A 72089-nucleotide genomic window follows, 5' to 3' on the forward strand; every position below is an offset into this window, starting at 1 on the left:
CAATAATTAGCGATGTTGAGCATCTTTCCATGTGCCTGCTGGCCATTTGTACATTTTTTTTTTTAAGGGCTGTACCCATGGCATAAGGAAGTTCCCAGGCTAGGGTCAAATCAGAGCTACAGCTGCCAGCCTACATCACAGCCACAGCAACTCGGGATCCAAGCCTCATCCAGAACCTACACCACAGCGCACAGCAACACCGATCCTTAACCCACTGAGCAAGGCCAGGGATCAAACCTACATCCTAACAGATCCTAGGTCAGGATCATTAACTGCTGAGCCATGAAGGGAACTCCCCATTTGTACATCTTCTTTGGAGAAATATATATTTAAGTCTTCTACCCATTTTTTGATTGGGTTGTGGTTTTTTTATATTGAGGTGTGTAAGATGTTTGTATATTTTGGAAATTAATCATTTGCTCCATCATTTGGAAATATTCCTCCCATTCTGTATGTTTTATTTTTGCTTTGTTTATAGTTTCCTTTGTTGTGCAAAAGCTTTTAAAGTTAATTAAGATACATTTGTTTATCTTTGCTTTTGTTTCCATTACTATAAGAGATAGAGCCCCCAAAAATATTTCTGTGATTTATGTCAAAGAGTGTTCTGCCTAAGTTTTCCTCTCGGAGTTTTATAGTATCTATTCTTACATTTTGGTCTTTAATCCATTTTGAGGTTGTTTTTTTTAATATGGTACTACAGAATGTTCTAATTTTTTTATTTTATATGTAGCTGTCCTGTTTTCCCATCACCAATTATTGAAGAAATTGTACAAAGACCCACTTTAAAATACACACACATACATATACACACAAATGCCTCTGGTGCAATTTGTTATAAACAATATTTGTATTAAGCCTAACTTGGATATAAACTACCTTTTCTTCATTTGCTCTTCAAAAAAGTGGTTTAAAAATTTTGCAAATTTTACAAAAGTTCTGACAGCACTCAAAATCACCCAACATTCATAATATCCGCTTCCCAGAGTGTTGAAGCATTTAGTTGTTCAACTGAGGCTTCTATCCTACTGGTATTTTTGGGTTTTCCTATCTTTTCTTCATAGAGCATATTGAAAAAAATCAAGTAGCAACATAAAACTTGCTAAAAACCTAAACTCAATTGCAGTAATTTAAGCTGAGTTTTTGCCGTTTGTGGTAACAAAAAACAATGGATAGCAACAAAGATACACACCATATCCTCAAAATAACATAAAAATCTAACAATATTACTTTTGGAGCAAGAACTTTGTCATGAACTGGGGTACATAAAAACACCAGTCAGAATAAGGAGATTAACAAAAAATGTATTGTATTACACAAAATTTTAAAAAGTCAAATCCTCCACCAAAAGTATATTGTGATACAAACTCTTCCCAGCTAAAGGCTGGCAGAAAGCAAACAGCTGAAAGTCTATGACCTCCAGTCACTAAATTGGAGGGAAAGAAATATGCTAAGATCATGTCTGTCCCCTGGTAGAGCCGAGGTCCTCCTCTGCGTAGGGCTGTTCCCAGTAATAGGTATTTTTGAGAAGATGCTGGCCTCAGTGGAGGTACATTCTGGTGTACTCTCCGCTGTGTGGTAAGGAGTCTGCCTGGCTCAGTGGGGAAGGTCTGCTGCTTTCCAGCTAGATGGATAAAATGTTAGTAAGATTTTTGGGTCATCACAAGTCTAAATACAGATTTCCCACTCAGTTTGATCAGTAGTAAAAGCAATATTACTATTTCTCTTTGGTTCCTACATCTATTTTCCAATTTGTTATCGACTCATAAGAGGAAGAAAGGATTGTTGTCTTGAGCCCCTAAAACTCTAATGCAAAGCTGCCAATGTAATATTTTTAAGAAGCAATGAGTTGCAAAAACAGCAGACTACAAAAGAGGAATTGCTTCTGGGATTTTGGTTATTATCTGCCTAAGGGCTCCAAGATAAGCTTCCTTTAAGAAATGACTCATAGAACGTTGGGTCTCACTGTCAGTTTTCCAAAAGCAGAAAATCATACTCCCTAACCAAGTAGGGAGGAAAATGTCCCATATGGGATAGTGATGGAGAGGATAAGCTAGGGAGCTGGAGGAGGATGACTACAAGATACTGGTTAACAAAAATTATGTCTTTGGAAAGTAGAGAATTCACCATAAGAAAGAATTAGCAGTAAGTTAGGTTGTGTCCCATTTTGTCACATTTAATGTCTTATTGGATTCAGTTTTATGGCAGGGAGAGACAAATTAGTGAGGCTAATTTTTTTTAACAAGGAAGAATAACAAAGCCTAATAATAAATATCTGACCCTTACAATTATAAATAAAATCACTCAGAAAGAAAGTTGTTCAGTCATTTCTGACACACCAATATGGGTAGAAGAGAATAAAGAAGCAGGAGCTGAAAGACCATGTGAGGAGGGAACCAAAGAACAGTGGAAGCTGTTGAGACCATGGCAGCTAAGATTAGGAAGTTGCAATGGCTGCTAGGAACAATTCAATCTACTTGGACTCTACAGAAGGGGAATAGGGCTGAGGTATGAGGGACAATATGAGTAGACATTCAAGAAAAAAAAAAAAAGAAAAAAAAAAACACCCAAAGCTTTTATTCTTCCAGACTGATGGGTGGGAAAGCAATGAGGGTTGAGGTGAGTTCCGGGATAATGGGAGAGAGACAGAGCCAGGTAAAAGAATGTAACCTGTACCGGCAAACATCATGTTCCTTTTGTTCACATTTGTATAATCCAGTGCCTGCTATTCCCAGCCAACTGAACAATAAATATCTGTTGAATAACTAGGTGGGTGAATGAAGAGATTGGTGATGGATATGTCTTCACTTAGTACAGTACCAACTATGAATTATGCTGTTTACAACCAATGAAGTATTATCTCAGTCCATGAGCATGCCACTCATTCAGTCATTTATTCAATAAACACTGAGCATTTGCTAGGTTCTAGGAACAGGATACTAAACTCTGGGGAGAATAACAAATGACTACTGTTTTGGCTCTGAAAGTGTAACAGAACAGGACCCCCACCCACCCCACCCCCATGTCCTCTGCTTGTCTGTCTTTTGTCTACAGAAAAACTTTAGTTAACGAATAAATTTAATCAGATAAGTGAGGAAAATACAGAAAGAAAGGAAAAGAGTCAAGCAAGACAAAATAATAATAGTTTAGCCTTAAACAAAGTCAAGGAACTTCAGTTCTTCCTCAGGGGCTATAGATAATATTTGAGCTCTTTTGCAGGTGCTGAAACCCCCACCAGGTGGAAGAAGTTAACTGTAATTGGCCCACAGGTATGAAGGCCCAGACCAGTTGGAACCAGGTTAATGATGTTGACTCCTGATTAGCTCACCACCAACCTATCAGAAGAATGTCAACAAGCTGATCACACAGCCCACAACCCCCCTCTCTCATCCTGTCTTTGAAAATACCTGAAAGCCTTCTGGAAGTTCAGGTACCTTAAGCACTAGCTGCCTAGACTTCTTGTTTGGCCCTGCAATAAATGATGCACTTTCCTTCACCACAATTCAGGGTGAATAGATTGGCTTTACTGTGCATGCAAAGGAGACTCAAGTTGGCTATCAGGGGAAGAAAGAAATCTGCTAAATCTTTTTAGGTTCAATATTTTAGATGCTATCAGGGGAAGAAAGAAATCTGCTAAATCTTTTTAGGTTCAATATTTTAGATGCTATCAAAACTACTCCAACTACCCTCACAATCGCACCATCTCAAACTCCAAGGAATGGGCTTGGTCTCTGCTTGGCTTTCCCCACAAAGTAGGGAAACTGGACAAACATGATGAAAGACACAGTTTCATAAGGTAGCGTCTAGAGAGCAGGAAGTATTTTTGCTAAGCTCAATATCTGAAGCAGGTTATCTAAGGAAGTAATTATTTTTAAATAGGGGCTTTCACATTACTTACAAAGCGCACTTTGTTGGCTTTCCTCCTTCCTCCCCCAAATCTTTACTTTCACTTTAATGTCTGGACCGACTGAACGGACGACACAGGTTAAGTCTGAACGAACTGACGAATCAACAAAACAAATTTCTACTTTCACGGAGCTCGCACCGTGGGACGGTTTGGTCAGGGTTGATAACTCAAAATAACCACCAGCACAGACGCAACCAAGAGTAGCGGATTTGAGGCGTGGTCCAGGGGCGGGCGCTAGAGAGGAAGGCGGGGCCGCTCTGGATTCCCTAGAGGTAGCCAATGGCCGCCTAGAAGGCGGAGCTTTTCAAACTGACTGGCATGGAAACCGACCGATAAAAACCTAATCTGGATGAACTGCTGAGGTCTGCCCAGAAGACTTTTGGCGCTGATGGATAGGAGGTGTGAGGTCAAGAGAATTTACTCATAGAAGCTGCTGTTTTCTAAACTGCGAGAGAGCGTTTCAATTTTTAAAAAACTGGTTCAGCCATACTAAGCACATATGGCTGGATATCAGCCCAGTTATAGCGGCTTTTTTTTTTTTTTTTTTTTTTTTTTTTGTCTGCCATGAACATCACCTCCTTTTGAGAAATGCTCTTTCCTATGTAATTCAAACAGGAGCTTTGCTATTTACTTGCAGACCTCTTCTCCTAAGCAACAATGTTTGGTCTGGGGTTGATACGAGCCACAGCTTGCTGGGACTGTTATTTATTCGTCTTCAGTACCTAGCTCAGTGCCTGGAATATAATTAGGCACTCAAGGATTGCTTAAAAAATAAATGGATACAAGCTTCTAACTCTTGCTTTCTTTGATCTGGCTTGTAAAATCTCTGCAACCTTTTGACTCTGCTTTAATGGAAAGTCTCATTTTGTTTTAGTAGCTTAAGTTGCTTTCAATATGTGCTTTACTCGATTTCTTTGTTAAGTTTTAAGAATTTGCTCTCTGATACTCAAATTTCTGTTTAACTTTTCCCCCCTAGTATAATGTTCACAAGCTCCAAAATTGTTGAATTTGACCCATTTCACAGTGTCGTCAGGTTTCAGGCAGACGAAGAATGTGGATAAATTTTATAAATTCTAAAGTTCTGAACAAATATTTGTTGGTGCCCTTTTCTCATTCAGTATAAAAAGTTGAGAATATTCTGTGTATTGATCCCGGTGTTTGCCATTCATTATTACCCAGTCCTTTATTGCCAAAAGGACCAAAGGGCAGGAGGGCAAAGGCAGTGTCTGCATGTGAATGAGATGATGCTGATTAAGTCAGAAGCAAAAGCCATTCAGGTTCTGGAGTTCCTGAGTGCTGGGCAGTTTCATACAGAGACTACTCTGGCATTCTCCTGATGGCCACTCATTGACCTAAGAAGACGCTGTCTTCTCTCAGGAATAATAAATTTAGTGTTTCTAAAGGGTGTCAGAATCATCTAAGAGGAAAAAAGTAAGCGGTATGAGTATGAATGTTGTTTCAAAAAAGGGTTGTTCTAGGGTGATTGCATTCCTCTATTTTTTTTTTTTTTTGGTTGTAACAGAAAATAAGCCAAAAAAAAAAAAAAAAAAGAAGGGAAGTTATTATAAACAAATAATGGTGGTTCATACAGTCCAGGGGCAAGGCTGCTTATAGGCCTTGGGAAGAGCCTAGAGCCATGAATTGGAAAGAGGATGGGACTCTGGGATTCTTGCTCCTATTCTGCTTCTCTGTGCCTTCTGCTTCTCTGATTCACGTAGACGTACTCTTAGTTAAAATATTTGTATTATTAATTTCCCATTATTGGAATTGTTCCAGCAGAGGCTGAATGACCATCATTTGAAACTATAGTAGAAGATATGTCCTTGTCAAGTGGGAGGAAGGGAATTAGATCAGGTTATATCTATGAGGTATTCTAAATGTAAGATTTTATCGGCTTAGGCTGCCATATACACAAGGATTGCCTTTAATTTTACTTTCTCACGGTCTCAATAGCACCATCAATTTCTTAGCCTTGCCTACATTGCAGCCCTTCATCTTTTGTCTGGAGTCAATCATTAGGTCTTCCTCCCAAAATCCTCTCAAGAAATAATATTAGGGAGTCCCCACTGTGGCAAAGTGGGATAAGAATCTGCATTGCTCAGGTTGCTGTGGAGGTGTGGGTTTGACCTCTGGCCTGGTGCAGTGGGTTAAGGGATGGGATTGCCACAGCTGTGGCATAGGTCAGCTTGAATTCAGTCCCTAGCCCAGGAACTTTCATAGGCAATGGGTGTGACCATAAAATTTAAAAAAAGAGAAATAATATCAGTTTTCCCCTAATGGCTGTAGAATTGAAGAAAAAGTAACAAAAGGATGAGCTCTTTAACATATGGATAAATGTTAAGACAGAGTTGTATCAGGATTAAGAGCATAGGCTTTGGAGTTCAATCCCAGTTCAAATTCGGCTCCCATTACTACTAGCTGTGTCACCTTGGAAAAATTACTCTCAGGCTTTTTTATCCAACTATGAATTGGGGACTAACACTAAATAACTTTACTCATTTTTTTTGGTTAAATAACTAGTATCTGTAAAGCACTTAGCAGTGTTTCTATTAATGTAAACACAATTAGTGCTCAATAAAGTGTAATTGATATAAGTAATAAAATACATTTGTATAATTTTTTTTAGTTTACAAAATATGTGCACCTACATTTTCATGTTAAATAATCACAAACATCCTGAGAGGCAGGAAATATCCTTGTTTTAAAGATGGGGACACCAAAAAAAAAAAAAAAAAAGGTGGTAACACTTCCCCAAATAGAATTGTCTAGAGATTGCTCCAGTAAGGAGTGACTGTACAGTTACTGGAAGTTTTGCAAGGCTGTCCTGTACCTATCATGATACAGGTAGCAAAGACCCCAACATTTGGAAGAGTGACAGATCTATATGATTTCTGAAGTCCTGTAACTTGGTCATTTTCTCACACATGCAATACATATTTTTACCGAAAACTATTCAAGGACCTAGGGATACAGCATAAACAAACATGCAGAAAACTCCCAAACAGCATGTGCACACATATTTCTGCTTAGAAATAGAAAAATACAGAAAGTATTTTTATAGGATATATAATATAGAAAATTAAAAATTAAGGAGGAAAATACATAGCTTTATTTTCAGTTTTTTCACATACTCTTCATTTAAGTACCCATTAATTCCTACCCTCCTTCCCAGCCCTCTCCCCTGACTTAAAGTATCCAAACTAGGAAATCCTACTTCAGTTTGTGTGCCACGCCCCTTCAAGGGTCAAGGCTCAGAAGAGGCTGGAAATTCAGAAAAGTGGGCGGGGCCTTGGAAGTTTCTGAAGATGGAAGGAGAGACGGCGGAACTAGTGTTCCAGTAGTTGTGGTTCTCCGGGGAAGCCAATTCTGGGGACCGGTAGTGGAGAGCTCTGGACCTTGTTTCCGGCCACCTCAGCGGGAAGCGGAGACGCCAGCAGCTGGGTTTTCGGGAACTAAGGTAGAGGCATAACTGTTGTCGCGGCGAAGCAAGTCAAGACGCACCTACGGCCGTCCAGGCTAGTTTTGGGTCTCGGTAGTCTGTGAAGATGGTGTTGCTCACGATGATCGCCCGGGTGGCGGACGGGCTCCCGTTGGCCGCTTCGATGCAGGAGGACGAACAGGTAAGCTCCAAGATCCCCATGACCCCGAGTTCCTGCCGGAGCACTCAGCTCTCAGCGACTGATTCCTTTTTAAGACATGGAGACCCTTGTCGCCTCCCAGACATTCCTGACCCCTGCGAAGTGCTTTTTCTCTTTTGGCAGTGGAGAAGACTACTTGTTAGAAAAAATCCTTCCTGAAGGCGAAGGTAGATTTTTGTGTTACCTGTTCCTCTTAAGAAAAACGCTCTGGAGAAGGGATAGTTTAGCTGAGTGTGATCATCCAGTGCTTCGTTGAAATCAGGATTTTTAATTTTTCGCTGCTAATAAGGCTGACTGACAGGTCTTGGGGGAAATCAGCCCCTAAATTCTTTAACTGTTCTTACTGTAGCACCTGATCCTTGACCTAGCTTGCTGACATCTATTGAAAGTAGATGAGATAATATTGCCACATATATGCACCTGTTTGAAGGCGCCTGTTTGAAGTTCAGTACAGAGCCTTCTTTCAAAGTTATGCCCGATTCCCACCTCCTCCAATAAGCCTTACTAAATTCCTATTATTGGAATTAAAATCCCTGTGTCGACTCTTTACATTTATTTTACATTTTCCTTTTTCTTTCAATAAGTTGAGTTTCGTAGCAGGTAAATAACAAATGTTAGTCATCTTTGTGTCTCCTGTAGCTTTTGCTAGTAGATGCTCAGAAATGTGTTAATTTAAAAACAACAACTCCAGATATCTTGAAAGGAAGATGCTTTGTGCCTTAAAAATCACGAGGGAAACTCCTGGTGTGAGACAAGTTCATGGAGCATGGTTGGAAGTTTCCTGAAGAAAGGAGGCTGAGAGTGAAATTTATATAATTTATTTAAAGTGATCAACTTTATTTTACTTTCTCATGCAACCTAATAAAAATTTTTTTAAAAACCCTGAAGGCCTAAAAAAAAGACGAAATATAGAAAAAAAATTGTACATAAATTTTTTGACTTTTCATTCATATATCCATAAAAAAAAAAAACCTTAATTAAACACATCAGCTGTACCAAGCCAGTGTTAATATAGGGGATTAAGGGACATAGTCCCTACTTTCATGGAGTTTACAGTTTAGTGGAAAAATGAGCTAACGAACAATTAAAACGTAGTAAAACTACAACAGAAGAGGAAGAAGTTTCTGTGGTTGAAAATGGAAAAGTTACCTAAATTGATTTTGCAAGATCAGGAAAGTCTTCCCAGAAGAAAATGGCATCGAAGCTGACAGTGTCTCCTGATAAGGAAAGCTTCTATTTGGTTATGAGCTTTTTTAGGTTTGATTTGGAAATATGTTTAAACTTCCACTTTTAGGAGAATATTGATAACGGATTATAAAGTTGCTTTGCTTAGCAGGTCATGCTACATGAAATATTTTCTATTCATTCCACAAAACCATGCCTAATTTGGTATAAAATTTGAAAAATAGAGCATACCTTGAATTTTCAATTGTGAAAAAAAAATTCTCTTCTTCAACATTAAACATTTTATAGGACTATGCAGAAAGGGTGAAATTGTTAAAATGAATGTAGGAACATGCTTTTTAGGGAGATGGTGTGGATAAGTTTTCCTTGAAGGATATGTAGTTTGACTAAGAAATAGTTTTCCCAAGGGGGCAGAAATCTGATCAGTTTTCCAACTATTTGAATTCCAATGTGGGCAAAGATTTGAAAGTCTCTGTATCAGTAGGCCCTTATTCTTTGCTTTGATACGTTATTGGAAAAAATTAGTTGATTTATTACCGTGTATTTCCTAATTCCAAATTTCGTATCAGTCTACTAAGATGGGTTGCTTTGTTTAATTGATAAGGAAGATATTTTACACAAAAATATTTTTGTCATTGTAATTGCACAGTGATTTCCATTAGGAATTTTAACTGTGATTGATAGCTTTTCCTAAACTTTTAATATCTACAAAAATATGAACCTTTGACTTATTTTTATTGTTATAATAGTATACAGCACATAAATAGAGTGTCTGCTACACTACTACATACTACTGTGCTAAGCCTGTTAAATGAATGATTTCACTCAGTCTTCATACCAATGGTTAGAATAGGTACCATCGTTATCTCCATTTATAGATAAGGAAGTTCTGAGACTAAGAAAGGTTAAGGCTCTTGCATAAAGTCACACAGCTAGTTAAGTAGCATAACAACTTTTCATCAGGGTTCCTCCCTCCCACCTTTCCTCCCTTTCTTTCTTCCTTCCTCCCTTCCTTCCTTATTAACCTACAACCATTATGTTAGTTCCAGGTGCATAACATAGTGATTTGATATTTCTGTCATCAGGGGTTTTTAAGTTTGGCACTGTTGACATTTTGGGATGGATAATTCTTTGTTGTGGGAGAACTGTCCTGTGCATTGTAGGATGTCTAGCAGCATCCTTGGCCTCTACACCTTATATGCCAATAGCGCTACTACCGCCCTCCCTCCAGTTGTGATAACCAAAAATATTTCCTTACATTGCCACATGTCACCTTGAGGGAGTGGGGACAAAATCACCCCTAGTTGTGAACCACCTTTTTTTTTTTTTTTTAATTTTAGATTAAGGTATAGTTGATTCACAATATTATTTATGTTTCAGATGTACAACATAGTGATTCACAAATTTAAAAGGTTACACTTCATTTAGAGTTTTTACAAAATATTGGCTATATTCCCTGTGCTGTATAATATATCCTTATAGCTTATTTATTTTATACATATTAGTTTGTACCTCTTAATCCCTTACCCCTATCTTGCCCCTCTTCTCTTCCCTCTCTACACTGGTAATCACTAGTTTGTTCTTTTTAATATCTGACACTAGAGCCTTAGTACCTAACTGCTATACTTTACTACCCCCTTCTAAGACATTTTAATAATGTATTTACTTCTTAGGAGTCCAGAAATAACTTTTTGAGAAATGGATATCTTGGCCAAGTAATTTTATAATTAAGTACCTTAATCATCCAGGCCAAATAATTCAATGTATTCTTTCAATTATTTACACTGATAATAGATACATTTTGGGTAGTTACTAGATGCTAGTCCCTGTACAAACTGTCTTATTCCTGGAGATGAACAGTTATTAAAATAATACAATGGAGAGTTAAAAAAAAAAAAAGATACAGTGAGTCTTATGCACTATTTCCTCTGTGCTTTAACTAGAATCAAAGGCCTACCTCAGGTAGAGAGATGAACTTTTCAAACCTAGAGTTTTCTAACTGATACTCTGTTTCTTCCTTTCTGATGTATTCCTCCTTTTTAGGTGTTTCTTCATCTACCTTTCTGTTCTACCTCAAAGTGAACCATGTTCTCTTCTCTCATTTTGCCCCAGCTCTGTGGTCATGAAGAAGGTGTTTGATTTACTCGAGTACACTAGTTGATTAGTCACTTTACTGTTACCGCTTTTAGAGGAAAATGGTTGGTTCTTAATGCCTCTGGCCTTTGATTAGTTGAGTTCAACAGGGATTTTTAAAATGATAAGAGTTTAGCTAAAGATTCTTATAAAGGCAAAAGATGGCATTTGATACAAATACTTGTTCAGCGATTATAGGTGACAACAATAAAAATTATTATGGTTGTGTGGCAGTTTACTACCCTGTATCTCCTGCATTTCACATAAAGAACCAAACCCTAAAAAGACTGTTGGATGACCTCAAATTAGTTTTACAATTTGTGTAGGCATTCACATCCACTTCACTATTAGATTACAAGCAGCTGTCTTTGCATTATACTGGGTACAAGTTTTCATTAGGTCTGTTCTAGATGAAGTGAATTAGGACATCTAATCTATTTTTAGATAAGCTGGTGGACTGTGGGCCCTTTGTGACTGTAATCTTAAAAGCAAACCTAGGGTTTATTTGTAAAGCAGTGATTATGTTATTTTGTGAAATCAAAATCAGAGCTGCCATGTAGTTTCTTGAGCATTTCCTATGAATTAAATTTAATTTTAAATAGTAAAACATCACCTAGAAGGTGGACCTACCATCACTGGAGCAATTCTAATTGTAAAGATGGTATAGCATGCTTAGGAGCAGGGGTTCCAGAGCTAGACTGCCTGGGTTCAAATCCTAGCCCCTCTCACTATTGGCCCCAAGTCCAAATATTGTAGGTACAAATGTTCAAATAGGAATGAATGAATGAGTAATTTTTCCCATTATAAAATTAATTTGTGATTTTATGGAAAATTCAGTAATTATGTTCAAAAGGACCAAAAAGTTAATAGTGATTCTTACCTGTAATCCCTATTAATTATATCCATTTGATGTGTAACCTTAATCTTTGTGTGTGTGTGTGTGTGTGTGTGTGCATAAAATTAAATAATGGGTAATACCATAAGACTAATTATTTTCATTTAGTTTATAATGAATATCTTCTCATATCATTAAATATTACCTAACAGGGAGTTCCCGTCGTGGCTCAGTGGTTAACGACTCCAACTAGGAACCAAGGGTTGGTTTGAGGGTTCGGTCCCTGCCCTTGCTCAGCGGGTTAACGATCCGGCCTTGCCGTGAGCTGTGGTGTAGGTTGCAGACGCGGCTCGGATCCCGCATTGCTGTGGCTCTGGCGTAGGCTGGTGGCTACAGCTCTGATTCGACCTCTAGCCTGGGACCCTCCATATGCTGCGCCAGCGGCCCAAGAAATAGCAAAAAAAGACAAAAAAAAAAAAAATTACCTAACATAATTTAAGTGGCTATAGTATTCTATTATATAAGTATACACCGTATATTATTTAACCCATTCCCTGTCCTTATTATTGAACTTTTTTAAAAATTATTTTTATATACATTTGTAGCTGGTTTTTTGGTTTTTTTTGTGTTTTGTTTTTGTTTTTGTTTTTGTCCTTTTAGGGCTGCATCCATGGCATATAATCAAACCTGCATCACAGGCTAGGGGTTGAATTGGAGCTGTAGCTGCTGACCTACACCACAGTCACAGTAATGCAGGATCCAAGCCGCATCTGCGACCTATACCACAGTGCATGGCAATACTGGATTCTTAACCCACCTAGAAGGCCAGGAATTAAACCTACATCCTCTGGATACTAGTCAGGTTCATTACCACTGAGACATGACAGGAACTGCAGTTTTCTTAATACATATGTGATGGTTATGTATAATTTCACAGATGTGAAATTGTTGGATAAAACATTATGCAGCAGAATTTTAAAATTTCTAATACGTATTGCCAAAAATAACTGCCAGAAGGATTGTGTTAGTGTTGTGTTCCCACGAATGGTGATGCTGATTAATCAGCAGTATAAAATGTTGGTAGGTATGCTGTATTCTTTATGTAAATATATCTCAAGTCTTGTACATTGGCAGTCACTGCTTTGTTCATTGTAAATTCCTGAAATTGTAGTGTGATTTTGGCCATAGTTTCTTGTAGTTGATATAGTTGTTAATCTCTCCTTCTGTCAGGTTGCAGTAATGTTTACAATGCCTCTTATAAAGTCAAAGGATCTGTACCAGTCTTCATTTGACTGATGGGTTTTTGCCATTTCTTTCTTTCTTTCTTTAAATTGAAGTATAGTTGTTTAAAAATTATATTTGTTTCACATGTACAACATCGTCTATTTTTATAGGTTATACTCCATTTAAAGTTATTACAAAATATTATACATCCAATGATGTATATCTATGTAGATTATTTATTTTATACATAGTAGTGTGTGTCTCTTAATCCCCTACTCCTATCTTGCCCATCTGCCCTTCTCTTTCCCCACTAGTAACCACTAATTTGTTCTCTGTATCTTTGGGTCTGTTTCTGATTTGTTATACTCATTCGTTTTATTTTTTTATATTCCACATATGTGATAACATTACAGTATTTGTCTTTCTCGGTCTGGCTTTCCCACTAAGCATGATACCCTCTAGGTCCAACCATGTTATTGCAAATGGTAGAATTTCACTCTTTTTTATTTACTATTTAACTGGTTTCTTTAAGGTGCTTACTTGCCTTTAGCTGCCATTTATGGTTGTGGTTATTTTATGAATATCAGTGTCTAAGTTCCACCCCCAAGACACTGATTTAATTTATTCGATGGTGGAATTTGGGCAGGAGTAGTTTTTCAAGATTCCCAGGTGATTCTAGTGTGAAGATAAGGTTGAAAATCATTGCTCTATGTTGGTATTATTTTGTGGCACTTTAGTAGCATTTCCAACTTTATTTACATCCCTTGCATCTGCTATTGTGGGGTCAGATACCTTCAGAATGCCTTAAATGGCATTAATGAAGGGAACAGATTGGCAAATACCTTTCAAATTTAGGAACATAGGCTATTGTATACTAATTCAAAGCATATGATGGTATTCACTACCCCCAACTGGCTGGCCAGTCATGAGAAAAATAATATATAAATAATACTATTTATTGTAATGTTAATTATTATAAAATGTTATTAATATATAACTGTGCATCTGCATGTTAATGTAGGAATATTTCTCAAGTGCACAGTCTTATAACAAATCATTGCCGTAAAAACAATGCTAAACTACAAATTGATACTTCTAGTGGTCTCTGCCAGACTCCTCTGGTTCACCTTATGCTTACTTACTTCCTTTATATTGAAATTTCCAGTTCATCATTGTATTTATTTTATTTTACCTTACTTATTTTTTTGAGTTATAATTGACATATAATATTATTAGTTTCAGTTGTGCAACATGATTCAATATTTGTATACGATGTGAAATGATCACCAAAATTAAGTCTGATTACCCTCCATCACAAAAAAAAATAGTTATAAAAATTGTTTTCTTTTTTTTTCTTGTGATGAGGACAATTTTTGTAACTATTTTTTTGTGACTGCCCTCTGGCAATCTCCAGTCTGTTCTTTATCTATGAGTTTGTTTTGGAGGCAGGATTTCACTCTTTTTTAGAGCCTAAATTCTGTTGCGTATATATACCACATCTATCCCTTCATCTATTGATGAACACAGGTTATTTCCACATCCTGGCTATTATAAATAATGCTGCAGTGAACATAGAAGTGCATGTATCTTTTTAAATTAGTGCTTCACTTTTTTTTTCAGATAAATACTCAGAAGTAGAATTGCTGGATCATGTGCTAATTCTATTTTTAATTTTTTGAAGAACCTTCATTCTGTTTTCCATAGTGGCTGCACCAATTTATATTCCTACCAACTATGCACAAGGGTTCCCTTTTCTCCATAGCCTTGCCAACACTTGCTATTTCTTTTTTCTTTCTTTTGAAATGATCACTCCCACAGCATGTGGAAACTCCCAGGCCGGGGATTAAATCTGAGCCACAGTTGCGGCAATGCCAGATCTTTTAACTCACTGCGCCTATGGGCTGCTGGTCGAACCCATACCTCCACAGTGACCAAAGCTGCTGCATTCTTAACCTACTGTGCCACAGCAGGAACTCCTGTTATTTCTTGTCTTTTTGATGATAGCCATTCTGAGGGGTGTGGTGATATCTCATTGTGGTTTTTATTTGCATTTCCAGTTCACTATTTTAAATATAGTTTAGAATCCTTTACTTGTGTATTTGTTTGCTTGTTACATGATTTTATCATTGCTTCCTTGTTTTTACTATAAGACCAGTGGTTTGCCATCTGGATTTTCAGATTTCACTTTGTACTTTCTCATAGTTAGACCTCAGGCCCAATCCCGGGGAGAACCTCATATAAACACTTTTCTATTTAAATATTTAGTTATTAAATATTTACCAGAAAGAGACTGTGTCATATCTTTCAATTCAAAATAAATAATTCAGATTCTCTTACGTTATAGATTATTATAAAATACTGAGTATAGTTCACTGCTTTTTTAATAGAAAAATCAAAATCTTTTATTTCCCCTTTCCTACAACAACAGTCTTTGCAACCCTGACTGTAGAGGGGAACATTTAAAAATAAGGACCCTGCCTCATCTGGTTGATTTCGTCCAGCTGGACAGAGAATCCCCCTTGGGTTTTTTGGATTCTTTTCTGAATTTAGTTTAGTATTCATCAGGGTTGAGAACCACTAACCCAAATGGACCATAATTTTAAATTCATAAAGTTAAACCAGGAGTACCTATTGTGGTTCAGCAGGCTAAGAACCCGACATAGTAACCAGTATCAGTGAGGATGCAGGTTCAGTCCCTGGCCTTGCCCAGCAGGATCTGGTGTTGCTGCAAGCTGCAGTCATGGGTTGCAAATGCCAAATGCGGCTTGAATCTGGTGTTGCCGTGGCTGTGACATAGGCCTGAAGCTGAAGCTCAGATTCGACTTCTAGCCCAATAACTTCCATATGCCACACACAGCTATAAAAAGGAAAAAAAAGTTAAACCATTATGAATTGTTTTTTATATATATAACTTAATCACTGTGTTGTACCCCTGAAACTAAAATGATATTGTAAATCAGCTATACTTCAATAAAAAATAAATAAAAATAAATAATCCAAAATGAAATAATTCCTTAGCATCACATGGCAAGAGTTGCTGTTTGTTTTCCTCCACTATGTGGATAAATAAATAATTTATATTTGCTTCCCATCCTACATGTACTTCTTTTCTGTTTCAGATCCAATAGGTTATGAGGTATGATTTTCTCCTTTTAAAATGACATTGCTCTTTTCCACAATAGACTTTTCTCCCTTTTAAAAAAATTTATAAAATCACTTAGAAATTGTTCAGGAAATTATTGCCTGTAATTCTATCACCTGAATATTATTTTCATTTTTATATGAACATATCCCTTGCTATCCAAGTAGATTTTGTTTGATAAAAGATATTTGACTTTCCAATATTTGCCCTTGCTTCTGTTCATTTCATTTTTACCTAGCTGCAGTTGTAGTATTCATAATAATTTGCAATCATGGGTGTTCACATTTAGTTTTGCTTAAATGCTCAATAGTGTAATACTTTGTGGAAGACTTTGCTTAGTATTTCAGCATAAAAATGAGATTCATCAGTCAGGATTTTCCCCTGAGTATAGAACATGTTGTGCAGTTTGGTACCAGTAACAGTGCAGGTGAAATGGGAGGGCACTGTCCTAAGAGTGGAAAGAACACTGGATTGAAAGAGTGCCTTAAATAGAGTTGGGGAGTACACTTTAGCTTTGTAGCAAATAACTAATGTGATTTTGTTGAAATCTAGGGATTTTGTTTTGTTTTTGTTTTGTTTTGTTTTGTTTGCCATGCCCACAGAATTTGGAAGTACATGGGCCAGATATTGAACCCGTGCCACAGCAGCAACCCAAGCTGCCTCAGTGACATCGCCAGATTCTTAACCCAGTGCACCACAGGAGAACTCCTGGTCTTCTTTTTTCTGTAAAAGCAGGCTATTTTAATTTTGTTAAAATGAATCTTATTAACCTATAAATGAAGGACTTTATACACATGATGTCCTCAAAATATGATGCTTCTCACTAATGGATGCTTCTTTTTTTGTGGAAAATTCTTAAATGAAGGTGTCTTTTTTCAGTCTGGCCGGGACCTTCAGCAGTACCAAAGTCAGGCTAAGCAACTCTTTCGAAAGTTGAATGAACAGTCCCCTACCAGATGCACCTTGGAAGCTGGCGCCATGACTTTTCAGTGAGTGTAATCCTGATTTCTTTGTGGTCATTTAAGTATAAAATACAGTAAATACAAGTAATATCTGATAAGAATGGTAACTTTTTTTTTTTTAAGTAAAGGTAACTTTAACAATACAGTCTCTCCAAACCACATCTTTCTGGACCCCAGGTTGGTATCCTCCCATCTTTAAGGGATAAAAAACCCTGTAAGACAATGGGGGGGGGGGTTGGATTTTCTTCCCCCTCCTAGCTGTCCTGGCAGCTGTTTGCTTTCCTGTAATAAAGACTTTGATTGCTTGCCAATATATATAGTCTCTCCATGGAAGCAACTTTCCTGGCTCTAATTCTGCAGGACTGAAATCTTCATTTCTGTATTCACCATGCATACAATAATTCAGCCTATTATCCTGTGTCTGGTATATGCTGTGTCCATCATGGAGTAATAGATAACTTTTGCTCTGGGAGCTTCCTGGAGCCAGACATATGTAGGCTGGTACCCTTGTTCAAACATTTATTGACAATGTGACCTTGAACAACTCACATATATTTCTCTGAGCCTCAGATTCCTCTGTAAAATAGGAAAAGTAATCATAGTTTTGTGAGGATTCTGAAGGAATCCATGTATATCACTTAACATCTTGTCTGGCTCATAGAGAATAGCCAATAAGTGTTAGTTATTATTTAGAAAGAAGAAAATTATGGAAGGTAATTTAAGAGCATCTGATCAGTAGTTATAGGTAATGCATACAGCTAAGAGAGGGATCAAAGGACTTTACTGGATTTCAGATTATCTGTAAGTAATTGGTATTAAATATTTAATGCATGTCAAGTTTGAAAGTGATAAAACAGGAAGGATTAAAAAGTTAAGGGAAGACAGAGAAGATCAGAGGAAAGTAAAATGGATAAGCTAAATAATCCTACTGTTTTAGGAACTCAGGTACTAAGGTAATATAGATCTGGGAGTAAATTGCTTTTTAACTTAAAAGGAAAAAAAAACTTATCAAAACTTATCAAAAACAAGCAAACAATTATACAAAACCCAAACAAAACCCTGCCCTAAAAGACAATAGTAGATATTATGTTTCATAAGGTATTTCACCATGAAAAAATATTCAAAGCACCTAATTATATGGTATTTTTATCTCTACCATGGTTAGGAACAAAAGACCTAAGAAAGATTTCATACAGTTGAAAAGAGATTTTCTTCTGTCTGGTTCTTTTAGGACCTTTATAATCTCATCTCTTTGTTTCCATCTGAGAGCTATTTATTAAAGATTTATCCTTTGCCAGGTATTTTCTTGCTTAATGTCCAAAGCTTATCCTCTTATTAGCAGAGAGAGACACATATGCCAATAAACAAACAAACTATCCTATAACATCTTAAGACAAAGGGCTATAATTGGGATATAAATGAAATGCTGTGAGAGCAGAGAGCAGGTGGCAATAAATTCCCATTTGTAAAGAGTAAATTTGAGGAAAGGGGATGGAGGGAGGGAGAAAACAAATTTCACAGAGAAAATTATAGTAGAATTGAGCGTATGAAAATGAACAAGGTTTCTCGAGGTACCTAAAAGAATATTATGGTTAGAAAAAAAGACAGTATAAGCAGAAATCCACAAGGATGTGAAAGAACCCAGTTTGTTGGAGAACAGCATGTCATTTGGTGTGTTAGGATACATGATGGAACGTGGCCTACACTTGTTTTGGTGGGTTCTGAATACTATACTAAGTATGATTTTATTCTATAGGTGTTAGGGAGTCTCTAGAGTTTTTAAGCAGGGTAATATGGTTGTTGTTTACTTTTTTTTTTTTTTATCATGTTTACTTTTTAGGAATAAAGGTGGTAGTTTAGAAGATGGTCCAAACTGAAGGCAAGGAGACTGGTTAATTAGGTGCCAAAGCAAGAAATAGGATATCATCATTATTATTATTTTTAAAGGCCTGAGAGATCAAATAATTGACAATAACTATGTACTGTGGAGTCCTAGGAAGCCTTAGGAGCCACATATAAAGGACAGGGATGGGGTATGTGTAATGCTTTGGGCCCTTAAACTTCTATTTAAATGAAAGAACTTCTGATTTGATTTGCTATACATATTGGTCTTCTGAATATAATTTTTCCTGAAATAAAGAGTACTGTGGCTAAAAAGACATTTGAAAACCATTGAGTAGCCTAATCTCTTTCTAAAACTATCTCAGACATGTAGTCATACAGCCTCCTTCCAGAGTGCCGGAGCTCACTGTCACAAGAGGAATCAGTTCTATTATTGAATAATTTTGAGTTGATACAGAGTTCTTCTACACTGGAAATTAGGAAATGCTATTACTCCTGAGGTTGTTATTTTCTGTATTCAGTATATATTATGGCATTAATTTCCAACTTTTAAGTATCCACAAAAATTTCCAGTTCCACTGTTTTTCTTATAGTTGGAAGAAATTTAAATGTATATATACTTGTTTATCATACATAATCAAAGGGTGGATGGAGTTACAACTCCAAGTTTTCAAGAAAAAGTCTTAGGTATTAAGATATTTTGGTTGAAGGATTAATTATGTAATGAATGAATATGTCTAAATATTCCTTTTGGAATATACTTCTAATAATGAGAAAATGTTTGCTTTCTGATTCCAGTGATTTGTGGTTTGAAATACTTTCTGATTTAGTTAACTTCAGAGGGCTTAGGCTAGAATATTTTCAAAAATTTGTATGGTCCTGAGAGTCTACTTCAAACAACTTTTTCTTACTTTTCTGTCCCTTCAGCTACATTATTGAACAGGGGGTATGTTATTTGGTTTTGTGTGAAGCTGCCTTCCCTAAGAAGTTGGCTTTTGCGTACCTAGAAGATTTGCACTCAGAGTTTGATGAACAGCATGGGAAAAAGGTTCCGACTGTGTCTAGACCCTATTCCTTTATTGAGTTTGGTAAGTTTTTGCTCCTCACCTCTCTATCAAAGGAGCAGATAATATGGAGAAGCTATTGATAGAATTTTGATATTTCTTTTTTCTGATTTTAACCTGCTGAAGTTTTGTATTCTGCTTCCTCTTCCATTCCATGCCTTTTGCCCTTTTGAATGAATGAGACTTCCTTCTCATAAGTAATTTTCTCTGATCTTTTCCTCTTTGGTGGCCTTTGCTCTTTTTTGTTGTTTGGTATGATTCTTCATTAGGGTAAAAAACTATGCTTCAAGTTTTTCCCCCAACCCAACATGCCCCCCAAGATCCTCTAATTTAAAAGAAGTACTAGAAGATATTTGGTATTGGGGGATAATATTTACTACATACAGAGGTAGCGAGCATAGGTGTCCATATTTGTACACGAATTATAGAAGTGTTTATCATTGATCAGACCTGGTAAAGTATCTAATGGTAATAGATCAAAGGAAATGTCCTATAAGTATAGGAAGTGAGAACAAGTATGATTAGACTACGTTGTTGACATTTTTAGTTAAAAAGAAGTTAGTTTTACTATCTCTGAATATCTGAAATATCTTAAGTTTGCTAGATAAGTGGATCTTCTCGCTTTTTAGAAATAAAGAAAATTTAGCAAAGCATTCAATTTTCCATAACTGTGAACTCTCCAATTTTTATTATATTTTTATAATGTCTGGTTTTTCTTAAATTTTATTTTTATAGAGCATAGTGGTCCAGTAGACCTAAGAAAAATAAGACTGCTGAATCAAAGTCACACAGGAAATTGTTGGTACACTCAAATTAGCTTAAAGGATTATATATAAAGATATGAATGGGTTAAAAGTGAACCGTAAGGTATAGTAATCTGAGACCATTAAGATGAAAGAATGTGTTGCTGGTCACTTTGTCATTCTAGATACCTACATTCAGAAAACCAAGAAGCTCTACATTGACAGTCGTGCTCGGAGAAACTTAGGTTCCATCAATACTGAATTGCAAGATGTGCAGAGGATCATGGTGGCCAATATTGAGGAAGTGTTACAACGGGGAGAAGCACTTTCAGGTATGTAAAAGCAGTACAGGTCTTGTAAAGAAGTGGTTTTTATTCCTTAGGCAAAGATAACTTATTTGGGGGGTACCTTTTAAATGGGTAGATTCTATCCAGCATTGTTAAGAATTCATCTCAAAAACAGATTACATTACAAGCTTCCAATATGATATGTTTTTTCATAGCATGGTTAGTTTTTGTGGAATTGGAACAGTGTAAAGTCTCATTCCATATCAGAAGCGATTACTGTTTCCAAGATATTTACAAAATTAGATAAGTATGTACAGAAACACTTACTTAAGGGAAATGAAAAGATGAATGTAAGGAAATTGCCAAAGATTTATTGCAGTGGGTTTTTGAGTAGCCACTTTGGGAGACTTTGCTGCTGCCAGAACAAATGTTATAAAATGCCATTTTCATTAAGGCATTCCTCTGGTGAAAAACTTTTAAAACCTCTGACTACAAGATAAGTCCTGGTCTAGTCTCAGCTTACTTTTCATTCATTCAGTGATTATTAAATGAGTACTTGTGATATGCGGGGCTCTGTGTTCTCTGGAATGGAAGATACGAAGATTGCAGATGTCTCTCACTCTCCCTAGTTCACAAAACTTCTGCCTCAGCCAGGTCAGCTTCCTCATCATGCTGGACCTGTTCTTTAAGATATAGATATGAACTGCCTCTTCAAAGAAGCCTTCTCTCATCCTTATAGCCCACAACACATTAATCTCTTTTGTCCTTCAAATTCTTTTTTTTTTCCCTGCGCTTTTCAGGGCCGCATCTAGGGCATATGGAATTCCTAGGCTAGGGGTCGAATCAGAGCTACAGCTGCCAGCCTACACCACAACCACCACACTGTGGGATCGGATCCGAGCTGCATCTGCAACATACACCACAGCTCACAGCAACACCAGAGCTCCTACCCACTAAGCAAGGCCAGGGATTGAACCCTCATCCTCATGGATGCTAGTTGAATTCATTCCTGCTGTACCACAACAGGAATTCCCTGTCCTTCAAATTCTTAAAGCACTTACCTAAGTAATGATTTTTAGCACATACTGGAATGTGTTTGTGTTTGTGTACTTACTTATTTAATTTACCTTAAAATTTATGTACTTACCTAATGTTTAAATGTTACCGAAGTGTTTAGTATAGGCATGTACTCTTTAAAGATAGTATCCTTTTATGTTTCATATCTACTTACTATATTTCTTTCACAGTAATGATCACAAATAGTTTCCTTAACATATGTATTTCATGAATTCAGCCCCATTACATATTCATGAATATATGGGTTTTCCTTTATTATGAATTTCAGATTTTAACCTTCATGTTAGTAGTCAGCAGTTGTTCCAGCATATAGCTTCACACTTTTTAAACATCAAATTCTGGGTGCGTGAGTCTATGTAAATTTCCATCCTAACAGGTTCTACCTGGGATAAAGTAGACAACAGGAATTTTTCTTAAATCCAAATTTATATACCTGTAAGTTTATCAAAAGTGTAAGTGAGTCTCTTCTAGTGCTTCTCTGATTGCAACAAAGCTGATATGCTGATTAGAAAAGAACTACATTTCTAGTCTTAAGTAATTTCATTGATTGGGAAGATAAGAACATTGTCACAATAATTTATAGACAGTATAATGAAACAAATGTCAATTGAACACTTCCTTTGTGCTAGGCAATATAGTATAGGGGAACTTTACATGTATCTTCTTTATTCTTTAGAGTAATCCCATGTGAAGTGCCTGGTATCAAGCCAGTTTTACAGATAAAGAAGCAAAGACCCAGAAAAGTTAAATAGCTTACTACAAGTCACACTGCTAGTACTCAGCAGAATTTGTTGGCCTATGGAGTCCTTATTCATCTTCAGTGAATGACAGCTTTAAATCATGTAGATAGACAATAGGAGCTGTAAGGATATAGAAGGAAGTAGATAAATGTGAAGTGAACAGGAAAGATTTCTTGAATTTTGATAGATCAGGAATGAGTGAGGAATGGTATTTTAAGAGGAAGAAAATCATACCTGCACAGAGCATATATGAAGGACAGTGAAAAGATTAGCTCACCTCAAAAAAATCTTTTCTTCCTCTCTAAGCTTCTCCATATTAAGAATCCATATTTTATTCCTTCTCTTCCTAAGTTTTAAGGTTTTAGAGCTAGGCTACTTCCTTCTCATTTCAGACCAAGAATAATTCTTATGTGTTTTGTTTTTGTTTTTGTTTTTTAGCAAAATCAAATTATGCCTTTTTTACTGCTTAAATATAACCTGTTTCTTTTAAGCCACAGGTTTTATTTTTATTCAAATGTATCACTCTACTAGATTGTAAATTCCATGAGTACAGGGATCCTGTATGTTTTGATAATTGCATCCTCTAGCACTTCTCATGGTGTGTATAAATTTAAGTATTTGCTAAATGACTTTCTCCAAAAATAGCTTTGTCTTTATGATACCATATGTTTCCAAATGTTCCTATGTAAAGGAATTCTCTTAACTATTGCTTATTTCATATGACCTAATATTTGTTCTTCCCAGTTATTCTTGACAGATTTAGATTCATTTAGCAAATATTTATTTTTTTCAGTGCTGCCTATATGCCAGATGCTCTTCTAGACACTGGGAATATAGTAATAAACATAGTAATATTTAAAAACCTTTGTCCAGGAGTTGCCACCCTGGCACAGTGGGTTAAGAATCTGACCACAGTGGCTCAGGTCACTGCAGAGGTGCAGGTTTGATTCCCCACCCACTGCAGTGGGTTAAAAAGATCCGGCATTGCTGCAGCTGTGGCTTGGATTCAGTCTCTGGCCCGGGAACTTCCATATGCCTTGGGTGTGCCCATAAAATTTTTTAAAAAATAAAAAATACAACAGTCCCCCATCCCCCACCCCAGTGAATTGTACGTTCTGATAGACTGACTGGAAAGATTCCTTGTAGCATTATCATGACTGTTTCTCATCCTTTAGCTGTTTTCTTGCATGACTAGGTGCTTTTCTTACAGTTGGTAATTTGGAAGTGGCTGTCATGCCTGTGTTATTAAGTAATGCCACGTTTCTCAATCAAAACCAGTCTCTATGAAGCAACTTCAAATATTCCAAAAGCATTCTCCAAGGAAGAACAAATTCAGATTGCAAAATAGTTTTTCTGAAATTTAAAGAAGTAAAGGGTTTGATTAGAATTTATTTATGCCAAACAGAATTTATTTTTTATCATTAAAAATATGCCATATATTTTAGCCCAGTCTAGCTTGTGTCTATCTGGCTATTTTTCTATGTGCTTAGTTAACAATTAAAAGAAGATAATGACATTACAAATGTCCTTATAGGAAAAAAAACTTTCAAAAAAATCTTTTTTTTTTTTTTTTTTTTTTTTTGCTTTTTTTTTCTTTAGGGCCACACCTGTGGCATATGGAAGTTCCCAGGCTAGGTGTCGAATCAGAGCTGCAGCTGCTGGCCTCTGCCACAGCCACAGCAATGCAGGATCCGAGCCATGTCTTTGACCTACACCACAGCTCACAGCAACGCTAGATCCTTAACCCACTGAGAGAGGCTAGGGTTTAAACCCTCATCCTCATGGATATTAGTTGGGTTTGAAACCCACTGAGCCACAATGGGAAAGCCCTAAAATCTTAATTTAGTAGATGTTGATAGTTTTCTAGCACCTGCGATTGTATTTTCATTATAATACAGCTTTCCTATGTCTATTGACATATAATTTCTGATAGTTTATCTCCATAATAATAATCAGTAGTAACTGTGTAGAAAGTCTTAGAAACTTGGTAGCAGTCACCACTGAGATATAGTTTAATATGTGTCTGGTTCATTGAATTTTCTGGTTACTGCATCTTTTATCTTACATGAATTATCTTTTGTCAAAATGTGAGAGAATCTTATTTAGAACATTAAGAGATAATGAAGATGGTTATTTTCAGCTAACATTTATCAGATGTTTACCATATTCAAGCATTATGCTCACTTTACAGGCATTCTCATATATCTATAATCCTATGTTATTACATAACCCCTATTTTATAGAGAAAGAAGCTGGGTCTTAGGCTGAGTTGATCAGTGTCACTTGACTGGTGCAATTGAGATTTGAACCAGAGTCTGAGGCCAGAGACTGCATTCCTAACCATCTCACTATACAGCCTCAAGAATTTGAACATAAGTTGATCTGATAATTTTAAAATGCATTGTAGATTTTACAGTGCTTCAGGATCATGAGTTAATCAGTACATGTAACCTTACTCTTAAAATAAAAGTGATAATTTAAGCTTCATGGTAGTTTGAAATAGTGCCATTCATTCTGGTTGTTTTTATGTCTTAATACATTTGATAAAATACTTGAGACTCATTAATGTTTTCCTTTTTTTTTATCTGTGACAGCATTGGATTCGAAGGCTAACAATTTGTCCAGTCTGTCAAAGAAATACCGCCAGGATGCGAAGTACTTGAACATGCGTTCCACTTACGCCAAACTTGCAGCAGTAGCTGTATTTTTCATCATGTTAATAGTGTATGTGCGATTCTGGTGGCTGTGAAGTAGTGAATCCCGTCATTGTCAGAGGAGAACCTAGAACCTGGCAGGTGTATGTTTTCAGGAAGCTGAGCTCACAGAGATGTGTATTAGAATTCAAGTGGAACTTCTGCCTCTAAAGACCTTGCAAGAAAAGACATGTCCTGAAAATGAAAGATTACACCTCATTTAATGAAGCTTAACCCTATGTAGAAAGTCTCTTGGGGGCAGAGGCTTTCTCTGGGTGCTAAGCCATATATGTTAGGGAACAGTAGGTTGTTTTATTTTGTTTTTTCCCCTCCCAGTGTTTTATATTTTAGATCAGCACTCACTGGGGCATTCTCATTCTCTAATGGAGCCGTCAGTGAGATTTGGCTTAACCAACCTGTGCTAGCAACAGTTTGAAATCCCTTCAGAGAAGGCAACCCTTTGGAAAGTTTTTTGACCATCTAATCAACATTCCTTTTGTTGGTGACATTTGTTATTTTCAGGAATCTGAGTTGTTGATGGCCTTTTAAACAAGACTCCAGTATGTGAAGGTTAATTGCTGTGCTGCAAGAGATCCTATCTGTTGGCCCCTGTAGAAAGTTAGCCTTTGTTATTTTCCCTTTATAATATTTTGCTTATTGTACAATTGCTCTTAGGGTTAAATGAATTATATTAAGATGCCTGAAATTATATTATAGCACTCCTTGATTAAGAAGCTAACATGTTTTCTGTCATTTACTCCTCAAAAGACTTAAAATTAGTTTGGGACATTCTTAATTTTATTTTTATGCATCTGGTTTATATTAATATATGAGTGAGTACAGCATATGGATAGTCAGAGACCCCTGACTTAGTGAAAAGCAAGGCCAGCTCATAACTACAGCTTTGTCCTGCCCCTTTCTCACTTTCTCCACTATGGTTTTCCTCTCTTTCTCTTGCCAGAATTTTCTAACATTTTAAAAATTCCTCTGTGTCCAGTAGTTTCAAGTCCATTAAGTATCTTCTCAGGATATTCTCAAATTTCAAAATAGAAAATGTTCAGCTGTGTAGTTAATTAAATTTAAATTTTTCTGGAACAACTGCTCAAACTATTAAATACATTTATCAAGTCTGAGAGCACTTCATACCTGCTTCAGTTATGGAAATTCTCTGAGAATGTTCTAGAGATAGGTAACTGATATCACAGTAGCTTCTAATAACAAACAAATACTTATGATTTTTCCCTTTTTTGCTCAGGGATGATGAGGATTTCCTCTTACCTTCTGAGGTAGAATTTTCTAAATGGGGAAAACAGGCCTTTTAAATACTGTCACAAGGCTCTACAGTATAACCTATAACTCCTATACACACTGCAAATATTTCTTTAAATTGTACAGGTACATGAGCCACCTTCTTACTTCTTAAAATCTTTGGAAAGACCTTTAACCAGTAAGCAATTTTATAACTCAGGATCATCAAAGCTACTGTTCTGATTCCTGATAGAGAAAAACATCCTATTTCCTTATAACAAGGCAAGGAGAAATGCTTATTTTATTCCTGATAATTTACAGAACTAGAATAAAGTTTTTTTCTTTCCATTTTGGACTTAAGTCTGCCAATTGGACTTTTGTGCATGAAATAAGTTACTTTTTATAGAGAATAAGTGCTTTTAAGTTCCTAAAAGGCTTGTCCCTAAGTAATGATGTTGGTAATAAAAGCCTTTGAAAGGCTGAAAACCTAAGTAGCATTTGGTACTTCTGTAGGAGTGGAGAATGGCAGCTTGTTGTTGAGAGTTGCATACTGCAGCCAAGTGGTCAGCAATGAAATAAATACTTCTAGAATGTTCCCTTCAGTGTGAAGTTTTGTTATCTAGTTAATTTACGTGCATGTATTTAGGTACATTTCTACCTAAACTCAGGTTTAATTTAAAAATGAGATGGGAGGAATGATAAACAAAGGGATAAGAAAGTAGTTTAAGATTATGATGGTAGAAAATGAGAAAACAAGTCTCATGATATGGCTCCTACTTCTATTCTTTATTAGAGAGAGTGGGAAGACCTGAGCAGATGAAATGTATCAGCAACTGAATAGGCATCTAAAATAGAATGTTAGAAAGTGCTATTCAGATTTATCAGGGGTGCATTAAGAAAGGACACCTAATTTACTGGGAAGGAGTATGGTAAGAGAAGGAGAATGGGTATTCTAGAAAGAGTCAATGGCTTGTACAAAGTCAGGAGTTAAAAGAGTGAGGCACATTTGGGGGGTTGTAATTAACTTGGTTCAACTTAATTCATAGTGTAGGCAACTGAGACTTGAGGAAGAACTAGATGGGTACACTGTCATGCAGTGCATTTTGACAACACCAGCGTCAGTGGTAAGAGATAGCATCAGATATATAGTTTCAAATGATCATTATGGCTCTAGTGTAAAAGATACATCAAAGAGGGATGAGCCTAGAAGTAGGGAGATGAACCTAAGGAGGCATCAAAGGTAGAATGAGATATAGGAGACAGGTTTCAAGTGATTTTTCAAGAAAAGAGTGATCCCGCACACCAAAAAATAACTAATATTTACACTTCTTTCTTTGCTAGGAGCTTATTTTAATTCTCACAGTGACATTTTGAAGTAAGTACTGCCCGTACCATGTGGATGAAGAAACTTTATGCTCCAAGGCATAGGACGGTTAAGTAATTTACCCAAAGTTGCAGGGCTAGAAAGTGATAGAGCTAAGATTTGAACCTAGGCAGTTTTGACTCCAGAGTCTGCTTTTCTCCACTATCCTATACCACCAAGAGACCAAATGAAACAAGTACCACAAAATGTATTTTGAATTTAACAATTAAGAACTTAATCATACAGGCAGAGTAATTCTAGAAAAGGAGGAACACAAGTCAGATTGCAATGGGTTGAGGATAGTGTGAACTACTAGAAAGTAAAGATGTTGAACTACTCTTACAAGGAGCTCTTTTGGCTAAGACACAAACTTCGTAACATATTTTGTCTTTTTTTGGGAGGGGGGTTGTACCTGTGGCATGTGGAGGTTCCCAGGCTAGGGGTTGGATTGGTGCAGCTGCCAGCCAACACCACAACCACAGCAATGCCAGATCCAACCTGCATCTTCAACCTACACCCCAGCTTGTGGCAACACCAGATCCTGTAACCCACTGAGCAAGGCCAAGCATCGAACATACATCCTCATGGATAATAGATTCTTAACCCTCTGAGCCACAGCGGGAACCTTCATAACATGTTTTAATTAAGAAATCTGACAACTCTTAATATATTTGGCACATTATATGGATGTCTGTTCATATAAATGTCTTAAGCTTTTGGGAAAACCTTTGAAAATCGAATGCTTTTATCCTATAACGATGTTCCTATGTAGATGCATGCTAAGTATCACATACTGTGAGAGCTTTCACAAACTCCGTAAAGCCTGTTCATGACATGGTAGTCTCCATGATTCCCAGCTAAGAACTTCAGGTATATAGGATGTGGAACTTAAAGGAAAGAATCCAGAAGCCTTGAAAACTGTCCAGCTGTAGTGAACTGGAAAAATTCTACAGTTTTAATTACATGGGTAAGATTCATTCTTTAAAAATTGTGTAAAAGAAACTATCAATTGTTTTTGGACCTGGTTCTACAGAAAAAATAATTGGTCCTTTTCCTCAAAATCAAATTTATAGATCTTAAAATTTTTATTTTCTACTTTTATCAGTAGGAAGTCTTGCAAAAGCAAGTTAAGAAGGCAAATGAATAATCATTTCTGCACGCACAGTATCCATGTATGAGAAAACATTTCAGTTTAAATTCCCATCTTCATGTTTTCATGACCTAAGGGCTTGACTGTTGGTGCCACACAATTAAGGCTTTCGTGTATTTAGCAGAACTGTCTGAGTCCTACCTGGCTATTTTCAGACAGCTCAGCAAAAAGACAAAGAGCAGTGGTCATAAAGATGTTACTACTATGATTGCACATTGATTAATTAGACCAAATAGCTTGTACTTTTTTAAAGTCCCCAAAGAAAAATTTGTAGCATATGTGACATAGTTTGAGATGGAAGGAGCAAATTGCGTCTTACATCCTACACTTAATCATTATAGACAGGGTTGCTGCAACAGTATAAAACTATCGAGCAATTTAATCATTCCATTCTCATAAACTGTATTTCAAGTGCTGTAACTGAATCCATGTTTTAAAATAGAAGAATTGGAAATCTGACCTCCATATACTAATCAAGACTGGACTAATTTTTTTTCTCCCATAAACTTCATTAATTGAGCATATGTATCAGTCATTTGACATGTATTGTTCTATTTCTCATAACCATTTTCCCAGGTCACCCAAGGTCACATAGCAAATTGAAGTACCTAGGTTCAAGTCCAGGACTGCTGGATGCCTAATCACTACACATACTGTTTATTCCTAAATTATGATTTAGATGTATTCTAAGCACTATTTCACTTTGTCCTGTCAGGTTATTGAGGTTTTTTTCATTTTTTATTAAGGTTGTTTTGTTTTGTTTCTTATAATTTCATGTTATATTTAATCTTTTTCATTTACTTATGTCACTTTCTCTTTATTCTTTTTTAATACTTTTTGCTCTTGAGTTCTTAGCATTTTCTCATTCTTAGTTTATAATACATCTTATTTTATTTGTTCCTTTGTTTTTACATTTGATCTCAAAGTTAATTCAGCATTTTTTCCTACATCTGATTCACTTAAGGTTTAGCAAAGTTATTTTTAAAAATAAATCTCCCCTTTTTCCCTCTGTCCTTTTTCCCATTCTCTTCTTCCCCCCCCACCTCTACTTTTGTCCCTTTCCATCTTACTTCATTTTCTCAGATTCCGCTTTTACTTAGAAGTTAAGATTATGCTACAGATTTACTCCTGTGAGAGCTTTAAAATCAACTGTTGTATTTACTCATCATTTTCAGATATTAAGTTATCTTACCTTCCATTGATTTTATAATATACTGTGTTCTTTTATCAGTCAGTGCAGATATGCCCCTGCTTTAAGGAATCCCTTTATAAAATATTTCAACTATTGCTATAATTCATCAAGAACAGGCTTTTCTACTTTGTCATCTATATTTAGGGCTTCAGCTATCACTTGTATTACTTATAGCTCTACATAAACCTGTCTGTCTATCCTCAAACTTGAGGTCCAGATCCATTTTTTTGCTGCTTGTTGGATTTCTGTGTGTGAGTATCCCACAAAACTGCAGTACACCTAAAACATCTTATTGCCTTCATTCTATTACCCTCAAAGGTAAGAACTAACCTACTGTTTTTCTAATTTTTAGATGTCACTTGCCACTCCTTTACCTAAGCTACAAGTCATGAATTGCATTTGACTCCTCTGTTTTTACCTTCTCAACTGTTCACCAAAATTTGTTTAACCGCCAAAATATTTCTCCTTCATCACTTCCTTTCCTTTTGGACTTAGATTCAAGCTCGCAACTATAAGTTAGACTCTTGCAGTTGCTTCCTTGCTACTTCCCTTAATACATATCCCTCTTTCATCCCAGTACTATTACCATATTAATACCAAAATTTTTCATTAGGAGCTATTCACACAGTTTCCTATACAATAAAAGATCGTGTGCTCCAATCTTTCCCTAGTCTGACCCAGTTGTGTCATTCCAGACTCATCTGCCACTTCCCACCACCTCTTTTGTTTCAGCCACATCAAATGCTCCAGCTTTCTCTAACCAGGCAAATTACCACTTTACCTTGCACCTTGACTCATTGGTACCTTCTTTCCAGAACTTCGTTTGTGTGTGTGTACCTGACCCCTTTCCTTTTCACTTTCAACCTACTGCTCATCTCTCAAAGAGCCAAGTCTAACGTCTTTGTAAAGCCTTTCTAACATTCTCACGTCCTCCTTCCTATCAACCTGAAGAAGTTGTGGTTTCATCCTCCCATAGCAAATATGTTCATATTTCTGGCATAGAACCTACTAATTTAAAATAGGAGCCAGTATGTATTTGTCTCCTTGGCTCTATACAGCATGAGGTCCCTAAGTTAGAGACCAATTGATACTCTTACGTCTGATTCATAGGCACTCAGTACAATGGCTGACATGTTGGAGGTACTCAGCAAATAATTGCAGAATGAGTAAATTACAGAAAAATTATGCAAAAGGTTTTCTGGAACTGGGCTGCTCTTTAAGTCATGGATATACACATAATTTGAATGAAAGGAGAAAAAAAGTATGGTAAAATGGTATGGGCCTAATAAGGGAATGAGAGATGAGAGGCACATTAAAAAGAACGGAAGAGGGTACCAACAGGGAGATTTTATATATCTATATCGTGAACACATTGGGGAAGAGGAAGAAAGATAGCAAATGAAGTTGGTTCTTTAGGGCAGAAACAACAAAAAGGTAAAAGGGTGACGAGGAAGAGGAAATTAAGACATAGAGTCAAATTAGACTTGAAGAAAAAGCACAAAAGTCATACTGCAGATCTCAGTCTGAAAAGGTTTCCAGGTGACCACAGAGCCTATGGTTGCTTTTATGTTTGTGGATACTATTAAATGAGGTTTTCCTGTCACTTAACTGATTACCAATTTGTCATCTGAAAATGTGACTCCAATACAATGATAAGTGTCTTGGTAAAGTAAGGCATTTTACCATGCTAAAGTTAAGAAGCTGGTTTCGGGCTTAGTTATGACCAAAGTGATAGCAATTTGTACCTGCCAGACTTCTCCCAAGGATTCCCTTGCAAATAGTGTAGGTAGGCAATGAGCTTGGTTGAATTGGGCACACAGAAGGAGATAGCAAGGACTGAAGAGTCTATCTATTTGCATGCCTTTCGTTTGGCCATTTGCATTAATATTCAGAGTGTGTTTGTTTGCACACTTAGAACTTTAGAATAAAAGTAATCTGACTTTCAAATTGGTCTTTTTTTCTCATCTCTACACTCTGCTTTTTCTTCCATCTTTCTTAAACCCAATTTTCTCCAGTAATAGAGTTGGGAATTGACAGTCCAAAACTGCTAAAGGTTCTATTTTACAAAAAGATACTAAAGAACTTAGAAGAAGAAGTTTAAGAAGTTCTGCTATAGCCCACCATCTTGCTTTTGGTATTTATATAGATATATTGGGGAGAGGGTTGTTGTTTTTTGCTACAACAATCGTAGCCTTGCTAGAATCATAATAAAGCAGCATATTTATTGTCATCAAGTAGGTGAACACTAGAGTGTAAAATGGAAACTGCAACAGAAAGAAATTACTTACATGAAGCAGCTGTCTGTGGAGGTGAAAGGGTAGAAAATATTGAGCTGGGAGCCAAAAGACTTAATTTCTAGACCATTTCACACTTTGAAGCTGTAGGACTTTTTGGGTAGATTATGTAGGCACTGTGTACCTCAGCTTCCCATGGTTGAAAAAAATGGGAATGATACCAACTCTGAGTACTTTACAGGGACTATTTGAGTATAAAAGGAGGTAAAAATGCAATGATGGTTTTGAGGGTTTTATGAACTGTGATCTATAAATACTACACTGTATCACTATTCTAACTGTTCAAGAAAAGCATTTGTGGAGTTCCCATCGTGGCTCAGTGGTTAATGAATCCGACTAGGAACCATGAGGCTGAGGGTTCGATCCCTGGCCTTGCTCAGTGGGTTAAGGATCCGGCGTTGCCGTGAGCCGTGGTGTAGGTTGCAGACTCGGCTCAGATCCCACATTGCTGTGGCTGTGGCATAGCTAGCGGCGGCTACAGCTCCGATTAGACCCCTAGCCTGGGAACCTCCATATGCCATGGGTGTGGCCCTAGAAAAACAGAAGAAAAAAAAAAAAAGAAAAGCATTTGTGATGAGTGCAGTTCTGCCTGTTCCTCTGAAAACTAGCAACCCAGTTCCCATAATGACTTTACTAATGATGGGGCCATATCCTGGTCTAGTTATGCCACAGTATTTAGTTGGGATCCTAGTCCATTTCTCAGACCATGATTTAATGTTCCCAGAAGAGGGCAGCAAAGCTCCAGCCCGAGGGCTCTTTGCCACTTCCTCAAAGCAAAGCAGCATTTTCTGTATTGTAAAGCCTTTAAAAAGTGATGGTCTTTAGATGATAGAAGAGGCAAATTCAGATATTATAAATGCCATAACAAACATTCACTCATTTAAAATATTATTTGCCTTTTCTGTATCCTCTGAAGAAAATAATTGGGGCTGTTTCTTTAATCTCATTTCCGTGATTTGACCTGTGTAACCAGAAACCGCCAGCCATGTTTTTCCATTTAACCCCAGATTTTTAGATCTCACACAGCACCAGTTTTTCAATTAAAAAATGTTTTTAATAAGGGGAAAGTAAGCTGTTCATGCTAAGTCCAAAGCATCCAATGATGTCCAACAGTATCTAAATATCTGTCACAGAGTTTGTGTCATTTGGAGCAAATGTTATCTGTATCATCAGTATCCAGTCTTTCTTATTCTTTCATTATTTAAATATGTTTTAGGGAGTTCCCGTCGTGGCTCAGTGGTTAACGAATCCGGCTAGGAACCATGAGGTTGAGGGTTTGATCCCTGGCCTTGCTCAGTGGGTTAAGGATCTGGCGTTGCTGTGGCTGTGGCGTATGCCAGCAGCTATGGCTCCAGTTGGACCCCTAGCCTAGGAACCTCCATATGCCGCAAGAGTGGCCCAAGAAATGACAAAAAGACAAAATAAATAAATAAGTTTTAAAATATGCTTGTGCTTTTGTACATTCCAAGAACATTAGCAGCTAACATTTGAACTGATCTTTTTTTTTTTTTTTGAACTTTTTTTTTCTTTTTAGGGCCACACCCATGGCATGTGGAAGTTCCCAGCTGCCGGCCTCTGCCACAGCTACAGCATCGCTGGATCCAAGCTGCATCTGTGACCTTAGAACACAGCTCATGGCAGTGCGGATCCTTAACCCACTGAGCAAAGCCAGGGGTGAAACCCTCATCCTCATAGATACTAGCTGGATTCATTTCCGCTGCACCACAATGAGAACTCCTGAACTGTTTTTCAGAGCATATGAAGTGCTCTCATCACACATGTTTTCATATGAGGATGATAGCCACGATCCCTATTTTACAGATAAATTTCCTCATCTGTTATCAGCTCAAAGAGAAAAGAGCAGGGAGGTACCTCATAAGTCAAGAGAGTCCCAAGGGATGGATATTTTCTCTCCTAATGAATGATCGAAGAGCCAATTCTCAGTCTGATGTCCTTTCTGTCTGCTTATTGAAATCAGAGATAGGATAGAAAGGCTTTCAGTTACAGTTTTTCAATTCCTTCTGCTTTTGTCTGTTCATTTCTGGCTCTACTCTTTCGAAAAAAATTATTGTTTCTCACTCTACTCCTGCTATTGCCACCCCCCAGTCAGAGTCCTCTTTCCATTCCAGCTAAACCTCTTCCTGTTCTTAAGAATTGCATCACATTCTTGGCTTACTGTAGACCAACACCCCCACACTGGCACCAGGGAATGTACAGCCCTTCCTTACTAGATGAAAGTTCTTGTCTGGTGAGCACAGAATAAGAGCACTCACTTCCTGACTTCTAGCCCTGGCTGAATTTGTCTCTGGAAAAAATGTATTTCTCAGATTTTTGTTTGTTTATAAATCTCCTTCACTTCAGCCCATCCTTGGAGTGAGCAAGATTTACCAAGTAGGAATGGTGTTGAAGAGCATTTGAGGTGGAGGGAATAGAATGTGTGCCTTGCTGAATGAGCTGTCTACCCTATTGTTCCTTCAGGTTTGTTTTTTGTTTTTTTGACCTCACCTGAAAGTTCCCTTGCCAGAGACTGAACCCATACACAGCAGTGACAATGCCAGTTCCTTAATCCACTGAACCACCAAAGAACTTCTACTCTATTGTGTCTAATTCTTCACTTGGCCCTCATTTTTCAACCCAGCCTAATCTGGCATTGGTTCCCACTGTGTTGAAGGGGCTTTCACTAAAGACAGTGATTCCCCCCACCCCCTGATGATGTTACTAAATCCAGTGGATACATCAGTCACTATCTTAGTTGACTCTGAGCAGCATCTGATTCTAATGACCTCCTAGATGGACTCACCATCTTCCTTTGGTTTCCACACACTAGTATGGTTTTCCTACTTTAGTCATGGATATTCTGTATCCTTTGCAAGCTCCTTTTTCTCTACAAGAGTTTTAGGTGTTGCTGTTGCTCAAGACCCCATCCTATGCCAGCCTCTCTATCCTCTACACATTCTCTGAGAAATCATATCCCTTTCAATGTAGTTGAGATCTACATTCCAGTGATTTCCAAATCTCTACCTTTCCTGAACTCCAGACTTAAATATTCAACTGCCTTCTAGAACCATTTCAATTTGGAAGTTCCTGAAGCCATATTAACTCACTCCTTCAAACTATTCCTCTTCTAATGTTTCTTATCCAAATATATGCTACAACATCTGCCCGGATGCTCTAGCCAGAAACCTAAGATTCAACCTTGCTTACTCTTTTGCTCACTCATCACATTCAATCAACAACCAAGTCCAGTTAAATCTACTTCTTTGGATCTACCCACTTACTCTCATCCCCATCTGGCCTAAGCAATCAATCGCCTCTGGATTTGTGCAAGACTTTGCTAGTTTCCTGCCCCCGGTTTTTCTCTTCTTGTGTCATTTTCCACCACTTATCAGAAACTTTTTTGTAAATGTAATTCTGAACAATTCACCTCCTTTGTTTAAAAATCATTTAGTTGTTCCCACCGTTCATAGGCTATGGAGTCCAAACTTCTTAGCATAGCTCCTAAGCCCTTCATGATCAGTAACCTGCCTACCTGCCATCAGTCTGTGCATCACTCATGCTGGCTTGCAGTGTTTTAAATACAAACTGTTTCCTCCTGCTTCTGGGCCTTCACAAATGCTCTTGCCCTTGCCTGGAACACCCTCTCTAGGACCTCAATTATATGAAGTCTAAATTCTACCCTGAAATTGTCATTAACCTTATCAGAACTGAATTTGGCTACTTAATTTTATATTAATTCTTGGATTAAAACCCAAATTAACTTTATCTAATTTGATATATTTCTTAATTCTTTGAAAAATACATCCAAGGCTATGTTCTAATGAAAATGTATTTGAACTGATTAACTCAGGTCAGGATTGACTTTTACCACAACTGAATGTGAGCTGGAACATATTTTTTTAAATTACTGGAATGTTTTCTCAATTATTATTCACCATGATGTTCTCTCTTTGGAATTTTTTGTTCATTTCCAGTTGGCTTCTAGCACTCTCCTTTCTTACCTCTTAACTCTTCCCCTCTGGTTACCCTACACTTGCCCCTGATTGGATCCAGTTTGCATGCAGTGGTAGCTGCTGTGGGGCTGCGGTTAAATAGAACTGCTCAGACTGCAACAGGAAAGCATTGAATCGAAAGCAAGGGGGAGGAAGCACAAACCGATACCCACCACAAAGCTGCTGAGTGCCCAGCATGACCCAAGCCGCACCCTCTGATGAGGAGTCTTGTGGAGGAGCAAGAAGCCACAGAGTTTAATAAATCATCAGCACAGCCCATTCTCTACTTCCCGTGATCCAGCCTTCTGGGTCACCATGAGTGTCACCAGGTATTGGCCTAAGAAGGTAGGTAATGACAGAAAAGCCACCAGAGAGGCAGAGGCTGGGGAAAAGTCCCCGAAATGAATGGCTGTGGACCATTTATTTCAAAATCCCCTCATAGTGCAGCTCTGTGAGCAGGAACCTCCCAGGGATACAAGTGTTTCTAAGGAGCTCTCTACCTGATATAGGCTCCCATGTTCCCTGAAAAATACACTGGCTACCTGCCTGAAAGGCTGCTTCTAGGAGTGGCCAAAAAAAAAAAAAAATTTATAAAAATCCCTGTGAGAGACAATTAGAGAGCTTTAAATTCACATTAATGTGTAAATGACCATTTTCAGATTTTTTCCTGACTTCGATAGAGGGAGAAGGAGAAAGGGAGGAGATGAGAGCATCAACGATATACTCCACCTACTTTATGATTTTGCCTCTGCCTACCCTTACTACTTATGTTTGCCACCTTTGCTATTAAAGGAGATACTAATTCTTCAGCAGCCAGAACTATAGGGAAAGGAAATGAAAAGTGTGGGAAAATGTGCAATAATTTGGTCTAGATTTTAAATACTGATCAGGTTGGGAACTCCTTGAAACTGTAGAGTCTCACAGTGGATCATTACTCATCACCTCCGAATCTGAGGAGGTGAGAGCTGGGCCCTGCTTTTCCAGCTGGAGAAGCAGAGAACAGAAACTGGGCGGGGGCGGGGGGTGGGGGGGGCATCTTGGGCTGGAGGAAAGGCTGCTTTGTTTGGCTGGAAGTGGGCACTTGTGTCTTCAGAGAGTGCCAGACTCACACTTTAGATAACAGAACAGGAAATACAGTTAGTGCAGCTGGAGTTGGGGGGGTGGGGGGTAGAGAACATACCGTGTACCCAAGACCACTAAGTTACTCATTGGCCTTTCTGCTTCTCACTTTTCTATCCTGCAAGCGGCCAGGACCGACTGTGGAAGCATTGGGAAATAGGTGCAACGTGCCCTGCTGCCTACCCCTTTCCCTTGCAGCCTTCTCACCCCTCCCATCATGTTCAGTTTCTTTCTCTTCAACCCAGAAAATTTCCGAGATCTAGATCATCAATGAAATTTAAAGGGAGGAATATGGGCACTTGGATAGGAGGTGAGGCAAAGAATTCTGGAGTAAGATGGACCATCTTCTCTCACAAGGCCAGAGCCTCAAGTGGTAAACATGGCCTCTGTTTTAGCAACCCCAACAGCAGTGAGTTGGAGGGTGTCCTAATCAAAGAAAAAGGGAATGAGGTTGTAGTCAGGTGACTTTGTTTTGAAACTGTCCCCCCTCCCTCTTTTCTTTTCTCCCTCTTCTTTCCTCCCTTCCCTCCAGAAAGGAAGGGAGGGGAAAGCGGCCATAGAATGGGAAACTCCTCCAGGCTCAGAGGAATGCTGCAAGCTTCCCCGGCCTGAGTGCCTGCCTAGATTTTGCCCACTTTCTTCAGTGACAAGGACATTCCTCTTGTTAAACCCTCAAGTTGTGTTTAATAATTATGTGTGATCCAAACTGCAGGATTGGGGTGACTATGCTCCCTAGATGCCATCTTTCAACTGGTGACCTGCCTTAACAAATTACATTCCTTAGAACAAGGAAAATTCACAATATGAGTGCCAAGAGGGAGAGACAGGGCGTGTGAGCCACTTTTTGGAAAAGCTTACTTATGAAATAAGAGACGATTTGCAGGGAGGGTATCTAGAGTAAAGAATGGATTTCATTCTTTTTTTTAAATTGAGAGAGTTTTAGGTATGTTTACACACTTGAGAAAGATCATAGTGAGAGATGCTAAGCAAGTCATTTCATTTCTAAACTATGATTCTCTCATCTGAGGTAAAAAAAAGGAGAGGTTTCTATAAAGATTACAATTAAAATCAAATCCACAGTAGTAGCTTGTATACTGTAAAGCCCTTTAAACATGTTAATTATTATAACTATCATCATCTAATGACTATACGGATGAGTAAGCCCTGGTCACAGCTGTTCTGTCTCTGTTTCTTCTACCCTGTATGACAGAGATGTTAAGGAAGAGATGGGCTCTTGAGAAGGCAGGGCCAAGACACATAAGGAAGAGGCTAATTAATCCTGAGGTGATTTGTTTCTAGCCATGCTTTGAACCTTAGGGTGATGGGGTCTGTGCTGTGTGCATGTGTCTGACTAGATACTAGATAGTTTGTTACCAAATGATACTAAATGTACCCAATATTATTTAACTTATTCAATTCTTATTTTTATTTCTGATTTTATTATCTTATTTATTATTTTAAATAATAATAAATTTCAGATCCAACAGCTCTCTTAAAAGCTCTAATTTGGGCAAAACATTTTTAGAAACTAAAAATACCCTTCTTGAAATGCAAGGGGATGTACAAAAAATACATGGATTTCTGCTTAGACAAAGGAGCAGTTTCCTTGAAGTTACCTGATGTTAATCCACAGTTTTTGTAAGAAGGGTTAACCTTTTATCTTTTTTGGCTATTTGCAGAATTACATTATATTTTTGCTTTAATGCAAATTTGGCAATAGCAATCATGATTCCTTTTACCAAATAATTCCCATCAGCTCTATACAGCATTATATACTCAGCAAATCAATCTTTATGCTCCCAATTATTTGCTTTGCAACTTTGCTTTGAACCATCCCACCCCTGTTTCTACAGTTTGCAGTAAAGATAACCTGCAAATTCCACTCCCACGTTTTCTCTCCCTTTCCCATGAGCTTTCCAACCTTGAGATGATTTATGCCTTCATTTCTGGGCGTTTCTCTTCACCTATTCCTTACTGTCCCTCCTCCATCTCTTCGTTCATCCTCCTCTTCCCCTGGCCCCTCTCCACCTCCAGCTTTTATTACTAGCAACCCCTTGGGCCAACCCACAGTATGCTCCTTCATGCATTATGTGAACACACTTTTTGAGGGCACTGAATGGAACAACCTGGTGTAAAGTTCACATGTTTAGAGTGTACAATTCAATGTACATACATACATACATACATACATACATACATACATACATAGAGGTACATCTGTCACCTTAATTAATTTTAGAACATTTTCATTATTCCCCCAAAGAAACCTTATACCAGTAAACAGTCACTCACTATTTTCACTCCCCACCTCACCCTTTTGCTCCCCCTAATTCTAGGCAACCACTAATACACTTTCTTTCTTTCTTTTTTTTTTTTTTTTCGGTATATATATCTTCCTCTTCTATACGTTTTACATAAATGAGATCCTTTGTGGCTGGTTTCTTTTACCTAAGTAATGTTTTTGAGGCTCAACCATACTGTAGCAGGTATCTGTACTTCGTTTCCTTTTATTGAAAGTAATATTCCATTTTATGGCCATATCACTTTTTGTTTATTCATTCATCACTTGACGAACATTTAAGTTGTTTTCTTTTTTCTTTTTTATGTTGCACATGTGGCATATGGAAGTTCCTGGGCTAGGGGTCAATGAGAGTCACAGCTGAGGCCTATGCCATAGCTACAGCAACATCAGATCTGAGCCACATCTGCAACCTATGCTGCAGCTTAGGGCAGTGCTGGATCCTTAACCCACTGAGTGAGGGCCAGGGATCAAACCCACATCCTTGCAGAGACTCAATCGGGTTGGGTTTTGTTTTTTTTTGTTTGTTTGTTTGTTTGTTTTTTTTTGGCTTTCTGCCTTTTCCTAGGGCTGCACATGCAGCATATGGATGTTCCCAGGCTAGGGGTCTAATCGGAGCTGTAGCTGATGGCCTACACCAGAGCCACAGCAACTCTGGATCCGAGCCTCGTCTTCAACCTACACCACAGCTCACAGCAACACCAGATCCTTAAGTCACTGAGCGAGGCCAGGGATAGAACCCCAAACCTCATGGTTCCTAGTCAGATTTGTTAACCACTGAGCCACGACAGGAACTCCCTCAGTCAGGTTCTTGATTCACTGAGCCATAATGGGAACTCCTTAGGTTGTTTTCGTTTTTTTGTTTTTTTGGTTTTTTTGGCTTTCATATGAATAAAACTATGAACATTTTTGTATAAGCTCTTGTGTGGACATATATTTTTATTTCTCTTGGGTAGATACCTAGGTTTGGAATTGCTAGGTCATAAAGTAACTATTTTTAGCATTTAGAGAGACTGCCAAACTGTTTTCCAAAGTAGCTACAGCATGCTGCTTACTTTCCCATAAGCAGTGTATGAGGCTTTCAGTTTCTCTCATCCTCACGAAAATTTGTGATTTTTTGGACTATAGTTAATCTATTGAATGAGAAGTGATATCTCATTGTGATTTTCATTTCCCAGATGACTTTCCATGTGCTTATTAGCTATTCGTATAGCATTTCCTTTGGGAAAATGTCTGTTGTAACTATCCAATTTAAAATTGGGTTGTCTTTTTATTATTGAATTGTCAGAGTTCTTAGTAGTCTAGACACAAGTCTCAAATCAGGCTTATGATTTGCAAATATTTTCTCCCATTCTATAGACTGTCTTCTCACTTTCTTCATAGAGTCCTCTAAAACACAGAAGTTTTTAATTTTGATCAAGTTCAATATATCAATCTTCTCTTTTATCATTTGTGCTTTTGGTGTTATAGCTAAGAAATCATTGCCTGACTGAAGGTCACAAGACTTCCTCCCATGTGTTCTTCTACAAGTCTAGGAGTTTTAGCTCCTATATCTAGTCTATGACCCATTTTGAGTTAATTTTTGTATATGTTATTTGTTAGAGGTCCAAATTAATTATTTTATGTATGTATATTCAGTTGTTACAGCACTATTTGCTAAAAGGAATGTTCTTTCTCAAATGAATTGTCTTGGCCTCTTTGTTGAAAATCAATTGACTGTAACTGTTAGGGTTTGTTTGTAGATTCCATTTCACCAATTTATACATCTCTCCTTACCGTAGTGCCACACTGTCTTGATAACTGTAGTTTTCCAGTAAACTTTGAAACTGGGAAACGTGAATCCACCAACTTTTTTTTCTTTTTCAAAATCATTTGGCTATTTGTCATTCCTTGCATTTCCACATGCATTTTAGGATCAGCTGAAATTGACAAACTGACCCTAAAATTCATAAGAAAACCTCCACTTGTAATAAACTATTAAGATAAAGTTGGATAAGGAAGACTGAGCAAGTACACTTTGGAATTGTGGAAAGCAGGGTGGTCCTTTGAAAGAGGGACCAAACTGACGGAGGAGGGGAAAAGGGAGCCCAAAAGTTTGGTGAATTTCCCACCCTAGTGAGAGGAATGTTTGTTCAGAGGAGGCAGTTTGATCTAACCCTAGGGGACATTGTGAAAATAATTGAAATGGTTAAGTCCATTGCTCTCCCCAGAAGAAAAAAAGGTCTCCAAGTAAGCAGTATTGTTAGTTTGTTGATTCTTACAGAAGATTCTCATCTAATTCAGGGAAGCAGCTGGCCCTTTCTTAGGGCTGTAGGACCAAAAAAAAAAAAAAAAAAAAAAGTAGGGTTTCCTCCCTGTCCTTACCTCTCTCTGTGGCCAGCCCTAACCTTTGTCCATCTTTGTTACCTTCCCCTTTATAAGTTCCCCAAAAAGGGAGCTCCCATTGTGGCTCAACAGATTAAGGACCCTGTGTCCTCTCTGAGAGAAAGCAGATTTGATCCCCGGCCTCACTCAGTGGGTTAAGGATCCAGTGTTGCTGCAAGCTGCAATGTAGGTTGCAGGTGTGCCTGGGACCCAATGTTGCTGTGGCTGTGGCACAGGCCAACAACTGCGGCTCCAATTCAGTCTCTAACCTGGGGACTTCCATGTGCCACAGGTGCAGCTGTAAAAAGAAAAAAAAAATTTAATAAAAATAGAATTTTCCCAAAAGGAGAGGGAGAAAAAGAAGAAAACCGTAGCAGGAGAGAGGGTTAGACATGCTTGGAGTGGAAGAGAAATTCTAGAGTACTTAAAATAAAAGATCTTTAAGGTACTGCTGGTGGAGTCCACCATAGAATATGACTATATGTAACAAGCAATGTAAGGATGATCACATTCTTTGACTCAGTAATCCAACTCCTGATAGTTTATCCCAAGAAAATAAAACATGAAAAAAACTGTGAGTGCCCATGTTAATGAGAATGTTATCTATAATAGCATCACCTGGAACAACCTAAATTTCTAAAATCAATGTTTTATGACATCATGGCACATAACAATGATAGATTATCATACTGGTTTCATGGTCAAAATATACCCTGAATTGCATCACCTTTCACTGCATTCTCTACTACCCCAGGTTCAAGTCACATACTCTCTCACCTGAATCATTTCAGTGGCCTCCCGACTCATCTTTCTGCTTTCACACCACCCTCTCATCTACTCTCAACACAGTAGTCATTGGAAATCTTTAGAGAACTTAAACATGTCAATCTCCTATGCAAAAGCTTCCATGGCACCCCTCGCATTTATTATAAAGCTGACGCCCTTTGTTAATCCCAGGCTCTATCCCACCTGACCCCCAACTACTCTCTGACCTCATTGGAAGCTTCTTTTCCTCTTGCACGCTCCACTGTGGCCACATAGCCTCCTTACTCTTTTCTGAACACTACAGGCCTTCTCCTGCCTCAGTGACTTTGAATCCACTCTTCCTTCTTCTCCCAGATTTGGTTTGTTCCCTTACCACCTTCACCTCTCTGCTCAAAGGTCACAGATGAGATTTTCTTTCCCTGGCCATCTATTTAAAATTGCTCTCTGCCCCCAACCCCCAGCTCCCAGGATTTCCTATTTCTCTCCCTTGCTCTATTCTTCCCCATTGCAGTTACTACCTTTATCTGACTTATTTATTTGGGTTACTATCTGATTCTCCCCATAGAATCTGCACTCTATGGGAGCAAGAATTTATGTATGTTTCTCACTACTATATTGTTAGTGTCTTGACTGTGCCTGGCACAGAGTAGCTGTTTAATAAATGTTGTTGAATGAAAGAATACATCCATACAAGTAATAATTATGAAAACAAGGCTGTAATTTTACAAGCGGGAAAACATAAAGATATCAACTGTGACATGCACAGTGGCTGTGGAAGTGTGGTCTGGGAGTGGTGCAGTCTGGGAGCTATGGCATTGGAGAGACCTGGACTGAAATCTGACTCTACCACTTTTCAGCTGTGTGACCTTGAGCAAGTGTGCCTAAGTTCTCGGTTTCTCCCTCTGTGAACCAGGTATAATAATGCCCCCTTCAGAGTACTGTTGTGAAACCTCAGTGAGAAAATGTAAGAGAACACCTGGCACATAGTAGGTGCTCTAGGAATATTAAACGCCTCTCTTCTCCTGAGGAAGACTGTAAATCCAATGGACAAGAACCGGTTGGAAGGCTACAAAAGTGGGAATAGTTGGGCGTGTCAAACGGAAAGATTAAGAATATTTGTTAAAAAAATTTGTAAATAATTATTTTCTTAAATAATCAAGTCCTCCCTCTGCATGGATATGTGAGCAGAGGGATTCACTGGGGGTGAGGATCTCCCAGTTGTCCCCTGGGTCTGGCTTCGCTTTTGACACTTACCAGATGTGTGACGTTAAGCAAATCCTAACCTCTTTGGGCCTGTTTCCTTAACAGAAAAAAACGAAGAGGTTGAATTTAGTAACTTTTAGTGCCATTAATGCATAAAATTTCGTAATTTAAATAGGCAGGCCATTCCACCTGGCTTTGCCCCACTTCAACCCAACCTTACTCAAAGGTGAAGGCCAGATGTTTCTAATCTTAGGCATAAAAGACTCTATTCTTTGGTTTTCAGAGGCCAAAAGAAACTGGAATGTTGAGGAAAAGTACTAAGCAGATGAGCTTTCCTTCTTTCTCACTCTTAAACAGCCACATTCCTATTATTCAAACTTGAGAAAACATGAAAAGTAAAGCAAAAACAAATATTCACCTTTGGGTTTGAATCAACTATGTGAAGTTTTACTCCATGAAGGAAAGTGTGCATATATATATATGTATATATATATATATTTTTTTTTTTTAAGGCAACAACCAAAAAGTAAATGTCAGCAGTTTTCAGCTGTAACTATAACCTTGTACCCGCATGGCTGCGAGCCGAAGCCAGGAGGGACTGCTGGAAGGGGATGGCTGGAGCCTTTCCCTGCTTCGGAAAGCTTGTGGCTTTGTTTTCTTCACATTGCTACACTGAGGTGGTGGAGAGGAGGATGTTTGGGTTTGCAGGCTGCCGGCCAGTCAGCAAGTTTGCAGCCCTGGCTTCACTTCCCTGAACAGGGGTGAGGTTGGGGGGTGAGGGGGTGTTAGCTGCCCTGGCCTCCCTCTAACAATGGAGCCACAGAGGATTCATATACTCTATCAGTTTCAAGGCTCTGATTTTACTCAGCTGAAAACTGACCATCTCATCTGGGAAGGGTCAGTTAAAAAATGACCAAACTGCCCAAAGTAAACATCAGGAACAACCACAACAGAAACTCTCTCTGCAATGTTTCCTTATAATTACCAGCCAGGCCCACCAGAGCTCTGGCTAGAGTCTCCACCCACCCTCCTCGTTGTCCCCGCCGGCCCTGTTTGAGTAAGCCCTGGCTGACCCAGGCAGTGCCTCCTGTCTTCAGGCCTCCCTCCAGTGTTCTCCCAGGAGAGCAGGGAGGGTCCAGACTGCAGAGTGTTTTCAGATTGGAGTTTGGGGTTAGTCAAAAAAGAAGACTCTGTAGAGCTCATTTATTAGGACCCCTAATCCACAAGGAAACTTGTGGTGGAGGGGGCAAAACTGGTCTCTTTGTTCCTTACATAGTGCTCTTTCCAGATTATCATACACTGGTAAGGGACCAAAAATGGGGAAGTTAACTTTAAAGTTCTCTTTCTCCACCTTTTCTTTCTAACCAAATTCTACTTTGTTGACCTTCAGGGCTGTGTAGAAAAACATATTTTAAATTTAGACTTGAGGACAAGAACTAAATCTAACCCCATGTGTTCCTTCTATGTACTTCAGATCTCACGTTACCCATCTGCCCCTCCAGGCAGCGCTGTGAGGTCAGCAGCCAAGCAGAGTGGGAAAGAGGGTGCGGTGTTGGCTTACTCAAGCTCTGCACATTCTAGCCTTGTGAACTTGTACAAACAAGTTATCTCCTCTCTCCATAACTTAGTTTCCACACCTGTGAAATGGGAAAAAATCATAGCATCTGCTTTGTCACATTGTCACAAAGATTTCATGGGACGACCTTTTAAAGCATGATGAAAAGCCCAACAAATTTTAGAAATTTTTAATACCCTTGGTGTTCCCGCTGTGGTGCACTGTCTTAAGAATCTGACTGCAGCAGCTTGGGTCGCTTCAGAGGCCAGGGTTCAATCTACAGCCCTGTGCAGTGGGTTAAAGGATCCAGCATTGCCGCAGCTGTGACTTGAGTCCCTGGCCTGGGAACTTCCATGTGCCATGGGTACAGCCATTAAAAAAAGACAAGAAATTGTTAACACCCTAGGAGGCATTTTTACAGATGATGAAATTAAGGCTCAGAGAGGTTAAAGGGCTGCAGTCTTACAACTGGTTGGTAAGAGAGCCAGGATTCAGCCCAGCCTCCCGACACCACATCCAGGGCACTTGCCACTCCACTGCTGAGTGTAGACGGTCAAAGGTGATTCTGGGCCATGGGTCAGGAATATCTCTTCCTGGCATCATAGGATGACATATCATCTATTAAGCTCAAGGTACTAGGAAATGGATACTTTGGGTGGGTGGGTGGGTGTGTGTGTTTAAATTGAGCGGTCTTTATACAGACACCAGGTAGGAAATGAAGCCTGGCACTAATCCCTGACCCAAACCCAGGAAAGCTAGGCTAAGTTAGAAGTCCTCAAATATTCTCAATTCTTCTTTCCTTCGGCAATGCTTCCCTGATGCTCTAAGAATACTTAGTTTATGCTGATAGCAGAACCTTCTTCCCACTCTCTCATGTATTTTTGAGTATCCATTTGATTTCCTACTGGAACTCCAAAGTGGGGTGCCTAAGATGATACCCTGAGACATGGGAAGGAAATACATGAACACTTGCTTCTATTTACTCTTTAATAAGAAAATTAAGCTTAACCAGTATTTACAAAGTAGTGCAGTGGAACACATATAATTTATAATAAATATGAAGTTATTGGGAATGCATGCTCAAATTTTTTGATGCAGTGGCATGAAGAAAAGAATTTGGATGTAACTATTCTAAAAAGTAAGCTCCTCAGGGGCAAGAGATATGTCTAGTTCTGATATTTATCCTACTCCCATCCTCAGTATCTAGCACAAAACCAGTCCCCAAAGAAGTGAATTCGGCATCTATGTGAACTTGGTTGTCTTTCGTCCCTCTGCCTCCTACTTTTGTAATCCATCTGATATAATCCCATGTCTTGTTCAATGTTCTGCCAAGGCCTGAGCAAATAATAAAGCTGTGTTTGAGAAGTAAAGAGTGCAAGTGCCATGAGAAGATTGAAAAGTACAAGACTGAAATAGAAATTAAAGCAAAAATAAATAAATTGGACCTAATCAAATTTATAAGCTATTGTATAGCAAAGGAAACCATAAACAAAACAAAAAGACAACCTATAGACTGAGAGAAAATATTTGTGACTGACAAGGGATTAATTTCCTAAATATATAAACAGCTCATACAACTCAAAAACAACAACAACAAAAAAACAACCTGGTCAAAAAGTGGGCAGAAGACCTAAAGGGACATTTTCTAAAGAAACATGCAGATGAAAACATGCTCAACATCACTAATTATTACAGAAATGCAAATCAAAGCTACAATGACTTACCACCCCACACCAGTCAGAATGGCCATCATTAACAAGTCTACAAATAATGAATGCTGGAGAGGGTGAGGAGAAAAGGGAACCTTCCTACACTGTTGGTGGGAATGTAAATTGGTAAAACCATTATGGAAAACAGTATGGAGTTTCCTTAAAAAACTCAAAATAAAACTACTGTATGATCCAGCAATCCCACTCCTAGGTATGTATCTGAACAAAACTATAATTCAAAAGATACATGTACCCCTACCTTCATTGCAACACTATTCACAATAGCTAAGACATGGAAACAATCTAAATGTCCGTAGTTAGATGAAGGGATAAAGAATGAAATAATGCCATTTGCAGCACCATGGATGGACCTAGAGGTTATCATACTTAGTGAAGTAAGTCAGACAGAGAAAGACAAATATCATATGATATTACTTATATGTGGAATCTAAAGAATGATATAAATAAACTTATTTACAAGACAGAAACAGGCTCACCAACACAGAAAACAAACTTACAGTTATCAAAGGGGAAAAGATGGGGGATAAATTAGGACTTTGAGATTAACTGGCACAAACCACTATATATGAAATAGATAAACAGCAAGGTCCTACTGTATAACATAGGGAATTATATTCAATATCTTGCAATAAACTGTAGTGGAAAATAAATTGAAAAAGAAAAAAATATATATATATATAACTGAAACACTTTGATGAACACCAGAAACTAACACACTATTGTAAATCAACTATAATTTAAAATAAATAAATAGATAAAAGAAAAGTCTAAGACGGATAGTCGCAAAGATAGTTAGCGGTAGTTTAAGGCACATCGCAGGCAAAGTAAAACGTCATGGAAGAACCATGGGCACAAACAAATTCAAGTGTGGAAACCAGACTTTCTCTTGTCTGAGAAACCAAGTGTGGTCTGAGCATCTGAATGTTTTCAAACTAAGCATTTCCCTCCCTCTTCCTCTTAAAGCTTCCGAAAACAACACAACACGATACATAAACAAGGATCTTGGAGAAGTCTCAACTCTGTCACTCTCCCTGACTGGGTGATCTTGGGTGAGGCTTCCTCCTCCTTTGCTCCCAGGAAAATAGCTCTTTACCTACAAAGGAGCTTGAACTAGAGACTAAGCGATTAGGGAGGTGACTTTATGCTGCAGCCCTGAATATAGATGAAGTTGGTGGTTTTCGAGATGAGATGACCACACTCTGAGGGGCACCATGAGGCCCACAGGACCATGGTGCATGACACCCCCTCCTCAGACACTGTGTTTCTATGCAAGGCTTAACAAACCACCAGTAACTCACTGACGCACAGCCACTTTGAGTCTCAGCAATGTCCATTATACATGCAGAGGGAGAGAGCAAGTTCTAAAAGACTATTTATTTGTTGCCTATAAATAAATACAGATATATGTTTACATACACAGAAAAAGAACTGAGAGATAGCCACCATACTTTTAACACTGATAATTCTTAGGGAATAGGAGAGTGTAGGTAGGGTAGAAATTTTACCATTTATTTTAAATCTTTTTATTTAATTGGCTTGTTTTTATTTTTTTTTCTTTTTTGGTGTTATTTATTTATTTATTATTACTCAATGAATATTATTACATTTATAGTTGTACAACGATCATCACAACCAAATTTTATAACATTTCCATCCCAAACCCTCAGCCCATCCCCCCACCCACCAACCTATCTCATTTGGAAACCATAAGTTTTTCAAAGTCTTCGAGTCAGTATCTATTCTGCAAAGAAGGTCACTGTGTCCTTTTTTTAGATTCCACACATAAGTGATAGCATGTGATATTGGTATCTCACTGTCTGACTTCTTAGCATGATAATTTCTAGGTCCATCCATGTTGCTGCAAGTGCTGTTATTTCTTTCCTTTTCATGGCTGAGTAATATTTCATTGTGTATATGTACCACATATTCTTTGTCCACTCCTCTGTAGATGGACATTTAGGTTGTTTCCATATCTTGGCTATTATATATAGTGTGCAATGAACATTGGAGTACATGTATATTTTCAAGTCATGGTTTTCTCTGGATAGATGCCCAGGAGTGGGATTTCTGGATCAAATGGAAATTCTATTTTTAGTTTTGTGAGGAACCTTCATACTGTTTTCCACAGTGGCTACACTAATTTACATTCCCACTAACAGTGTAATAGGGTTCCCTTTTCTCCACACCCTCTCCAGCATTTATTGTTTGTAGACTTTTTGATGATGGCTTTTCTGGCTGGTGTAAGGTGGTACTTCATAGTGGTTTTGATTTGCATTTCTCTAATAATGAGTGATGTTGAACATCTTTTCATGTGTTTTTTTGGCCATCTGTATATCTCCTTTGGAGAATTGTCTGTGTAGATCTTCTGCCCATTTTTGGATGGGGTTGTTTGTTGTTTTGGTATTGAGTTGCAGAAGGTGTTTATAAATTTTGGAGATTAATCCCTTGTCATTCTCTTCATTTGCAAATATTTTCTCCCATTCTGTGGGTTGTCTTTTTATTTTGTTTAGGGTTTTCTTTGCTGTGCAAAAATTTTTAAGTTTAATTAAGTTCCATTTGTTTATTTTTGTTTTTATTGTCATTACTCTAGGAGATGGATCTGAGAAGATGATGCTGTGGTTTATGTCAGAGAGGGTTTGGCCTACGTTTTCCTCTAAGAGTTTTATAGTATCTGGTTTTATATCTAGGTCTTTAATCCATTTTGAGTTTATTTTTGTGTATGGTGTTAGGAAGCATTCTAATTTCATTGTTTTACATGTGGCTGTCCAGTTTCCCAACACCACTTATTGAAGGGACTGTCTTTTCTCCATTGTATATTCTTGCCTCCTTTGTCATAGATTAGTTGACTGTAGGTGTATGGGTTTAATTCTGGGCTTTCTCTCTGGTTTCACTGATCTATATTTCTGCCTTTGTGCCAGTACCATATGGTTTTGACAACTGTAGCTTTGTAGTATTGTCTGAAGTTCCTCCAGCTCCACTTTTCTTCTTCAGGATGTCTTTGGCTATTCTGGGTCTTTTGTACTTCCAAACAAACTTAAAATATTTTGTTCTAGTTCTGTGAAAAATGTCCTTGGTAATTATAGGGATTGCATTAACTCTGTAGATTGCTTTGGGTAGTAGAGTCATTTTGATAATATCGACTCTTCCAATCCAAGAGCATGGTATGTCTTTCCATCTGCTTGTGTCATCTTTGATTTCTTTCATCTGTGCCTTACAGTTTTCAGAGTACAGGTCTTTTGTCTCTTTAGGTAGGTTTATTCCTAAGTATTTTATTCTTTTTGATGCAATGGTAAATGGGATTATTTCCCTAATTTCTTTCTCATCTTTCATTGTTAGCATATAGAAATGCAGTCAATTTCTGTGTATTAATTTTGTATCCTGCAACTTTGCCAAATTCATTGATGACCTCTAACAGTTTTCTGGTAGAGTCTTTAGAATTCTCTAGGTATAGTATCATGTCATCTGCAAATAGTGATAGTTTTACTTCTTCCTTTTCAATTTGGATTCCTTTTATTTCTTTTACTTCTCTGATTGCCATGGCTAGGACTTCCAAAACTATGTTGAATAGTAGTGGCAAGAGCAGACATCCTTGTCTTGACCCTGATCTCAGCAGAAATTCTTTTAGCTTTTCACCACTGAGAATGATGTTAGTTGTGGGTTTGTCATATATGGTCTTTATTATGTTGAGATAGGTTCCCTCTATGTCCACTTTCTGAAGGGTTTTTTTTTTTTATCATAAATGGATGTTGGATTTTGTCAAAGGCTTTTTCCTCATAGTTGACTTGTTTTTAATAAAATATTTTAGTAATTAAAAATGAAATTGTTTTAAAAATAAACCTTAAAAGTCCTATACAAATATTTTAACAATAGTTTTAATAAATGGCACCTACTGTTCAAGAAGAGGCTCTGCTAGAAACAAATCTGCATCTTGATACTTCACTGGGGCCTTTGCTAAAGTACTGATCATGCACAAAGATTCTACAGAGGGTGGAGGCCCGGACTGGGAAGCCCTAATCACATCATCAAAACTCATTCAGTAATCTTGAGCAGCTTGAGTCTGCCCAAACTAACTTGAGTTTGGAGTACTCCGTGATAAAACAAGGCCGTTAAACCACATGATCTATAGGGAATTTTTTTTTTCTCTGAAGACCTATGGTTCTGAACACAGTGTATGCAAAGACCCAGCTAGGAAAGTGAATATGTCAGATGGGAGTCAGGAGAGAATTTCTTACTTTTCTCCAAAAAGTAAAAATTGATGGAAAATTCTCTCTCCCCTCCACCCCACCCCTCTTCCCCTTGCTACATCGTATTATCTAAACTTTCTATACTTGGGACACACCCCATGTTATGGGCCCTGATGGGTTACAAGACAACCTCCTATTACAAAAGCTAAAATCATCAGATACGTCCTTCCCAGCTTCACTTGCAGCTATGCACATGTATAAGGATCTGCACTGAACTGTGACTCTTGAGTTAGTGACCTCGAGTAGCAAAGACCGCTACATATGCTCTGCAGAGAGTGACATTAGTTGAAATAACCACATTCAGTTTCTAGATGCTTCAGTAGTGGTGGGTCTAGCATCAGGGACCAGCATCAAGACATGGCATGTCCACTGTCCCAGCAGTGGTGTAACTGCAGTGGAGGCATTGGTGTCTTCGCAGGGTTGTTCTGCCATATAATTCTGGAAATAATTTCTGGATATGTAGCCTCTAAACCTGGGTCTCTGGTCCCCCTGGAGAGCCTGTGACTACCTGATATCCTTTAATAAATTCTTTTTCTCCTTAAAAAAAATTTTTTTTTTTTTGGTCTTTTTGTCTTTTAGGGCCACAGCCGCAGCATATGGAGATTCTCAGGCTAGGGGTCCAATTGGAGCTGTAGCCGTCGGCCTACACCAGAGCCACAGCAATGCAGGATCCCAGCCATGTCTGCGACCTATACCACAGCTCACGGCAACGCCGGATCCTTTAACCCACTGAGAAAGGCCAGGGATCAAACCCACGTCCTCATGGATGCTAGTCAGGTTCACTAACTGCCAAGCCAAGACGGGAACTCTTCTTTTTCTCCTTAAATTAACCAATGTTTGTTCCTGTTGTTTGCAACCAAAACCCCTGACTAATGCATCCATTATTATTTCAAAAAACACATATTTGACTAAAAAAAAAGTGAAAAAAAATAATTTAAGAAAAAGAAAATCTCCTTCCCTTTCTTGACCTCTTGTTTTCCCAGTTCCCCTCTCTAGAGGTGGCCTAGTTTCTTATATATTCCCCCAGAGATAACCTGTGTGTATGTAAGCATATTGATGTATCTAAGAAAAAGCAGATACTTTTTTTACTATAGTATAGTTGATTTACAATGTTGTGCCAATATCTACTGTACAGCAAAGTGACTCAGTCTTACACACACACACACACACATGCACTTTTTAAAAATATTATTTTTCATCATGGTCCATCCCAGGAGATTGGATATAGTTCCCTGTGCTATATAGTAGGACCTTACTGTTTATCCATTCTAAATGTAATCATTTGCATCTAAGAAAAAAAACAACACTTAAAAAACCTCCATGGGAGTTCCCGTCGTGGCGCAGTGGTTAACGAATCCGATTAGGAACCATGAGGTTGCGGGTTCGGTCCCTGCCCTTGCTCAGTGGGTTAACGATCCGGCGTTGCCGTGAGCTGTGGTGTAGGTTGCAGATGCGGCTCGGATCCTGCGTTGCTGTGGCTCTGGCGTAGGCCGGTGGCTACAGCTCCAATTCAACCCCTAGCCTGGGAACCTCCATATGCCGCGGGAGCGGCCCAAGAAATAGCAACAACAACAACAACAACAACAACAACAACAGACAAAAAGACAAAAAAATAAAAAATAAAAAATAAAAATAAAAAACCTCCAAACAGAGTAGTGGGATCATTCTATACACATTGTTTCATATCTTGCTTTTAAACTTAAAAATACATATTGAAGGTAATTCCATACATACCTCGTTCTTTTTAATGGCTGATTAGTATCCCACACGGTATATAAAATGTACTGTAATCTATGTAACCAGCCATGTGAACTGTAAACAGTTGCGTTGCTTACAGTTTTTATGGCTACAAATAAGGCTGTAATGAATATCTTCGTAAATACATCTTAAATATGTCTCAATTTCCAGTGCAAGCATCTTCATAGGATAAATTTCTGACAGTGAAGCGTATAACTTTTTAATTTTGACAGATAGCACCAAACTGTACTACAAAAAGACTTCATCAAATTTTAATCCTACTAAAATATTTTAAACTCCCTGTCTCCCCATATTCTCGCCTCATGAATGTGTATTATTAGATATTTATAGTGCTGCATTTTGATAGGTAAAAAATGATTTTTCACTGTTTTAATGTTCATTCACTTGCTGTTTATAAAGTGAGGTTGAGTATTTTTCTTATATTTAAAAGCCATTTGTATTTACACTTATTTACCTATGTATTCTATTCATGCCCTTTGCAAGTTTTTTCTTTTTATACCTGTACCTACAGCATATGGAAGTTCCCAGGCTAGGGGTTGAAGAAGAGCTGCAGCTGAGACCTACACCACAGCCATAGCAATGCAAGATCTGAGCCGAATCTGTGATCTATGCCACTGCTCACAGCAACACTGGATCCTTAATCCACTGAGCAAGGCTAGGGATTGAACCTGCATCCTCATGGAGACAATGTTGGGTCCTTAACCTACCAAGCCACAACAGGAACTCCTACCTGTTGTTTTCATTGGATTTCGACTTTTTTGTTTGTTTGTTTTTGCTTTTTAAGGCCATGCTGCGGCATATGGAGGTTCCCAGGCTAGGGGTTGAATTGGAGCTACAGCTGTCGGCCTACACCACAGCCAGAGCAATTTGGGATGCAACCTAAACCTCAGCTCACTGCAATGCCAGATCCTTAACCCACTGAGGGAGGCCAGGGATCGAACCCACATCCTCATGGATGATAGTCGGGTTCGTTAACTGCTAAGCCACGAAGGGAACTCCCTGATCTATTTTTAATTATTTTCTAAGAACTCTATATTTTAAGGGAACTAGCCCTTTATCGTGTTTGTTGCAAATATTTTTCCCCAATTTTTTTTGGTCTTCTGACTTCCTAATTTAATTTAATTTTTTTTATTTTGGCCACACCTGTGGCATGTGGAAGTTCCCGGGCCAGAGATCAAATCCAAGCCTCAGCTGTGACCTATGCCACAGCAGTGGCAAAGCCAGATCCTTAACCCACAGTGCCACCATAGGAACTCTTATTTTATTTTATTTTTGCCTCACAAAAATCTTTAATCTTTATGGAGTCAAATTTGCCCATATATTTGCTCAAAAGGGCTTTTGGTTGGGAAGCTTCTCATGGTCCCAACATCGAAGCTGCTTATTTAGAAAAACAGCACTTGAGCTTTCTGGTTAAAGACAGCAGATGAAACACATGCATTGTGTTATACTCCCTCCTAGAACTCAACCAAAAGTTAATGTTTGATGAAGTAATACATTCACGTGGTTCTAAAGCCAAAAAATATAAAAAAGGCACAGAAAAAAACATTTCCCTCATTCATGTCTCCCATTGGCCCAGGTCCACCTTCTTTCTGTTTGTAAGTAAGCCCAGTTACTAGTTTCTCATGTACGTTTCCAGAGTTTCTTTATGCAGCTATAAGCAAATAAGATCCTAGGAAAAAGGCTAAACCTGCAAAGAGAACATGAAAGGGACAAGAGTGGGATGATTTTAAAAGCTGGAATGTAGATAAATTAGTGATAACTGAATCAAGAGACCTGAGAAAGCTGAATTCTAAGCCAGCAAAAGAGAAAGATATAGCAATTTGCTGCGCATTTCAGAACCCTCCACGTGCTCAGTGATTGGAGGCACCGGGTACTTTTGTGAGTACTTTTGTGAGTAAAGTTGTGGTTAAAACAGTAGCCCGAGTTGAAAGTCAGTTCAAGAAACAACGAGGTCCCTAGACTCCTTCTTCCCCTTGCTGCTGTCAGGTGGAGTGCCCCTTTCAACGGCCAGAAAAGGTTTTTTTCTTCTGGTAGGAGAGAAGACAGAGAGAGCACTAGACCCAGTTGTGTGAAAAGACAATAAACTGGGAAGAAAAAAAAAAAAAAAAAAAAAAAAGGGCCGCCTAGAGACCCCCTGCCTTCTTTCCTCACATAGGTTGAACAATCTTGACATGGAGATAATAAAGCATTCTCTGGGAGCCTGACGCCCTGGAGAGAAATGCCCTAAAGATCATTTGGAAACAGCAGCATCTCTGAGAGAAAAAGAAAACAAAAAATTATTAATATCCTCAGAGAGATTAGAGGGGATAGTACATACATGAAATAAAACAAACACTACTTTTTAAAAGGAACATTTAGAAAACAAAAAAGAGATCTTAGAAATGGAAACATGATTGCAGAAATTAAAAAACTCAGTAGAAGATCCGGAAAGCAGAAAATAAAGAAAAAAGATAAGATATGGGGAAAAGAAGATATAGATAGAATAAAAGCCGTTAATTTGGGAGCTGATCCCAGCAAACCCCTGTAGTGCAGTGGGGAAGTAAAACAAGGAAACCAGCATATCCAGCATGTTACTTGAATGACTGGGCCTTGATTCCTTTGGGGAACTCTGGGAGACCAGTGTTGAGATCATGCCTCGAAGTTATCTCCATTCAGAGCTGAGAAAGCTGGGGTATTTATCTACCAATTCTCATCAGTTCTTGGTTAAGGGCTACTTCTAGGGAGGAGGGGGTTAATCCACCAATACTTCCTGAGCAAACTTTCAGTGGCCAGAAAAGGCCCTCAGGCAGAGACATTGTGCTGAAAATTTAGAATGCCTGGCCGTGGTAGGTGCCAGGGAATATGCTCGAGGCATTGATGGCAGCTGTTCCATCTTTCCTGCACACTTTCTTAGGAAACTATGGAGGATGTGCTCCACCTAAACAACGGAGTGAATCAAAAAAGAGGAAGAGATGGAATCCAAGAACTGGAGCAATTAACACAAGAGGTGAAGGGAATCCCCAGGATGTGGGAAAGGAGGATCCAAGCTGTACAGCAACCCTAGACATCCATCCAACCAGATAGGAGCAGAGCAGAAGGTTTGGGAAAAAGCTTTCCAGAAGATGAAATTCACTGAATACCAGATTTGTTTGAACACATTGAGAGGAGACTTACATAGCTGGAGGACAGTAGGGCTTAAATTAGTGACATTAAATTAGGAAATCTAGGCAATTAACTCCAGAAAAAGCAAAATATTTTTCAAGAAAATGATCATAATTTATTATAGAGCGCAGATGTGAACAGTATTTATTTGGTCAAAATAATGTAAATATCGTGTATCAACCTAATGATGTTATGGGTATATAAGTCCAGGAAATATATGTAATATGTGTGTGTGTGGTGTGGAAGGGGTGAGAGCTAAATCCCCATTTCCCACAGTAGAAAGTCAATAGATTAAGTAGCTATTTAGAGATATGGTGATTCAAAAAAGAAAAAAAGAGTTAGTTATAGCATTAGAAGTGATTTCCTCTGAGGAGTGAGAAATGGGGAGAGATGTGGAGTTGGGGGCTACTATTTAGTAATATAGAACTATTCGACTCTTTAAACTACATGCATATTTAAGGTTGATATAAATAACTAAATAAAAATTAGTAATTGATCTTTTTTATTCTGCTGTATGAAGAAGGAAGGGGGTGGAAGGGGGTGAGATAGAGAATATGCCAGCATTCCCAACTGAGAAAGAAGCTGGGGAGCTAAAGAAAAACTTATATCTCAAGTCCATCAACCCAGCCCGGCCATTGTCTTTCCATAATTCTAAGCAATTGGGAAATTAAGACTTAAAAATTTTTAGACAAGCTATTGATGCCAAACTGACCTGAAATCTAGGAGCACTGTGACCCAAGGAAATGATCCAGGAAATTGCAAAGAAACAATTCTATCAAATTAAAAAAATTAAAAAGAGCATTATGTTATAAAGGGGATATTGAGAGCACTAAATTGTCAGTGGAATAATTTCTTAATTGTGTCTGGATGTAAATTTCTTAAAATTTTACTCTAACTGCCTATTATCTTAAAATCCAAAATTTAAAAATATGACATAATTTTTTTTTTTTTTTTGTCTTTTTATGCTATTTCTTGGGCCGCTCCTGCGGCATATGGAGGTTCCCAGGCTAGGGGTCCAATCGGAGCTGTAGCCACCAGCCTACGCCAGAGCCACAGCAACGCGGGATCCGAGCTGCGTCTGCAACCTACACCACAGCTCACGGCAACGCCGGATCGTTAACCCACTGAGCAAGGGCAGGAACTGAACCCGCAACCTCATGGTTCCTAGTCGGAATCATTAACCACTGAGCCACGACGGGAATTCCATGACTTATAATTTTAATTTAAAAACATGGAAATGCATTCTATGGAGTTTTGATTAACCATCTCCATGACTGAAATCACACTGTTTAGGTCTGTGGTCCTATCAAGACACCAGAGTCTACCTACCTTCGACGGCAGGCTCTTGAAAGCTGACTCAGTTCTACTTTCTCTTCCTATCTTCAATCTCCCTCCACTGCATCCTTCTCCTCAGCCTAAAAAAATGCTGAAAAGTCACCCATTTAAAATAAAATAATAAAGAAGAAATTCTCCCTTTAGCTATCACCCCAACTCACTCTTTTCCTTCCTCACAATACTTCTGAGCAGAACATACGCTCACTTCCTTCTCTTCCTTTACTTCCTTACCACAGGCTGCTTCTTCACCTTGTGAAATCTGGCTTTCACTCTGACCATCACACTGAACCTGCTACCTCTGAGGTCTCAGGACTTCCTACCTGCTAAACCCTTGGTCCTGTCTAGTCCTCATCCTCCTCAACCTCTCTAAGCCTTTGACTCTTAAAACCGCTTCCTGCTGTCTCTCTGTCTCTCTGTCTCAGTCTCTCTCTCTCCCAACCCCCTTAGTTCCCCTATATTCTGTGTCACTCAAACTTCCTGGTTTTCCCACCTCTCTAATTCCCTCTTTGGCTGCCTTCTCCACCCCCCACTGAAGAACAGGCATCCCCAGAGACCCGTGGATGCTTGCAAGATCTGGCGCCTGTCTCCCACCTCATGTGTACCGGGTCCCCAAGCTCACAAGACTCCCGTTATGTTACACTGACATTTCTTTCAGTTCCTCTACCGCACCCAGCTCTTATTGCCTTAGCGCCTCTTCCCTCAACCTGGGAGCTCTTCCCCACCCACCCCACCCTATTTCCAACTCGACTTCTAGGTCTCAGCTTACTATCACTTCCTCCAAGTGCGCCCCCACAAAACTAAATCAAATTTTCCCTCTTTTCTGTCTTAGAACTCGTGTTTTTTGTCACCTTATTTCTGCAGTTTAATTAGAGGCTTTCGTTGTATGCTGATTTGCTTACTTATCTACCTTTCTCTCTAGAGTGTAAATTCCATGAGGACAGGAACTGTGTCAGTTTTGTTTACTACCTTATACTGAGCATTCAATTCAGTCCCTTGAACCACAGATACTAAATATTTGTTGAATGAGGGGATGGATGAATGAATGAAGTGTTTTCTTCATGCCAGGCACTAAGGTAAGCACTCTGGTAAGTACTTTACATTCATCACCTCAGTTTTATTCTCACAACAATCCTTATTCAACCCTTATTATCAGGCAAGGAAACTGAAGCTTAGACATTCTGAGTAATAATACCCAAGACCTTACAGAAGATAAGTGTCGGAGCTATACTTTGATTATACATTTCTCTGACTCTACGTAGGACTTCTTAATTATCATGTAATAGAGCTTCCTAGTTGACAAACCCTCTACATCCACCTTCCTAACCTGCCCTCACACTTATTCCCTCATGACGGTTTCCATTGGTTTCTCTCAAGTCCTCCTTCCAGGGTCTCTTCCAAGCTGGATATCAGTACATGGTCGGGAACCAACTATGGAAGAGATGGGGCAGTCCTTTTCAAACACAAGTTTCTGAGAAACCCTCAGAAAACATGTGAGGCAAGCAAACCATGAGGCTGGTCAGTGTTCTGACTGCTCTCCTGCACTTTCTATATGCTCTTCGCATTTCCTGCCTTCTCCCCACGGCTTTGGGTTCCTCCCCAGCATGGTGCCCCACTCAGGTCTTCTCTCCCTGCCCACACACACCATCTACATATTCTAGTCCCTTCCTCTGACAAAAATATGCTTGTCAGTAGACTCGTAAGTGAAAACAATAAAGTAAGATAAGGTATTACATAAAGAGTTGTCATGGATTGTATCAACCCTCAATTCATAAGCTGAAGTCCTAACCCTAGGACTTCAGAATGTGACCTTTTTCAGAAACAGAGTCATTGTAAATAATTATTCAAGGTAAAATGAGGTCATATTGGAGTAGGGTGGGTCCTTATTCCAATATGACTGTTGTTCTTGTAAAAAGAACACCATGTGGAGATGAAGGCAGAGATTGGCAGCAGAAGCCAAGGAACAAGAAAGATTGCAGAGAAGCATCAGAAACTAGGGCAGAGGCCTGGAACAGGTTCTCCCTCATGACCCCAGAAGGAACCAACTGTACCAACACCTTAATCTTAGATGTCCAGCCTCCAGAACTGTGAGATAATACATTTCTGCTGTTTAAACCACTCAGTTTGTGGTACATTGTTATGGTAGCCCTAGAAAACTAATAGAAATAGTACAATCCCAATTTTGTTAAACAAAACAAACTCATATATGTTAGAGACTATCCATCTCTCTCTCTCACACACACACACAAACAAAAGAAAACATATACAGAAGTTAGCAGAGGTTCTTTAGGGGTGGGGGATGATGAGTAATCTTGCTTTGTATTTTTCCCGTGCACCTTTAGGTATTTCCTCAATTCTCTTCATCTCTGCAAGGATATATTATTACACAGACAAATCTTTGAGCTTCAGTTGCTTCATCTGTAATTTAAGAACAGCCAAACCAATCTTCCTGGATTGTTGTAAGAATTAAAACGCCTGGACACACAGTAAGTCAGTTGGTCCCTAGACTAGAGAGAGCAGCTCCAAAGAAGTAAAGCTGAGCCTAACAGCCTGTGGTTCTTCTGTTCACTATTAGGAGATTACTCAGTTCTTAAAAGGAGGCATCACCAACACTGCTAAGCCAGGCCTATGGATGCTGCTAAGCACTGGTCTCCATGTGTGACGAGGGTGGGTGTGGGGTGTGAGATGCCACAAAGGATCTGGCTGGACACCTAGGGCTTGGGAGTGTCATTAAAAAAATGCAAGAGAGTTTGGAAGGTTGATTGGCAGAAGATTGCTTAAACGAGGATAGCAATCCATTCTTGGTTTGGGGTTGGGGCCTGAAAAGGAACGCAGGACCAAGACAAAGTAGAACACATAGTCAAAAGGCCAAACAATTCCTTCTGACAGGAAGGATGCCCTGCCTTGTCATTTCTTCTCTGAAAACACGCTGGGAATGGTGTGGGCAATGTAACATATCCTTCCACAGCCCATGGGAAGATGTTCTTTCTCGAGAATAGTTGTCCCCCAGACACCCTCTTTCTGTTCACCTGTGATAAGATGTTCTTTTCTGGAGGCTGTTTAGGTAGAGGCTACCAAAACATTTGGCTTTGCCTCTGCCTTAATCTGAGCAGGGAGGGTTAATTGTCTCAAATCTTGAATTTAGAACATTTATGACTAATTAATCCATGGTCTCCAAAATTGGGGGCTTTTTTACTTCTTCATACTCAGCTGTGTCTTTTCTATCCCCATCCTAAATCCCAGCAACTTAGGGAAGAGTTGGGTCCCAACAAATGAGATTCACTGTCCATGCCTTTATGGTAAGTCACTACTGGCTTTTGCCTACTCTTTTTGCCAAAACCTGCATGCCCCCTTTCATATTTTATGTATGAGAGATTATATAGCAACATGGGAAAATATTTATAACATAATATTAAATTGAAAAGATGGCGATATAAAAATTGCATGTAAATATGATTCTGGCAATGTAAAAACGAAAACAAAAAATACACACGCACATACAAGGAAAATAAATCTGGAAGAAAACAAACCAAATAATTAGTAATGATTATTTTAGAGTACTAGGATTGTGGATTACTTCTTATTCTTTATTTTCCCCTAATTTTTTTTATGTAATGGAAAATGCTTTTATAAATAAGAAACAGACTTATTAAGGTAAGGCAAAATTAATAACAAAGCTTGATAAGACAAATAAAACAAGAAAGCTAGTTGTAGATAAGATTTTCTGGAAATAAATATACATAGCTCTCAACCCAGTGTCTGTGGACTGATGGAGAAATACAACCACAGAACTCTTGTGGAAGGCAGTTAACCACATGTCACCCTGTCTACTTTAAGAATGACCAAGAAGAACAACACAAGACTTCAGACCTGCTGGGCATTTGAGAAGAGCCGCGGAGCTTGGAGTCCAGGCACATTAGAGGTTTGGGGGCTATAAAGACACTGTGAAGAAGTTACTAAATTTGGGGATTTCCGGGAAGTGCTTCAAGCATGACATGGTGAGGCCCTGATTCTGTTTATTTTTAGAAGTCTTGTTGAGAGGAGTATCTTTCACCTCTCAGTAAATTAACTATGCTCCTTGGAACCATGGACATCTTTCTGCTGTAGCAGCAATAGGATCAAAGCACGTGTTTAGAAAGAGAAGTGAAAAACACCAGATGTGAGCAAAACCACAAGGGGAATTTCAGACAGGCGGCGCGCACCAGATTACCCAATTTGGAATGCGGCCCAGGCCCCAGGGCAGGCAGACCCTCTGAGGCTCAGGCTGGAAGGACAGAGGTTATTGATCCTGATTTAAGTCAAATGCCCTTAACTTGATCCGTGACCTTGCTCCAGCCATTGACCTCCTCCAAACCACTTTCACCATCTGTAAAATGGAAGGACTGCCTCATTTCCTCTCAGGAATAATGAATGGAAACCATGCTAAAAACTAGAGGTAAGAATGAGGCATGATCTCATGATCTCCTTAAAGACTGGTAGTAAATTGTATTTAAATATATAAATACCACAACATATACACATTTACAGTGCATGTGGGAAGGATGTGTGTAAAAAACATGGGATTAAAGATTGTATATCATTTAACAAAGTAAATAATCTGTACGTTGACAATTGCAGGAGGTGTGACAGGATATTTTTTGCTTGTCACTTACAGCCCTTTAGGTCTCCTGGGGTCACCCCAGATCTAGGTACATAGGGCTGAAGAAATGTTAGATTTGGATACAGCTTAACCTTCAAATTCCAGCTTCCTCTACCACTTAGTTGTATGTAAGTTACTCCATAGGTTTGTACCTTGGTTTTCCCTTCTATAAAATGGGGATAAAACTAATATCTACCTCCTAGCCATGTTGTGAGGATTAAATAGAGTAGTATAATTAAAGAGCTTAGAAGAGTACTGGGTGGATAATATTAGTTATTACTATCCTCCAAAACCTTAAATGTGGACTTTGAAGCTCTCTGCATTTCTTTATTCTTGGTTTTCTCATCCAAATGCTTCCCACATTCCTACTCTGTTCAAAAATATTTCCTGTCTTGTTGCTGCGGCTGTGGTGTAGGCCAATGGCTATAGCTCCAATTTGATCTCAAGCCCGGGAACCACCATATGCCATGGGTGTGGCCCTAAAAAGACAAAAAAAAAAAAAAAAAAAAAAATCCTGTCTTATTCATCTATGTAGGACACTGCTCCTTCCAGACTTTAAACCACTCTAACACCCTCCACCAAAGCCATGAATTTATTCCTATGCATACCATCCTTGGGTCAATTCCTACAATGACCTCACAACCAGAAATCTATGAAGCATTACTATTTTCTCTGTCCTAACTTAACCAGAGGAGGTGTCCCACTACAGATTTTTTAAAAATACGTTTTCCTCCTCTTTAGTAGAAGTTGTCAGTCACAGTGTAGACTAAGGAATCACTGTGGAATCAGTAAGCATGGACGTCTTTGAAAGAGCAAAGCGAAGAGTCATGGGGATCTGAAACCCCTGCCCAACCCTCTGGAGAGAAATTGTCATTGGAGAGAAGAGGGGTGTGGTACTGGATCCAAGCAGAAGCTGGCATTCATCCTAGGATCATGCACCCAGGAAGGGGCTGTATATGAGAACAGAAAAATGGGAAAAATCACGTGATCAGTGAGAATTATGATATTATGGAGACAGAACTGAGTGGAATGTTAAGGAATCACTTTCGCTAAAGTACTGGTGTGAATGGACCCTACTTTGGCACCCCCGGGGTAGCAGAGAGAGGACTCAGACACCACAGCCCTTTCCTGGACAGTGTTTGCTGCGGTTTCACCAGCACTGGCATCATTCCTTTCCATGAGCTCTGTCTACCACCAGCACTGGGGTTTATCATACAATTGTTGTTACTGTCCTTTCCATTACCACCTTCAAACCACTTAGCCTTTTCTCATCCCTCCACCACATACCATCTTCTAGGGTGTTTTTACCACACTATTGTAAGAGTCCCTAAAGGTGATTCAATTCCATAGAAATGTTGGCGCCCCTATGATACAAGGCTAAGTCCTAGGGAACACAGAGATGAGTAAAATACGGTCACTGCTCTCAAGGAGGTACTATCACATGATTTAGGTAGATTTAAATTACTAACTGATATTTAATCCAGTGATGGCCTAGGCTCCCCTAATTGTCTTCCCTATTGCCCTGCCTTGTCCAGTTCCTTTATTTAACACATATTTATTGAGCATCTTCTGAAGCATCTACATGAGGGAAATAGGCTTGATGATATACCTGGCTGACTACATAAGGAACAGCTAACTTAGCATACCTGTCTCTGCTCCTGTAGAGTAAAGTGCACTCCACTATATTTTGCTCTCCCAGCCATGATACAGTGATGGTACAGTTGAGACATGTTAAGGTCTTATTTTGAGTCCAACTTCAGAGGCACCTGAGAACAGGAGGAAGAAGGACAAATCTCCTCACAATGGTGAGGAGCTGGGACCTCCATGTCCTGTGCTCCTCCCCAATATTCTCATCCTCCCTCTTCTCAGAAATCAGGTACCCTTCATACTACTCCTTGATTCTGTATGAGTCAGAATCTTTTAAATAGATAAATATGAACTATCTTTGGTTTCTTAATGAACAGTTCTTCAATAATGGAAGGTAAAGTCAATTATATAAATACTAAGCTTCCAAGGAAAAGAAGGGCTTCAAACAAAATGTTTTCCTTATTGGAAGAGGCATTTAAGATGAAAGTAAGTATTAAATTCCCACTGATGGCAATAAAACTACTTCTTATAATATTAAGGTGTACAGCTGACCAAACAAGAGCTGTAATAAATCTTCTTAAGTCCTCTGCCCACTCAGAATAAGACCTCAAGGCATGCAAGAATGACTCACTGTGACAAACTCAGACAACTATTGATTAATTGTGCTCACAAGGCAGTGTAAGCATTATGGATTGTATTGGATTGATTGGATTGGATTGGATTACTAGCACAAGCATAAAATTTGGTATCAAATGGTTCTCGGTTCAAATTTCAGCTCAGGTTCTTCTTTGCCACCTGGGACTGGGGCAATTTACTTAGCTTCTCTGCCCCTTTATTTTCTTCATTTGCATAATGCAGATCAAAATTTTTACCCAGCAGGGTTTTTTAAAAGTACTAAATAAAGGGACATAACTGAAGGTACTATGCAAAGAGGAGGGACTTGTGAATTCTCCTTTCGTTTTTTGTTTTTGTTTTTGTTTGCTTTGTTTTGATGTTTTACAGATGAGGAACGAAAGCCTGAAGAACTGATCTAACTTGCTGAGGGCCTGTGATTAACCAATGCCATCCCTAAAGCCACTGACTTCCTGACTTCTAGCCCAGTTGTCTTTCGATTGGTTCTATAATGGGAGTTGAGCAAAGAAAACTGAAAAAGCATTTATCTCTGGTTTTCTAATGGTTGAGAGGGGTGAAATAAAAAGAGTGGAGGAGGCTGATGTGGGTGAAAGATGCAACAAGTAGATTTACTTTCCCGGTTTTGCATTACTTTCCTGAGTTTACATTGCTTGAGCACACACCCACTGATGGTGGAGGGGAGTGGTAAAGCGTAGCCAACATGGGATTAAAGATTGAGTTACATCAATCCACAAAGTAAATAATCTACATGTCCACAACTGAAGGGGGTGTGAAAGGGTGTCTTCCCCCCTCCCCCATCACGCATATCTTTTTAGGTCTCCTCAGGCCACCCCAGACCTAAACCAATTTTCCAGAAGTTCCTACATAAATGTTTTCTTCAGACTTCTGAGCTTGATAATGTGTGGATTTGACAGAGAAGTGCAAGCTAAAGAGGTCATGCATACAAAAATCACTTGTGACCTGAAAATTATTTCAGTGTGGAGTTGGTGCTCCACGTGGCTGAGTAGAAAGAGCCCTAGGCCAGAGACGGGATGCCTGACTGCTTCCCCAGCCCGGCTGCTAACTCGCTGGGGGTGGAGGTGGGGGTGGGGGGCAGAAGAGGAAGTTAACTTCTCTGGGGATCTGTATTGTAGCCAATAAAATGCCACCAAAAACACTCACCTACTGTATAGCACAGGGAACTGCAGCCAATCTCTTGGGATAGAACACAATATGAGAAAAATAATGTGTGTGTGTATATATATATATATATATATATATATATATATATATATATATATATGACTGGGTCACTTTGGTGTACAGCAGAAATTGGCACAACATTGTAAATCAACTATATTTTAATAAAGAAATAAATTTTTAAAAAGACACTCACCACATTTTATCTTCACAAGAACTTCCTGAGGTAGACAGCACTCTTCCCAAATTAGAGGATTGTGACCTGCCCGATATCATTCCACCAGGAAATGGCAGAATGTGTTGGACATTGGACTTGAACCCAGAAGGTGCACTTAACTTCCCCAATAGACTCCCTATGTTTTGAGGGAAGAAATGGGTATTAAAGTTTCAAAGCACTTTAAAAGAGCTTAAACAAATGTCTATTACAATTGTTCACAGGGAGTACAGTCCCTAGGAGGTGCCTTAACTCAGGTCATTTTCAGCTCATTGACTTTCTTATTCATCGCCTTTCATTTGGATCCGTGAGTATCAAACCACAGTTCTGCTCTTTCACCTCATTTGTTTTTTGATTCTCTCCCACACTGGCTACTTTCAGGGGAAGCCAGCACCACTGCTTGCCAAGTGGGGGAGTGTAAGTGTAGGAAGCTACACTCACGCACTCACAGCAGACACACAAAAGCCCATACTCAGGCGCATGAGGGCACAACATATATATTCCTATTACTTTGCTACACACGTCCATGGTTTCAGAACTTGATAATTTAAGAATCTGTCATTATTATGACAATGTATTATCATGTATAAATAATTTCCTGGAATTGGGCTTTGGAGTAAAAAAATGCTGTGATAAAATGATAGAAAGTGGAGGGACACGTACTAAAGAGAAAAAAACTTAGAAACTTAGACCCTTCTGGCTCCAGTCCTAACCTTGAATTCTGCTGTAAGTTTATGAATTTCTCCCAGCTCATGTAGCCTCCTGAAAAACTCATACCCTTGGTGGGCAATAGGTTTGAGACAATCTCAGTGTCTCTTCCTGAGTTGATTCTGAGCTTTCGGTCTGTTGCCTGCATATGTGTTCCAGGCAGTGGTGGTCATCAGACTGTAAATTTCAGAGGTTCTAGGGTCACATCTGTGGAATTCTCCCTTCAGTGGTTTGTCACTACATGCAATTAGCTTTTTGGTGATGACAACACTTTGTTCTTGCTACTGCTTTTTGTTTGGTTTGCTTGGGAGGCAGACACAAAAGATCTTGATCCTCATTTACTTATGTGTATCCCAGAATTGTTGTGGCATTTAACAAATGAATTTATTCATTATACACGCACTTGTGAACACTGTGGTAATATTATGTCAATTGTGCATTAACCCTTAATGGTTACAAAGCACCTCCACATTAGTGCCACACTCATACTTCCCTTTGAGAGGATAGAAGGGGATAAAAATATTACCTACTTCATGAGGATTAAATTTGTGAGGATTAAATGCAATAAATTACTTAACATTGGGAGCTGGCTATTCAGTGTTGCTATTGGCATATTACTGATGAGGAACTATGGCTCAGAGATGCTAAGTCACTCGTTCAAGTTGTACAGTTAAATTGTGGAATTCAGTTAAGAATCTAAGTCTCCAGGCTCCAAGCCCATTTTAGGAAATTATCAGTGGAGACTGCAATCATGGAAGGAAAAAAGCAGAGCCTCAGAAGAACAGCATACATGGCAGTTTTATGGTGGGTGAGTAGGCAGAAGTGCTTAGACGTGAAGCACTGCTCAAGGGGGAGGGCCAGGCCCAGGTCTTGTACCACAAGCAGCTGTGCTATTCATTTTTGCTTCTGCAAATGCTGCCTCCCCTCTGCTTCCAGACTTAGGGAGGCCTTCCTTAGCCAGGTCTGAGTTTGCACCTGCTGATACAGGCACCCACAGCACACTAAACACCTTCTTGTGAGAATGCTGGTCCAGCATTTGTCTCCCCAGCTGGGATGTAAGTGATGGGAACTCATCCTCTTTATCCTGCTTGCTGGCTGATATATCCCCAGCACCTTTATGGTGTCTGGCACATCTGTTAAAGGCAGGAAGTGCTGGCCAATATAAAGACAGAGAGGAAGAAAATAGAGAAAAAGGTGAGAAGACACCAATATGAACTTGAAATGTTTTAGGATTTTGCCGCAGAATCACTCTGGACATACCAGAAAGGCATAGAAAGCCAGTCAAAGCAAAAAGTAGCAAACATAGGGGTTCATCATGAATAGACCATCTTAGGCCAAGACTTCTGCAGACAAATGAAAACGTTTGCTGTCTTTTGCTAGAAAGAGATGGCGACTCCTGCTCTCCCCAGATGATTGCCTACAGAATACAGACGGAAGAGGGAGGGAAGGAGAGTTTCCACCAGGGTGATATATTTCAGACTCTGCCTTGTTGACAGCAAACAGTGGCGCAGTGGGACTTTTGGCAGGAAACGTCCACCTCTGCGGGAGTCAGGACAGTGCCAGGAGGTAGAGCAACCCTGGGATCCCAGAGTTCAGGCTTTTTTCTCTTGGCACCCTTGCGGTGGAGCCTCCACGATGCCCCATGCCTGTGCCTCCTCCTTGGTTAGGGCAGCAAAGGGAGGACACAAAGCCCGACTTCAGCAGGGACCACTTCATTTACGTTCCCACCCCCGGCCCTGGGAAGCCCCGAGTTCCCACACTCACCGAGGCAGGAAGGTCACCACGGACACCTCATCTGTCCGGGTCGCTGACTTACTACAGATGAGCAGCAGCTGCTGCATCCACATTGGGGGTCACCTCCCAGATTGCCCACCCTGGAATCAGGTGAAGACGGCCAAACCTCTGCCCCCTGGGGAGGCACCCATGGGCCTCTAGGCCCGACTGCTGCGGCTGAGGCCCAATGACCACAGTGGGAGCTCCCACAAAACTCGCTTTGGCTGAGCCGCTGGACGCAACCAAGGAAAAGTGAGGCCTGCCCCAGAGCACACATCCAACCCGACACTGTCGAGCACTTGACAGTTTTACAGCGCTCTGCTGCGTACTGTTTCTCACATCACTCTGACCACCACCCGTGAAAAGCGCACAGCAGGTGTTTTTGTGTCCATTTTGCAGATGAGTAAACAGCCTCAGGATGTTTGAGAGACTCACCCAAGTTCTCACAGCTAGTCGGTGGGTCTTTCCATTACTATATGCAAAAACAACAAGCCAAGTGGACAAGTTCCGATTTTTATCCCTCAGAGAGAACCCTTCCTCCTAGGTTTAACCTGTCTCAGGCCTGGGGTATAGTGACAAACACTTCGGTTTTGGAGTTTGATCATAATTCCTCTTCTTGCCAGCCAAATTACTTAGCAGCTGTGTGATTTTGGACTTGATTCTTTGAATATTCGTTTCCACATGTATAAAGTGGAGATGGTGTTGCTTTGGTTGTGGGGCTGTTGTAAGGATTAAGAATAACGGTGAGCATCTACTGACTATTTTCCATACCCTCAGCTCAGTGCTAAGCACCTCATGCACTGGCTCATTGAATTCTCTCAACAACCCTAGGTTAGTTCAAATGTGTTGTGTTATTTCCCTTCACAGATGAGGAAACGATGGCAGAGGGGTAAAGAGACTTACCTCAGGTCACACAGCAAACAAACAGCAGGATTCTCACCCAGGCTGTCTGACACCAAAGCCAATGCTTAATCTCCATGTTATACGAACTATGCAAATTATGTTTACTGTCTACACTAGGTACCCAGTCAATCGCTGTTACTAGGAATTAAGGCAGGCTTGGCTTGATTTATGAGCAAAGTGAAGAGCTAACCACCTGAACTGATTAGATAAACCAAAGGCCTATCCATTCAGAAGTATCTTCAGTTGAGTATGCCATGGCCTCTCTGTTCCCACCACCAGCATCATTCCTTCAGAGCAGAACACCTCGGGGACATTTGGCAATGTCTGGGGACATTTTTGTTGTCGCAACTGTGGGAGTGCATCTAACCGTTCAAGCCAGGGGTGCTGCTAAACATCCTAAAATGCACACGACAGACCCTGCATCATCAACTGACACCAAATGTCAATATGCTGAGGTTTAGAAATTGCATTAATATTGAGTATACACTAATCTTGAAGAGCTTTGCTAATACACAAATTTGCCATGCAGAATGGCACAGTAATGGTCTATTTAACATCTCTTGATCAGCTAACGCAGTTCAACATACGCAACATTTATTATTACTATGGTTATTGTTACTGTTATTGTTGCCAAGCAAAGATATGTGCCCTAGAAATGGCCAAGCTGATTTGGGCTTGTGGTAGAGTTAGAAAAGTGAAGCTGTTTTTCTGTCAAATTATGTTACCATCCCCCAAATTGCTGACATTTCTTCCAATATATTGAAGTAGGTCATAAATAAACTCACAGCCGTGTTATTTCCTTTCAGCATGCGGCTCTGTGAATCCCTGACATCTCTGAGTTTAGTCAGCTCTTCCTTTGTCCCCTTTCCCATCATGTACATACCAAACAGATTTTTTTTTAAGTTGGATTTTTGTTGGCCTCTTTTGGAAACTCCTAGACCTACTAACATCTTCAAAATGGTAAAAATTTACTTTGTCAAACAGAACTTTGACCAGAAGAAGACTCTTCATGGGTGAAGTATCTGTGATGCTTGGCAGCACATCCAGATTTTTCACTTTGCTGGAGAACACTATGCCTCACATCATTATGACTCACTGATATCCGTATCATTGTGGATTAGCTTCAAATACTCAATAAATAATCCTGAAAGGAATTGAATCAGTCAATTTAGGCTAGGTTATGATGCAATATCAGATTATCCCGGAGTTCCCATCATGGCGCAGTGGAAACGAATCTAACTAGGAACCATGAGGTTGCAGGTTCGATCCCTCAGTGGGTTAAAGATCTGGCGTTGCCGTGGGCTGTGGTGTAGGTCATGGATGCGGCTTGGATCCCACGTTGCTGTGGCTCTGGCGTAGGCCGGCCCCAACATCTCCTATTAGACCCCTAGCCTGGGAACCTCCATGTGCCACGGGTGTGGCTCTAAAAAAGAAAAAGACAAAAAAAAAAAAAAAAGACAAATTATCCCAATATCCTAACAACAACATTGTGTATATGCCCTGTTTCATCTTTTTCTTTTATCATTTAGGCTGACGGAGCAGGCCCTATTTGGGACCTGGCAGTGTCATAACAGAAAAGAGCAATGGTAGAACCACATGATGATTCTCAGAGCTTCTGCTCAGAATTGCTGAGATTTGGCCCATGTCCCATATGCTTACATTCTGTTGGTCAATGCAAGTCAATAGCCAAGCCAGATGTCAGTGGAGCAGAGCTGTACATTTTTCATACAGGCCCCCTAGGGAGGGGTAGTAAGTAAATATTCTGAACAATGTATAACCTACCACAGGAGTCTGTCTTTGCCACCAAAGTCATGGACGTCCTCAGAGCCAGGACCTTGGCCTTGAATCACTGTCTTTTCAAGAGGTATTAATCAAGAAATGGAGGAAGAACATAAAGTGAAAGAATTAAAAAGGCAAAATTTTCATATTCTAATGACTGATTTGATAAAGAGCAAAGATGGATGGCAAACATCAAGAAAAAGACAGGAGTTAAGGATGACGTCTTGGATTCCAGGACTGATGAACAATGACTGACATAGGGAACAGAGAAGGAGAGGAGGTTTACAAGAAGAGAACATGTTTTGGAGTTCCCTTAATAGCTCAGTGGTTAAGGAACCCGGCTAGTATCCATGAGGACGTGGGTTTGATCCCTGGCCTTGCTCCGTGGGTTAAGGATCCGGCATTGCTGTGAGCTGTAGTGTGGGTCGAAGGTGTGGCTTGGATCCTGAGTTGCTGTGG

General features: G+C 39.0%; 1 protein-coding gene across 1 annotated transcript; it reads left to right on the forward strand.

The window, feature by feature from the left end:
- The first annotated feature begins 7308 nt into the window (after positions 1 to 7308).
- On the forward strand, positions 7309 to 27312 carry SEC22B (SEC22 homolog B, vesicle trafficking protein). The gene is made up of 5 exons (XM_003484218.5): positions 7309 to 7524; positions 16941 to 17050; positions 19793 to 19953; positions 20858 to 21004; positions 25371 to 27312. Exons 1-5 carry the CDS (start codon positions 7450 to 7452, stop codon positions 25523 to 25525), a joined length of 648 nt encoding a protein of 215 aa, XP_003484266.1. The 5' UTR covers positions 7309 to 7449; the 3' UTR covers positions 25526 to 27312.
- Positions 27313 to 72089: the final 44777 nt, after the last annotated feature.

The sequence above is a fragment of the Sus scrofa genome, chromosome 4 (genome assembly GCF_054392235.1).
Source record: "Sus scrofa isolate SSC_HxYL_T2T_F1_AM1 chromosome 4, Sscrofa_HxYL_maternal_Yorkshire_Landrace_v2.0, whole genome shotgun sequence".
NCBI lineage: Eukaryota > Metazoa > Chordata > Mammalia > Artiodactyla > Suidae > Sus > Sus scrofa.

What these genes read in the sequence shown, in the direction of transcription:
- SEC22B (XM_003484218.5), top strand. Translation starts at nt 7,450, where the DNA reads ATGGTGTTGCTCACGATGATCGCCCGGGTGGCGGACGGGCTCCCGTTG. An exon ending in CTATTCCTTTATTGAGTTTG is followed by an intron (nt 19,954 to 20,857) that starts GTAAGTTTTTGC and finishes TTGTCATTCTAG; the next exon opens with ATACCTACATTCAGAAAACC. An exon ending in ACGGGGAGAAGCACTTTCAG is followed by an intron (nt 21,005 to 25,370) that starts GTATGTAAAAGC and finishes TATCTGTGACAG; the next exon opens with CATTGGATTCGAAGGCTAAC.